At 51.2% G+C, this 60,689-nt stretch overlaps 2 protein-coding genes across 2 annotated transcripts in view; one reads left to right on the top strand and one right to left on the bottom strand.

The window, feature by feature from the left end:
• Positions 1-651: 651 nt before the first annotated feature.
• CSPG4 (chondroitin sulfate proteoglycan 4) lies at positions 652-49,936 on the bottom strand. Its single transcript, XM_036013063.1, is given in 11 exon segments — positions 652-4,270; positions 4,564-4,747; positions 19,694-19,828; positions 19,974-20,119; positions 20,210-20,288; positions 20,290-20,409; positions 21,984-22,160; positions 22,494-22,976; positions 24,090-27,626; positions 30,143-30,306; positions 49,723-49,936. Coding segments are annotated over 11 exon segments (6,948 nt in total). The 5' UTR covers positions 49,811-49,936; the 3' UTR covers positions 652-2,435.
• An 8,922-nt stretch (positions 49,937-58,858) lies between these two features.
• ODF3L1 (outer dense fiber of sperm tails 3 like 1) overlaps positions 58,859-60,689 on the top strand; it is a 3,797-nt gene continuing 1,966 nt past the window's right edge. The window contains exons 1-2 of the mRNA XM_028505381.2: positions 58,859-59,414; positions 60,382-60,492. Coding sequence (XP_028361182.1) covers positions 59,294-59,414; positions 60,382-60,492 — 232 coding nt within the window. The 5' untranslated portion in view covers positions 58,859-59,293. The remainder of the gene's footprint in view (positions 59,415-60,381; positions 60,493-60,689) is intronic.

The following is a 60,689-nucleotide window of genomic DNA, read 5'->3' as shown; positions in this document are numbered from 1 at the left end:
AGTAGACACTGGGGCAGGGCAGGCTGGCCTGCATGAACAGAGAGGGTTGGGTCAGTCCTCTGGGGAAATCCAAGCTGAGGTCAGATCCTGCCTCTCAGGACTGTCACCCTTGTCTCAATTTACAGTTCCAAGGAAACTGGTTGCTCTGGTGGAGACTGGTCCCAGATATCAGGGCCCCGAGGATCCAGCCCTGGCCTTTTGGGAGAGACTGGGCCAAGCATGGGGTATGGCTTGTAGACACCCTTGACAAGGCTGTGTGTGAGGCTGGCCTAGAGAGTGCTGAAGAGACCCAGAAGTCAGGCCAGGAGTTTGAGCTGTGGGTATTGAGGGATCTCTGTGGGCCTCCCCACCTATGGCTCCTGGCTGCCCTCCAGGGCAAGCTTTTCACTGTGGTAACAAGAGCTGGCTAGGCCTAGGGGTCTGGTCTACTGTATTGCTGCCTTGCTGAGTGTGACACCCTTTCCCTCTCTGACTCTGTCTCCCTGTGATCCCTGGGCTCTTTCAGCAGTGACATGCCGGGATTCCAGGGGCCCTCTTGAACCTTCTGGGAGAGTGGATAGGATCTAGGCAGCCAGATGCTGAGATGTAAAGGGCATTAGAAGGAGGGGTGGTCCAGGGACAGCTTGTGGAGACGAGGGGATCTTCTTTCTAGCCCTAGTTCCTGGTTTAGATGTGACAGATGTCGAAGCACAGGGAAGAGGTGACTCTGCTTCCCAGGTGCAGGTCAATAGCCAAAGGCTGTCTGGGGCACTCCACCTCCAATCCAGCTGTGCTCAGAAACCTGCCTCCTACCCCCACCCCAGAGCTCAGACACCTCTCATGCTGCTTCTGGGGACTTCATGTGGGGTATCCCCTGGGACCCACAATCTGTCTCCATTGCAACCCTGGAGAGACCCTCAAAGGGGAAAGAACCAGAGGGCATTGGCTCCGCAGGAACTCATAGGGGGCCTCCTGGAGACACTGTGTCTCAAACTCACTCCTAATCAGATGACAACCTCTCAGGCCACACACAGGGACAGCTCTCAGAATCCTGCTGCTTACTCTGCCTTTGAGAAGTAGTGCCCCTTGGGCCTCTTGTTGGAAGGGTAGAGGCCAGCAGAAATCTTCCTTGTGACAATCTCCAGTGAGCTGAGGGAAGGTACCTGTGGGTGCAGTGCCTCAGCCTACTCATCAGCACCAGGGTCCAGGCTTGGGGTCCCCATGTTCCCTTCACTTTCCTCACTTTTTCTGTTCTGACCTCTTGTGAGGTGGGTGGGGAGGGACAGAGCTGTCCTTGAGTTTTGGGAGGCCAAAACTCAGGCTAAAAAAATCTAGGGCTGGATGCTGAACATCCCTTAGTTTCCTTTTTTTGCTCTAAGCTCCTCGGAGAGGGCCTAGCTTATGTCTACTAAACCAAAGGGCTTGGTCCTATCCCACAAAGAGGGGGCAGAGATTTGGAAGGCCCCAGGAGGTAGAAGTACAGGGCTCCTGTGGCCCTGGCCACACTGCTGGTTGAGGCTCAAGGGAGTGCAGGTTGGTGAGGACAAGGGTCCAGTGCATGGTCAGACAAACAACACACAAGCTGTCCAGAACCTCTGAAGCACCGTTTATCCAGGCCGCATGGAGCCAAGTGCCCCCAACTGCCTGCCCCACAGCCGTCAGGGGAACACAGGCACTACAGTGTCAGTGGCCTCAGACCCCGCATGCTCCCCAGCCTAACCCTCTGCAGGGCCACAGACCCACGTTTGCTTAGCTCTCAGCCCGTGAATGAACTGGCCTCCATCTCATACCGCCATGGGCTCTATCAGTGTGGGCTAGCTAAGTGCCATGTTAAATAGCTTCCTTGTAATCCCCCTTAAATAAACCTGTCCCTAGAGCAGCCCACCGAACTTGCATTCTGAACATATTCTACTGGCTTATGCCTTCCAGGGAGTAAAGGGTCCCTTTCTGCTCTCTGCTCTGGGGAATGCCATCTCCCTAAAAGACCAGAGGGAAAAGTTTTCTCTGAACCCTGGGGCAGAGACAAGGGGAGGCCTGGTGTGGAGGGAACACCCAGGAACCCATGTATGCCCCTCCCTCTCTCCTCCTTGTCCTTAAGAGGATCAGGAGTGACTTACTCAAGGTCACAGATCCAGGACCCAGAGTTCTCACCCATGTAGGAGGACGCTCTGATTTTGACAGCTCAAAGTAGCTCCAGGGCAAGGGACTGACTCTCTGAGCCTGCCTCTGCCCTTGGCCCCTGTAGTTCTCTGCATGGAATAGGCTGGGGAGATGCCAGTTTTGACTGTACTCTGTCCCGGACCTCTGCAGATTTCTCCCAGCACCCTCCACCCCTGGCATCCTCAGGTCTCTGTGGCCCTGGGGACACTCAGACAGCACCAGGGCATGGGAGCAATGGTGCTGGGGCCTGAGGAAGCTTGTTCCCGGCCCTTCGGTGTCTGGGCCCAGGCCAGGCCTTACACCCAGTACTGGCCATTTTTGAGGGCAGGGTTGGCTGTCCGGCAGAACTGTAGCAGCTCTGGGTCTGGATGGCCCCCTGGCGAGGGCCCCTGGCCAGTCAAGTTCGTGAGTGGGATGGCTTGGCTGGGGTCGACTTTGCGGAAGGTCTCCGTGTCACTGGCCAGGCCATCACGGGGCTTGGCTGCTAGCACCTGGACATGGTGCTTGCCTGTCTTGTTGCGTTTGCGGAGGTAGAAGAACAGGGGCAGGATGAGTGCCAGGAGCAGGAGGACCAGGCACACAGGGATGATGATGCTGAACATGTTGGCCTCGAGGAAGCCCAGGAAGCCCTCTGTTGCCACAGTGGGCACAGGGCTGGAGGCTGCCAGGTCTGGCTCGCCAGTTGGAGGGCTACTCTCTGGCCTCTCTGCTTCTGTCTGTGCAGCCTCAGGGAGACTGAACAAGGCCACGCTGTAGGGTTGGGCCGCATCGTAAGGCTCAGTGGCAAAGTCCAGCGAGACCACAGCAGGTGGGACACCTCTTGCCCACAGCTCCAGAGTGAGACTGTCACCTGCAGGGCCTGGGGACCTACCCTCTGGCCTGCATATCTCCAGCCCCAGCCTTCCATCCTCAAGGTCCTGCTGTGTGAAGTGCTCCACAGGCCGGCTGTCCCTGGGTTCTGTTCTGGCCCCGGGCACACGGACCAAGCGGCCATATTGGGGTCCCACCAGAAGCCGGAAACGGGGCACGCTGCCTGTGCGGTTGGCCAACTCACCTGCATTTAGGATGGTGGAGTCCAGGCGCAGGGTGGCACCCTGGGGCCATGGCCCACCTGCCCACACATGTAGCAGAGCCCTCACAGTGACATTCACTGTGGCTGATGTGTTGGCACCCCTGGCCAGTGCCAGGACATTGAAGTGGTCATGGGAGGAGGAGAAGTTGGTAAAAGCAAAGGCCACCTCACCTTGGTCTACCTGGAGCTGGCTGAAGGCTGTGGCTGGCTGCCCACCCACTAGGAGATGCCCGTACTTGGGCCCCTGGGTGAGGTGGTATGTAGCATCTGGCTCCTCTCGGTCTGAAACCACCTGGAGCTGTTTCCGGCTCAGTGAGGATCGCCCTAAGGCTTGGGGTACCTCTAGGGGTGCCTGCAGCTGTACCTCAATCGTGGATGGCAAGACATCCACAACCAGGGACATAGGCAGGGGTGGACTGGCTCCATCAGATACGCTCAGCTGGAAGATGCCTGCCACACTGCTCCCATTGGCCACGAAGGCCAGCCGCCCTGCATCCACATCAGCCTGTGTGAAGTGGGTCACAGGCCCTGTGCTGGCTCCTGCCAGGCTCAGGAAGCCATTGTGGGGTGCCCGTTGCACCTTGAACTCGATCTCCTCGGGAGCTGAGTCTGGGTCCAGCACACTCAGCTGGGCCCGGGAGATTGAGGCCCGGGAGCCTCGGGTGAGCTGGAGTGGGACAGAGGCCTGTGGTTGAGGTGGCTGCTCATTCACATCTTGCACTGAGATGACGAAGGCCTCTGCTGTTTGAGGTCCCACCAAGGAGGCCCCCGCTGGCCCCTGGAGGTGGGCATGGAAGCGGAAGCTATCCGGCTGAGTGCCCCCACCCCTGTGGGCATACACCAGATGCCCTGCAGCCAGCTGGGACTGCAGGAAGTGGGGCTGCCCGGCATGGAGGGGCTCCTCAGACAGCAACAGCTGGCCCTGGGTGGGGAACTGTGTGACCTGGAACAGCACATCGTACTCTGGGCGCTGCGGCAACATGACACTGGCCAGGAGGTTGGAGGCATCAAGGGCAGCTCTGGTGATCTTGGCCCGCTGGCCTTTGAGGACCCAGAGACCTGGGGGTAGAACACAGGCTATGAAGGTCCAGTCCAATGAAGAGTCATGGACCCTTAGACTGGGGCCCCCAAGGCATGGTTTGCCTCCCCCCTCAGACCAGGTACCCAAAGATGGGGTTCGGAGGTTCCAGGAGGAATAAGGGCCATGTCTCCTTTCTGACCTTAAAGACTCTCCATCTGCCCACCCTCCTTATAACATCCCAGGTCCTGGGGCTGGCCTTGGCTCTGTGTCCCCTCCTCTCTGGCCCTCTCCCAGTGTCCCCCTAATTTTGTCAGCCTGTCATGCTGTTCACCTTTGTTCCTCCAGAGGCGACTAGAGTGCTGGGGACAGGCAGCCTCAAAAGACACAGCCACAGCAAGGGTGGTGGCCAAATCGGGGGCAGGGGGCGAGACCAGCCGAAGCTTCACAGTGTCATGGGCTTCCCAGAAGGGCTCAGCAGGCATCTTGTGCTCATAGAGAACATTTCCAGCATACACCTGTGGGAGATTCCCGTTGTTGGGGTGAGGCAGGTCCAAACTGTGTGCCCAGCAGCCCCTTCCCAGGCTGGCACTGAGCACTCTGACACCTCCCCAGATCACCCCTCAGTGCCAGCCTCCATCTAGGCTCTCCCAGTTGTGTCTGCCTGTATGTCTGTAACCTGCACTTTCCATCACTGGCTAAGTGGGTCACCACTAGACAGTCATGTGGCAGTGAAGACCCAGGTTCTACAGCCAGATGCTTGTGTCAAATCTGAACTCTGCCGCCTTGGGCAATCTCTTCTCTGAGCCTCAGGGGAAAGAAATACTCCATTCTTGGTTTTCTTCTTACCTCAGTAGTTGCTCCTTCACAGACTCTCTTAGTCCCTCTACTTCTCCCCAACATCTATGGATGGGCCTTGAGACTCTTCTCCATCGACAGGCAGGCACCTGCACACTCATTCAGTCCTCAATGCCAGCTCTGTGGATGACCCCCTTATGTGTGTCTCCTACCCGGACTGCTCCCTCTGGAACCCTAGCTTCTCATATCCACCTGTGTCCTTGGCAGCTCCTAGGGGATTGTCTAGTAGGCATCTCCAACTCTGCATGTGCCATGTGGACTCCTGATCTGCCCACGTCTCCATCTTCCCACTGTGGAAGGCAGCAGCTGTGTTCTTCCAAAGGCTCAAAGCAAACTCTGGCATCATTCCTGACTTCCCTCCTCTCCCCACGCCTCATCATAGCTGCCTGGATTAAGCAGGTACCTTCCTAACTGTGGCCCAGCCTTGACCCCTGCTCCCTTCCCCTATAGTTTGTTCTTAACACAAAATCTAGAGTAAGCTTTTGAAAGTAAGGTTATATCACTCTTACTCAGATAGTGCAGTAGCCTACCATTGGACTACAGAGACCCTGTTGTGACCCTATTACCCCCTTCTGATCCAAATGTGTCCTCTTGGCTTATCTTTTGTTTTCTCCTTTTAGAAGACACAGAACTATTTTCCTTCTCTCAGAAAAATAGGACTTGTGCAATAGTAAGACGGAAACGGATGGTGCGGGAGACTTCTAGGAGAGCGGGGTTGTGGTGGCTGGGGAGCACAGCCCAGCCGAAGGGTGGAGGCTTCTCAGATGCCTGCTGTAAGAGGGAACACAGGCCTAGAAACTGGAAATTAGGTTTTTTGGTGAAATCCCCCAAAGGTTGTATGTTGACCATTAATTAAAAAATATTAAATGCATATGCAGGCCAGTTAAAACACATTTGTCGGCCAGATGTGGCCTGCAAGGATGGCCAGCTGTAACCTTTGGCTCAGGCTGAAGGGTGGGCAGGAAGGAAATGAAGACCCCTGGGAGGCTGGATGCCTGGGTATAGGAGCATCTTGGGTGGGAGGGATCTGGTGAGGGTGGAGCAAGTCACAGACAAGGTGGAGAGGGTCCCACAGCTCTGAGAGCAAGCAGTGTCATCTGGGGAAAGAAACCTTGGACTAACAATCAGAAGGCACATTCTTGGCTTTGCCTCTTACTGGTCATGTTCTCTGAATAAATTTACTGGACCTCTGTGAGCCTCACTTTCCTAATCTGCAAAATGAGGACAAAATTTCCTCACCTGTTCCCTATCCCACCCAGCTCAGGTACTGTGGGGCAGTGGTGATGTCAGACACCAGCAAGTCCTGCCTGGCCTTTTTTCCCCAAGGGCAGATGGGTCTCTGCCATGCAGCTTCCTCCCAGCTTTCCTTCATGATGCGGCCAGCGCATCTCCTGGTGGCCATTTTCAGATGGCTGGGGTTTGTGGGGGAAACAATGTAGGATGGGGGCAGGGCTCTGAAGGCTGGGTCAGTCCCTCCCACTTCCTGGGCATCTGATGACAAAGGTTCCTGGGGACTCCGGGTGTACAGCTGCTGTAGCCACCAGCCTGCTGAGTATTTCATTGTAGGGAAGGGCAGGAAGGGGGGCATAGCAGAAGCCAGGGCTATAGGAGAACAGAGAACCCAGGCCTGGAGTTTGTTGATAGGAGAGACCCAAGAAACCATTCCCACCCCTGTTAAAGCCCCTCCTTTCCTGAGGCCAGAAAGCTACTCACCTGCTCTGCCCTAGAAGGGGCATTAAGTGATGGTTGCTGGTACTGGTAGGTATAGTTAGCACTGAGCTGTGTGATCCCAGCAGCCTTGCAGGCTGAGTGTTTACTGATAGCCTCTGCTGTGCTCTAGGACTGCCACACTCTGCCACTGCAGTGATAGACTCACTCAGCTGCTTTCCATCCGCTCATAAGCTCCCAGGACCCACTCTGCTTCTTGCTGGCCCCTGACCTGAGCCCCAGGCTCATACCTCTGTCCACAGTCCCAACAGCTTTCTTCAACTCATACTCCATCCTTAGACCAAGCACTGCCCCTCACCAGCCACTAGTGTCCCCCACCCAGTACACATTTTCTAGCCCCTAGGTCCAACCGCTACTTCCTTGTGGAAACCAAGCCCCAGGACCCGATCCCTGATCAGAACCCCTTTTATCTTGACCTCCTTCATTCTTCTGTGGACAAAAAAGGGCCACATGCTAAACCTGACAAACTCAGGGGATGCCTGCAGGGTGGCCTTACAAAGTCAGAGACCAAAAGAAACCGCATAGGATGATCTGAAATGAAAACGTCTTAACTAAAAGCGAATAATCATGGTAGTCCCGTCCTAGGCAGGTATCTTCCCTGACAAAGGTCAATCTTTACTTTAACTGAGCCTGTCTATTGTCTTTCTGCACCTATGATAACATAGCTTTGGAATGTCTGAGTAATCCCTTTTTCCAGACCCCTCAGGGCACAATCTCCTACCAAAGTGCAAGACCGGGGATCCCCTCATTGTTATAGTTATCACGTTAATTGTTAACTGCTAACTATCCTATAACCACCCAGTGTAAAAGGAGTATGTGTCTGCCTCTTCCTTTTACCTTTTATCCAATCCCAGAGATTCCCGCCCCCCTTTGCTTTCTGCCACCTCCCTGATCTATTACCAACGGATTTCTTATAACCCCCTTGTAGCTTCTCCTTTGATTCTGATGTATAAAATAAGGTGCATAACTGCCATTCTCTGGAGCAATTTCTCAATCAGTTAAGATTTCGCTTCCTGGCAATTGTCAATTGTCAGTTTGGCTCAAATAAACTCATAAAAATTCTTACAGGTTTGGACGTTTGTTATGTTGACATTTACTTCGCATAGTGCGACAGGATTCCAAAGAAGCCCACCCAGGACCACCTTGCAGACCCAGATCCCATCCTAGGTACCAGCAGGGACCCATTGTGTTCCACCTGCTCCTCATTTTGCATCAGGTGAATGTGGGTGAGTTTCACATGGAATTTCAGACCTCCCTGTTTTAAGGTAAGAGGCTCTGGTTTTATTTGAGCTGTTTTTTTTTTTTTTTTTAATTCCTTGAGGTAAAACTATAGGTTAAGGGTTGAGAGAACATAGGCTAAGGCAGTACAAGAGGGACAATAGGTGGCTGATTTTTTAACTTGGTCTTTTCATTTGCAATTGCTTTCTGAGAGTCTGAACAAAAAACCTTTTGCTGGACAAATGAAAGCCTGAACTCGCTGGGTCCAGAGATAAGAAGGACTTCCTCCAGCTCAAATTTTGAGTATTCTTAGGTGACCAAGAATCTATGTGGAAGTGTCAGAGGGTACATCTCACGATGTGCAAGAGCCCTATAAGAAATTCCAACTCGACTGTAATTAAATTGACTTGTCTGGGAATATGTTCATGAAGGTTGGTTACCTAACACTCTTGAGTCCTCATGGCTGTATTAGACAGCTGATGAGAGAAACTGAGACACGTAAGAGTGTTTGACATGACTCAGGAGGTGGGAGGCGACAGCCTTTTAGAACTCAACCCATAAGTAGCACCCTTCAACCCACCACACAATATCCCTAGAAATTTGTTCAGACTCTACAGATCCCACAATAAAACAAAATTAACATGGGAAATCATGCCTCCAAGGTCAGAAACTCCCAGTCTCCAGCCCCCATTAACATTTCTGCAGATACAAAAGAAATAGGAAGACTTTATCTGCAAATACTTACAGAAATGGGAAGATTTAAGTAGAAATTATATCATTATGACTTCCGGCAAGATGGAGGAATAGGTGGACGCACCGTACCTCCTCGCACAACCAAGATTAGAACAACAATAATTTACAGACAGAATAACACTCAGAACTGATAGAGGATTTATCTGAATGGAAGTCAGACAGCCAAGAAGTTGAAGTGGACCCGTACATCCAGACTGGTAGGAGACGACAAGCTGGGCAGGTGTGGGGCTGGCACGGGTCGGTGGCCCACGGAGGTCGGGGAAAATTTGGCCTGAAATCGGCGCGACAGCCATCCGGGGCGCAAGAACGCAGCGGTGATCCCTGAGTACGCAAGCTGCGGCTGGCGGACCCAGTGAGGCAGTGATTGTGGACCAGGGCAGAACTCGCAGCCCAGGATCCCAGAGAAGGGTCTGAGCCCAGGAGAACGGAACTACCGCCATTGTTCCCTCCCGTCCCCGCTCCCGCCCCTGCCCCCACATATAATGTCACAATCTAGCGACTGGGGTGACCAGCCCCGGTGAACACCTAAGGCTCCGTCCCCCACCATAACAAGAGCAACCAGACGGAAAAAAAAAAAAAAAAAAAAAAAAGGAGAGATAGGGAAAGACATAAGATATGTTTCCATCAGAACAGATCAGTCCCCCAGGACTCATCCTTTTGAGCGACCAAGAAATAGCTAATCTATCAGATGCACAGCTCAGAACACTGGTGATCAGAAAGTTCACGGAATTGGTTGATTTTAGGTGCAAATTAGATGAAAGGATGCAGGTTACCATAAAAGAGATGCAGGAAGATATACAGAGGAGAGCCAATAGTGAAAGGAAGGAATCTGAGTCTCAAAACAATACAGTGGACCAGAAGGAAGATAGAATCAACCAAGTAGAAAAGCATGATGAAATAAGAATTCAAAAAAACAAGGAAAAGCTTAAGAGCATCCAGGCACCTTTAAACATTCCAGCATCCGAATTATAGGGGTACCAGAATGGAAGGGGAAAAGCAACAAATTGAGCACTTATTTGAACAAATAATAAAGGAGAACTTCCCCAATCTGGCAAAGGGAGCAGTCTTCCAAGAAATCCAAGAAGCTCAGAGAGCCCCAAAGAAGTTGGACCCAAGAAGAAACACACCAAGGCACATCATAATTACATTAGCCAAGGTAAAAATGAAGGAGAGAATCCTAGAAGCAGCAAGAGATAAGGGGACAGTAACCTACAAAGGAGTTCCCATCAGACTGTCAGCTGATTTCTCCAAAGAGACCTTACAGGCAAGAAGGGGCTGGAAAGAAATATTCCAAGTCATGAAAGACAAGGACCTACATCCCAGATTGCTCTATCCAGCAAAGCTCTCATTTAGAATGGAAGGGAAGATAAAGTGCTTTTCAGATAAGGTCAAGTTAAAGGAGTTCATCATCACCAAGCCCTTATTTTATGAAATGCTAAAGGGACTTATCTAAGAAAAGAAGATAAAGAAAAGACATGTATAGTAAAAGGACAGCAAACTCACAATTATTAACAACCACACCTAAAGCAAAACCAAAAGAACTAAGTAAACAACTAGAACAGGAACAGAACCACAGAAATGGAGGGCACATGGAGGGCTAGCAGCAGGGGGGTGGGAGGAGGAGAGAGGGGGAAAAGGTATAGAGAATAAGTAGCATAGAATGTAGGTTGAAAATAGATAGGGTGAGGGCAAGAATATTACTGGAAATGTAGAAGCTAAAGAACTCATAAGTATGACACATGGACATGAACTAAAGGGGGGGAATGTGGGTGGGAAAGGGGGTACAGGGTGGAGGGGAGAGAAGGGGGAATGGGACAACTGTAATAGCATAATCAATAAAATATATTAAAAAAAAAGAAATTATATCAATATAAGATGGCCAAAATGGAGGGGTTTTGGCAGGGTGGGGGGGAGGCTAAATTAATTTTTTGCATCCAAAATTAGAAAATGCTGGTTCTAGCTCTGACTGGTGTTGCTCAGTGGGTTGAGCAATGTCCAGCAAACTGAAAGGTCGCCAGTTCATTTCCTGATTGGGGTACCTGCCTAGGTTTCAGGCCAGGTCCCCAGTTGGGGTACTTGAGAGGCAAACTATGGATGTTTCTCTCCCTTTCTTTCTTCCTCCCTTCCCCTCTCTCCAAAAGCACATAAATAAAATCTTAAAGAAAAAAAAGAAAATGCAGGTTCTAAAATTACATGGAATGAAAGGGAAGCATCTTGATTAGAGATTAGAAACTTCCAGGAGAGGCACAGATATATTTGTTTTTTAAAAAGTTAATAAGAAATTTTAAAGACTGTCTTTGAACTAAAGGAGGCTTGTGAAGCTAATAAATGACAACGCTGCATTCCTGCCCCCTCTATAGTTCTCCACTACATTCTCTGCTCTCTGAGGTTCCTTGGCTAGACTGCCCTCCCCTCCCTTTTCTTCTGTCTCTTCTACATCTCCTTCACTACTGCTCCCTGCTGACCTGGGGGACAACAAGAATAGGAATTCAGACAAGGATAATCCAGGAATTCTAGAAGCCCCCTTTGAAAAAAATCGAGTTTTAGGAACATATCCAACTGTATATGTTAAATCTTACAGATTTCCCCAATTTTTTCTGGGACCCTGATGGGTTTGCAAAGAAATTTAATTTAACTGTTAGAATATGTGATCCTGAGGCTATTCTGACCTATTCCAATTAATCTACCTACTAGCTTCTGGGAGTAAAAGCAACAGAATTACTAAATAGAGTTTTCTGGGAAACTCTTATAGAAGAATCTGTTTTTATTGTAGAGAGCCAGGTCACCTTAAAAAGAGTTATAGGAAATTGAAATGGGATTTAGAAAAAGAAAAGAAACAGGAGCAAGTATATGCTTTCTCTGAGGACTGAGAAGGTCTTACTCCTTCTCCTTATAGTTTAGGAGAAGTTGAAATTACCATAAAAGGGAAAATTACTGAGGCCCTTATAGATACTGGGGCTACTTTATCATTTTTTTCTTTTTTAAAGTGTATTTTATTGATTATGCTATTAAAGTTGTCCCATTTTTTCCTCCGCTTTATTTCCCTCTGCCCTGTACCCACTAACCCCCCCAGCATTCCCCTCTTAGTTCATGTCCATGGGTCATACATATAAGTGCTTTGGCATCTCCACTTCCTATACTATTCTTAAGTATAGAATACTTCCTATAGTATTCTTATACTATTCCCTTGTCTATTTTGTACCTACCATTTATGCTTCTTATTCCCTGTACCTTTTCCTGCATTCTCTCATCTCCCTACCCCTCCCCAATGGTAACCCTCCATGTGATCTTCATTTCTGTGATTCTGCTCCTGTTCCAGTTATTTGCTTAGTTGTGTTTTGTTTTTTTGGGTTTTTTTTTTACGTTCAGCTGCTGATAGTTGCAAGTTTGTTGGTATTTTACTGTTCATATTTGTTATCATCTTTTACTTAGATAAGTCCCTTTAACATTTCGTATAATAAGGGGTTGGTGATGATGAACTCCTTTAACTTGACCTTATCTGAAAAGCACTTTATCTGCCCTTCCATTCTAAATGATAGCTTGCTGGATAGAGTAATCTTGGATGTAGGTCCTTGCCTTTCATGACCTTGAATACTTCTTTCCAGCCCCTTCTTGCCTACAAGGTTTCTTTTGAGAAATCAGCTGATAGCCTTATGGGAACTCCTTTGTAGGTAACTGTCTCCTTTTCTCTTGATGCTTTTAAGATTCTCTACTTATCTTTCATCTTGGCTAATGTAATTATGATGTGCCTTGGTGTGTGCTTTCTTGGGTCCAACTTCTTTGGAATTCTCTGATCTTTCTGGACTTCCTGGAAGTCTATTTCCTTTGCCAGATTGAGGAAGTTCTCCTTCATTATGTTTTCAATATCATGCTCTTCCTCTTCTCCTTCTGGCACCCATAGGATTCGGATATTGGAATGTTTAAAGTTGTCCTGGAGGTTCCTAAGACTCTCTTAAATTTTTTGAGTTCTTGTTTCTTCATTCTGTTTTGGCTGAATGTTACTTCTTTCTTCTGGTCCAAACTGTTGATTTGAGTCCCAGTCTCCCTACTTCCACTGTTGGTTCCCTGTATATTTTTCTTATTTTGCTTTTCATAGCCTTCACTTTTCCTCTATTTTGTGACCATACTCAACCATTTCTGTGAGCATCCTGATTATCAGTGTTTTGAACTCTGTGATAGGTTGGCTCTCTCTTCATCGCTTAGTTCTATTTTAGAGATTTGATCTGTTCTTTCACTTTGGCCATATTTTTTGGCTTGGTGCACCTGTTACTCTGTAAGGAGTGGAGCCTTAGGTATTCATCTGGGTGGAGCAACCCAGGCCACTGCATTGTGATGCTGTATGTAGGGAGGGGTCTGAGATGGAACAATGCCACTTTCTCAGCTCTCAGCTGGTTTTCAGTCACTTGCCCCATTATCCACAAGCATATTGGGCCCTTCTGGTGCTGATTCCCAGGTAGGTGGGCTTGTGTATGTTCTAGGATCCTGTGGGTCTCTCCAATGAACTCTCCTGTGAGGCTGGGAGTTTCTCCTGCCTCCTCAACTCCCACAGGTTTTTTCAGTCAAAGACTTTATTCAGGCTTTATTTCCCCGCACTGGAACCCTGGGTTGCATGACCTGTCTAGCTCTGATTTAGCCCAGCCAGATAGCTTCATTGGTAAGAGTGTTGTCCTGAAGTGCCAAGATTTCTGGTTTGATCCCTGGTCAGGGCACATTCACAATCAACCAGTGAATGAATAAATATTCCAAGTGGAACAACAAAAATGAATGTTTCTCTCTCCCCTTCCTCTCTCTAAAATCAATCAATTTTTTAAAAGAAAATTTAAATGATGTTAAATTTCCTAGAGATTCTACTCTAATCCAATATGTGGATGATTTAGTTTTTATGCTCTAGGAAATTACTAGACTCCCAAATGGACACAATTTATCTATTACAACAGCTAGCTATAAAGGGGCACAGGATATCAAAGGACAGGTTCTGATTCTGTTTACTCCAGGTAAAATACTTTGGTATCTAATATCTAAACATGGGCTACTAATTAACCCTGAAGACTCAAAGGAATACTATCCTTTCCTCTTCTAAAAACAAGCAAATGAACAGCAGAAAAAAAAAAAAACCCAGAGAGTTTCTGGGTTTGACTGGATATAGTCACAATTGGATTCCAATTTTTTTTGTAGATTTTATTTATTTACTTTTAGAGAGAGGAGACAAGATGGAGAAAGAAAGAGGGAGTGAAATACTAATTGGTTGCTTCTTGCACGTCCCCAAATGGGAACATGGCCTGAAACCCAAGCATGTGCCCTGACTGGGAATCAAACCAGTGACCTTTCGGTTCTTACGCAGGCCGGTGCTCAATCCACTGAGCCACACCAGCCAGGGCGATTCCAATTTTTTAGTAATGGCCCAGCCTTTATATGTTTTATCAAAATCAAATTGACCTGATCTAATTCAGTGGAACCCAGAAGGAAAACAACCTGTAAAATCTCTAAAAAGTTATCTACAACTCCCATTCTGAGACACCTTAATTATAAACTTTATAACTTTTTATACATAAAAATGAAGGAACTACTTTAGAAGTTTAAACTCAAACATGGTGATCATCACAGACCTATAGGATATGATAGTCAGCAACTGGACTCAGTAGCCAGATGGCTCCCTCCCTGCATGACAACCATCTCTGCTGTAGACATGTTATGCAACAAACAGCAAAGACAGTTATAGGCTCTCCTTTGTTTATATTCCCCATTCTGTTACTGGTAAATCTCCACTGAATTTTTATCACACTTAACACTTCTATCAGTTGACTGGCTCTTGCCTTCTGCACCTAAATGGAACTCTATGTAACAGTCTTAACCCAGTGACTTTGCTACCTTCTTTGTAGGATGGAGACATCACAATTGTGTTTTGTTTACTGATCACATTCTTGTTCCTAGGAATAGTTGACAGGAAACACCTGTTGATAACGCTGACTTAATTTACAGATGGATTTTGAAAGATGAACAGGGACATTACTGAGCTGGATATGCAATAACTTCCCTGGTGGGCATAATTGAAGATTCTTGTTTAACTGAATAAGATCTGTCCAACAAGCCTAATTAATAGCTCTAACTTGGGTTTGTCCATTGGCCAAAGATCAAATAGCCAATATTTACATTGATAGTAGCTATGCCTTTGGCATAGCTCATAACTTTAGAATATTGTTAAAGCAGCAAGTCTTCTTAATTTTCTCAGGGCAGCCCATAAGGAATGGAAGTAGGTTGCAGAATTATTACATGTCATACAGAAACTAAAACAATTGGCAATTATCAAAAATTCCAGGACATTCTCAAACTGCCACCATGGAAGCAAAAAGAAGTTATTTAGCTGATGCTGCAGCTAGACCAGCAACATTAAACAACCAAGTTATCCAGACCTGAGATTGCTCCTTGCTTTCTACTAAACCAACAAAAGACTCTCTTTTATAATTTAAATGGACAGCTGCAGAAGAAAAGAGAATATGGGAACAAAAAGAGGGAACCTCTGTCCCAGGCAAACAGATATGGCTTGAACCCAGTCAGAAACCAATCTTACCAGTTGGGGCTTAATTACCTGCACCTTAACATGTGCATGAGCTAAAACAGAGTCCTGAAAGATGATTTCATGAAGTAAACAGCATTACTGGTACTGCAGCCCATTAAGTGTACAGCAGATTTTATATATCCAATAATAACCCTGGAAAATCATTCCATGGGTCTCAAGAACATTTCCCACTTTCTTCAGATCCTTTTGAGGGACAGTAATTGTATTTTATTCAAATACTATCATTTCATGAGTACAAATATGTGTTAGTTATGATTTGTATGGGTTGAGACATTCCTTGGAGGAAAACAACAGCCTTATGGTCAGTACATTATTAGGAAAAAATTAATTCCCAGTTGGAGAATTCCTTCTGAGTTACTGCGACTGAGAGATGCATTTTACTGAGCAAATAATGCAATCCACTTGTAATATCTGGCCCATTCTACATTATTTTCATTGTGCTTATCATCCCCATTTCTTTGGATTGGTAGAACATAAAACGGTACAATTAAAACTCAACTAGGTAATTTTCAGAAGCTTTTAACCTCCCTTGGCCAAAAGCTTTCCCTATACTGATCCTCCACCTGAAATCTACTTTTGGTAAACAGCATTTCTCCTTATGAAATAGTTAGTAGCCACTCTAGGAATCTGAATGAAGGGACATGCAAATCAACTTTTCTGAAAGGAAACATTCTGCATTATTGTCATGGGCTCATTAATTAGCCTACAGAGACTGATAAATTAGTAACTATCATTTCACAGTGTGCTCCCAGGTGATGAACACCTTGAAGACCACAACTTACATCAGGAGATTTTTGTCCATTGGAAAAAAACACATTAATTAAAGACTCTCTCCAACATTGTTGGAAGGAACCTTATGAGGTACCTAACCTAGAATGGACATCTGCCCCTGTTTCTGACACTTGCCTCCACCTACCATGAAGATCAAAGACTTCTCAAGGATGAGAAGCCTTTGACATCAGAGGTAGACAGCTATTTCAAGACATTGATAAGACCTGTACACCTACAAATTGATGTTGAACTTTGATTAAAAAAAGATTTTATTTATTTATTTTAAGAGAGAGGAGAAGGGAGGGAGAAAGAGGAGAGAAACATAGATATGGGAAAGGAACATTGATTGGTTGCCTCGTAGTGCCCCAACTATGGAGACCAAGCCTGCAACCCAGGCGTGTGCCCTGACAGGGAATCAAAGCAGTGGGCTCTCACTTTGTGGAATGCTGCCCAACTGAGTGAGTCACACCAGTCAGGCTATTTGATCGTTCTTACCTGTCTGCTAACATTAGTAGTAATAACTGTACTTGTTCTTCAGGCTTTTCTCAAACCTTGTGTATACAGCCCAGATATTAATAATTGCTGAAGTGTTATAAAATAATTTTTGTATTATTAATATCTTTTTTATGGTTCCTGTTTTGAACTTTAGAAGAAATGCTATTGGGAAGAGAAGGAAAAGGACACGTATATTTTTAAGAGAAGTTAAACCAGAGTAGTTTGTCCTAATAAGCTGTTTTTGTAGAAGGTCAGTGGAAAAGGAATATTAAGAAAGAAATTTACTCTTTTCCTGCTGAGTCTCAGGCAAAGATGTCATCGAGGAATACTTCAAGTGCAAGAAATGAAACAATAAACTTGGCTTTAGTTTCAAAAGAAAGAAGAAAGAAAGAAAGAAAGGAAAGAAAGAAAGAAAGGAAGAAAGAAAGGAGAGAGAGAATAAATTTTATATATAAATGCGAGAACCTAATTATGGAAATATGCTTGTCTCCTAACCCAACAAGGACTGAAACAGGTAGAATAAAATGTTCCCCTAAATTGCTCTGTTAAGTCAAGCCCCATCGGAACTCTGACAGTCATCAATAGGCAGCTATAAAACAATGGGACAGAAACTACCATGACTTCTTTTAAGTTTGTTTTTCAGATCTAAAGCCAAGTTACAAACCCAGAGACAACACTCAATACCTGGTTGGGAAGCCCCTTCCTGCATCCCATAAGTCTTTGCACAATCCCAGAATGCCTTTGTTTATTGATGTATACCTGGACTTCAGTGGGACCCAGCATTCCTAAAAGGAAAAAGCCAGCCAAACTATATTGCTGTTTGGTTAACCATGCAACTTCCATGTTCCCAAAGCTAAAAATCCCTAAGCCCCACATTTGGGGTAAAGAACTTGAGGCTCTATCTCAGTGTTCTCACCCTCTGTAGAACCTCAATATATCTGCCTTTGCTTTTATCAATGTCCCTGGTCTAAATTATTTTAATCCAGGAGACAAAAACCCAACTCACTGATAACAGGACTGCTAACTATAGAAGCTGAAATTGGCTATAAAAACATGGCTTTCTATAACTGGGGCTGAGGCACCAGAAATTTATTTATGAAACTCTTGGCTCTGGTCAAATAGCTCAGTTGGTTAGAGTGTTGTCCCCATATGCTACAGTTGCAGGTTCAATCCTCGTCATGGCACATACAAGAATCAACAATGAATGCATAAATAAATGGAAAACCAAATCAATGTCTATCTCTCTCTCTCTTAAAAAAAACTTACTGTCCTCCTGGCCTCTGGAATTTTAGATGGTAATTGTAATTTACAACATTGTGTTTTTACAGCCTTGGCTCTGATTAAACCTTAAGATTACAGCTTCCACCTGTACAACTAGGAGGAATCAGATTAATAATAACACCTGAGTGCTTCCAGTGGGCAGTATGGGGCATAGTAAATAGAAACCCATCTCATGGTCAGATTATGAAAACTGAAAAGGTATATGGTGCGCCCTCAAACTAAGAAAATGTAATACTAGATGCAAAATAGAGACAAGTGAGACAGACAGCAAAACCTGGGTCATAGCCGATAGGTTAGAAATGATCCAGAGCCCCTCCCTCCCTCCCTTCCCTTTTTTAGAGAGATGGGAAGGGAGGGAGAAAGACATGGTGAGAGACATCAGTGTGCAAGAGATACATCAATAGACTGCCTCTTGCATGCCCCCAACTGGGAACCTGGCCTGCGACCCAGGCCTGTGCCTTAACTGGGAATCAAGCCAGTGACCTTTTGGTTCACAATCCACTGAACCACCCCAGACAGGGCCAGAGTGTTTTTCTTAATAAGGCCTATCAGACCTTTATTAAGACCTGATTGACTCCCATTTATCTCCTTTTCATTTTTTGAGAAAAATTCAGCCTTGAATTCCATCCAGGGCTACAGTCTTGCCCCCTTCCCAGTGGTCCATTGTTCAGCAAGACAAACTAAGACTTCTAGGAATGAGGCTTCCTAACCCCATGGGACCCTGTTATCCAAACAAAAGGTTGGTCATCAATACATGTGTTGGATTAATTTATGACCAAAAGGGGGATGTATGGACAAAAAAGGGGGCCACATATTAAACTGACAAGCTCAGGGGAGGCCTGTATCCTGCATGGCAGCCTTACAAACTCAGAGACCTAAAGTAACCACATAGGATGCTCTGAAATGAAAACTTCTTAACTAAAAGCGAGTCATGGCAGGTAGTCATGTCCTAGGCTGGTATCCTCCTTGACTTAGTCTGGTCTATTTTTTTGTACCTATGATAACATAGCTTTGGAATGTCTGAGCAATCCCTTTTTCTAGACCCCCTCAGGGCACAATCTCCCACCAGAATATGTCATTATTATCATGTTTATTGTTTTCTAAAAAGATTTTATGTAGTTTTAGAGGGAGGGGAACGGGAGAAGAAGAGAGGAGAGAAAACTGCCCCCTACTGGGGGTGCTGGCCTGCAATCCCAGGCGTGTGCATTGACTGGGAATTGAACCAGTGACCCTTTTGTTCTCAGGCTGGCACTCAATCCACTGAGCCACATCAGCCAGGGTTTACTATCATGTTAATTGTTAACTGTTACCTTGTTCTTATACTGGTCTATGTAAAAGAAGTATGTGTTATTCTTTTTCCTTTTTATCAATCCCAGGTTTTCCCCACTTTGCTTTCGCCCCACCTCCCTAATCTATCATCAGTGAATTTTTATGTAACCCCTCTTATAGCTTCCCCTTGGATATAAAATAACTGCCATTCTATGGAGCATTTTCTTAATCAGTTGAGATTTTGCTTCTGTGGCAGTTGTAGATTGGCTCAAATAAACTCATAAAAATTCTTACAGGTTTGGATGTTTTTCATGGTGATACTTCTCTCTCACTATGGAACAGTAAGCTTGTTTGCTTGGGCCTAGGTGGCTTCTGGAGGGCAAGGCATGCATGACCTGGACCACAGGAGGCCCCGGGAAGTGTGCAAATGATGCTGGAGCAGGTACCCATGTCCACGTGTGAGTCTGTGGCACAGTGGGCCACCTGAGCTGTGGCTGTAGAGTTGGGCCCTTACCTCGGCCTGAGTGAAGTTCACCAGGGTCCTCCCCACTGCTGCCCTTCTGGGTGTGGAACAGTCGGCCAAGCTGAGGGCCCTGCACCACCCAGTAGAGTAGGTGGTGGGGGCTCGGAAGCCTGTGCCTGGAGCTGGCTCTCAGGCTCTCACTGCTGAGCGGCTGGAGGCCCTGTGAGAGGCAAAAGCGGCCTCTGTTCAGACTTTTTCCAGGAGACAGGGCAAGGCCTGTGACTGCTGGAGAGGCACACCTGACCCTGGCATGCACCTACCCTTGGCAGACCCACCCTGGGCAGACAGTTAGCATCCGGCTGCCCTCCAGTGAAAGCAGCAGCGTGCTTCTGGGCTTGTCCACACGGAAGGAAGTGTCAGGGAAGTGTGCCTGCCATCAGACGGAGGCTGAAGCGGAAAGCCCTCAATCTAGGGCCCCTGAGGTCAGATGGAGAACTGGGTCCTCACTGTCCATGCCCACCCTCAGGGTGCCCGACCCTCATAGGGCCTCCCCTTCTTGGCACCCACCTTGGTGTGAGAACAGCACGAGACCACTGTCCAGTTGGGTCTGTGTGAAGTTGTGCACTTCGGTGCCCTGTGCCACCCTTCAGCACTACCCGTCCATTGCTGGGCTGCTCGATGCTGTAGACCAGGTCCTCAGGCTCTGAGTCGCCATCTGTGCCCCTAAGGGCTGCCGTAGGGATGGGCACAGTAGCCCCCTCCCACATCTGGGGACCACAGGCCTGTGAAGGTTCTGCCCCCACCGGGCCATACGGGGGCCCCCCTGCGCAAAGTGGCTCACACTATTCACCCTTCCCCTGCTGTCCCAGGGCCCCACACCAGGCTCCCTGCTCCCATCTGCCCTAATCTCGACTGTCCCTCAAGGGCAGCTCATGTCCCTCTATCTCAGGAAGCTCCCAGCTCTTACCCACAGACTTCTCACCCCTTAAAGACCCCCAAGCTGATCAACAGCACTGCTCAATCTGGTTGTCTCTCAGGCAGGGCAGGTGTCCCAGAGACCCTCCATAGTGAGTCTGGGCAGGGGCTGGGCACTCTATGGGAACAGTGACTTTGCCTGCTAGGAATACTTAGAAATGGGCTTCTCTTCCAGGTGAGGGATGGGTGGGAGGCAGGAAGAGCTGAAGCAGCACTGGGATCAATGCGGGTTAGCAGCCCCAAGGGTGGGTGAGGGACACCTGGATACAAAATGCCACCCCCCCGCCCCCTCCCCCCACCCCATGCTCAGAGTGGAGGGGAATGCCCCTCAGCCTTCCTACCTGCCAGCAGGGCAGATCTGTTCCCAGAGCCCTGTTACTTGTCCTGCTGAGTTTAGCAACTTGTGAGCAGTATTGGATGAGGGGCTTTCCATACTTGAGAACTGAGCCCTCTGCGATGCAGGGCTCCCCTGCCCAGCCCAGGCTGACCCCCTACCAGAGCTCTAGGAGGAGGGTCTCTTGTTAGAGGTTCCTGGTGTGAACAAGGTGGATAGCACCACCTGGTGGCTGAGCTTCCACAGAGCATGACCTGCCTGTGGTCCTTGGGCCGCCCTCACAAGCCTTTGCTGGTCTTCCTATCACCTGGGCGCTCTGCAACCGGCACTACTATCCCACAATAATACCCAATGTTCACGTCACAGACAGCCTGTCACCCCTCTTGTTGAAGCTTCCATAGGCTCATGCTGATCTGCAGCCCACACCCGTAGAAGTCAGCATTCAAGGTCCTACCTCATCTGTTGTCTTGCTGGTCAAGCCACACTCCTTGGTCAAGCCACACTCTTTCCCATTCCATCTATAATTACTTTTGAGACTGTGGAGAAGTTCTGTCACCTGTCTGGGCCTCAGCCTTCACCTCTGCTGGGTAACAGCACCACCGCTGTGCCCTGTGCAAGGGGTAGGGGCTTGGGAAACCAGGCTGCGAGCTTCACTTGCTGAGGGTGGAAGTGGGGAATGTAGTGGCTCTGCACCTGGAGTCAGCCCTTAAGGGCTTGAAAGCACTTTCTTCAGGAGTTTGGTCCTAAGCCGTAGAAAACCCCTCCTGTTGAGGGTGAGTCCTGGAAAGAGCAGGACCCAGTGTGGCCACTCACAAGGCTGTTTACAGGTCTTCTAAAGTGTCCGAGAGCAAAGTCTCACACCTGTGTTCCATTTTCAGTGCAGTAGCTCTTCTCTCTTTCCAACAACCTAGTGAGGCATGTGGCAGTGTCCCTACTCTAAGGAGGGGAAAACTAAGGCTCAGAGAGGGGGAAGCTGGGTATTGGGCCTCTCTCCAGGAGGGACAGTGGGAGGAAGTCCTAGATCGCTCTCACCTGCAGGCCCGTGTTTGTGGTGAGGATTGGGGGTTGGTTGTTGACAGGAAGGATGGTGATAGCGAAGGACACTGGATGGCTCTGGCGGTTGATTTCTGAGGCGTTAGCCACCAGGATGAAGCTGTCTATCTGTGTCTCGCTCCCATCATGAACATAGTGGATTAGCAGCTCTTCCACCTATAGGCCAGCCAAGAGCTAGGAGTCACATTCAGCACTCTTCCTACTATGCCCCTGGGAAGGGGAGGAGACTGAGTCCCTCAGAGCTTCAGTTTTTGCAGGCGGGGACAACCCTTTCTCCCAGAGGGAATAAAGGGATGAAGGAAATGGGGAATGGTCATTTCTACCTGCCCAGTGAAGAAGGAATGAGCCAAGGCATCTGAAACAGATGTACTCTGCAAAGGTGGGCTCCATGCTTCCTCTCTGCTTACATCCCCAGACTGGGCATCCCTAGGGCTCCCCCACTCTGCCCCCAGAACTGGACTGTTCCCCAGGGCTTCCCTGACAGCATACCTCTCTCCAAGAAAAGGTACTGAGGGTCTCATTTTGAGGGTCTCCCTCTCTTTGCAGTGTCCCATGCTGGGGTGACTCTAGCACCTGCAGGTGAAGGTCTGGCAGCATGCTGAAGTAGGGCCTGGTGATGCGGATCCGTGGAGGGGCCAAGGTGCAGGTGCCACCCTCGGGGACACTGAAGTTCTGTGCTTCCAGTGGGATGGTGGCAGGTAGCACCTCCAGCTCCATGTGGACACCTTCAAGGGGAGCACCCAGGCCTGAGGCCACATCCAGGGAGAAGGAGTCACTCCAGACCTCAGGGCGGGAATGCAAGTATAGGACCCTGCCTGCGTCCACTGCCTCCTGAGAGAAGCTTCGCACAGGGTCCAGGCTGCGTAGCTTGGTCGCAGTGGTGGCGTGAGACAACATTACCAGGTCACCGGCACTTGGGGGTGTCTTCACTGAGAACACAATGTCTGCAGGCGGCACTGCCTCCTGGGCTGCCTGGTTAACAGAGGGTCAGGGGGACTCACCAGAGGCACAGAAGGGGGCCATCATGGCCTCTGAGACACACTCCCTGAGATGTACACAATCACACATCCTCAGATTCAGTGACACAAACATATAATCTCATCAAGCACTGACGTCTGAACAGGGACACACAGTCATCCCACACAGGCACACACACACAAGTTGTCCCACCCCCACTATTGCCACTTCTCACCACCAGACAGCACACTGTTCTCCTTAGAGACACAAGACTCTAAGACACTATAGGCTCTGTGGAGCTTGCAGACTCAGTCCAGACCAAGGGCTACTGGGTGCTCCCTCATCTGATCATCACCCCCAAATTAACATTCCTGATTCTGTGCCTTTGCCTGGACCATTTCTTCTGCCTGTACTACAGTTCTCCCCATTTCCTATTATTGAAACCCAAGAAGACTCTTCTAAACCTGGTTCAAATGTTGCTTCCTACAGGACAAAGACAACCTGATGCCAGACATGTTTAGTCACATTCTGCCCAAAAGTCCAGACAGCCAGAACTGCAAGGGGCTCAGAAATTAGCAGTACAAGAGCATAAGACCCAGAGAGGGCAACAGACTGGCCTGAGGTCACACAGCAAGTTCGTGGGCCTGCTGGGAGGCGTACAGTTGCTCCATGAGGCTACTGGGGTCAGCAGCCCTCTCCAGACCATGGGTCCTGGCCTGAGGTCTGGGAAAAGAACTGAGGTGATGGGAGCCTGGGGGGCAGCTAAGGCTGTCTCCAAGGCCTAGAGTCCTCAGAGTTGTTCCCATGAAAACTCTTCAGAGAAATTGTTGTTAGTAGAATACAGATTCTGAGGCTCAATTTCAGAGGTTTCAGGGTCTGGGTGGGGCCCAGGAATCTGAACGGCTAGTTGCAGCATGTACACATAGGCACATGTTACATGGAACACACACAATGCACACACATAGGCAGCTATATGTACAACAGATCCCCCAGAAACCCTTGGGAACACAACACACAGATGCAAGGTATGCATACACACCCAACTCAGAACCACCGCAGGCACACCTGAAACATCCAAGCACACACAGCATGAAGGCCCATATTCCTGCTCACCACCCAGCCCTCTACCTCCAGGTGGTCCCTTCTGATCTCAGCCGCCTCCCCCTGGAAGACGTAGACCTTCTTGTGCTGAACCAGGTGCAGTGGAGCCAGTCTCCCTTCTAGGGCAATGGTCACATGCAGGGTTGCATCTGTGTGCACAGGCCCTGCATCCACAGAGAAGGCCAGGGTGTCATGGGGGCTGAGGCTGCCATTGTGGCTGTAGACGATGGCCCCATCCAACAGGTCCTGATGAAAGAAGGCTGTGGCTGGCTGGCCTGCTCGGAGCAGCTGCCCCCAGTGTGGGCCAGCTGTGACATGATAGTGGACCTCATCCCCACTGCGGATGTCTAGGTTGGTGTCCAGATGGAGTACAGCTGTGTTGATGGTGCCCTGCCCTCCTTGAGGGACCACAAGGTTAGAGCCATTGACCACGTGGAGGTAGGGATCCGAGGCTTGCACTTCAAGCAGTGCAGTGGCCTGGTGCTGCCCATCAGATACCTGCAGCTGGATCCAGCCACGGTCAGCCCCTGAGTGCACAAATAGTACTTGCCTCTTCCTGAGGTCCTCCTGGGTGAAGCGGTAGATGGGCCGAGTGGGCTCATCCACAGCCACAATATTGCCAAAGAGGAGGTCCTTGCGGGTAAGCACCAGCTGGGCATCAGTAAAGCCGGAGTCAGCATCGCTGAAAGCCACATCTTCTGTAGTGAGTAGCCGCCGCCCACCCCGGGCTACATGGAAGATGTGGCTGATGGTCTGCACAGGGGCGTGGTCGTTCACTGGCTGGATGGCCACTCGGAAGACACCACGTACCTCTTCCCAGGCCATGCCACCACTGCCCTCACCCTGGCGGGTAGCCACAAACGGGATGTCATCTTCCGTGGTCTCGGAGTCATCGTGCTGGTACACCAGCCGGCCATGCAGCAGGTCTTCATTGGTAAAGGATGTCACTGTGGTGGTCTTATCTTGTGCCCCCCGCCATGCCAACCTCCCATGGCGGGGCTGCTCCATGACCTCATAGAGATAGCTGTCACTGTTAAGACTCTTGACAAAGAGGTGGTCAGCAGAGAGGACAGCCTCACCACCTTCAGGCACTGACAGGAGAACATTGGTGAGTACGGGAGCATCTGGGTCACCGCCAATATAGATGGGGAAGGCATAGAGTGGGGAGAAGTGTGGCGGAGCTGTGACACGGAAATGGAAGACATCCTCAACCACCTCTGAGGCACGTGCTGTGGCCCCATAGGTCACCCGACCAGCCTTCAAGTCATCCTGGGTGAAGCTCTGACCTTCTGACAGCCGTGTGCCCTGAAGCCGCAGATTTCCCTTCCTGGGGGCCTGAACCACCTTATAGCGGAAAGTGGTGGGGCTTGGCCCGGCCTCCTCCAGGGTGGGCCCCAGGTGGGCTGTGGTAAGGGTCTCCTGCCGGGTGTTCTGAGTGTGTAGTGGCTCCAACCGCAGCATCCACACAGTGGCTCTCTGGACTGTCACTGGGAAGGACAGATTGCTTAGAATCTCCTGGCCCACCTGCACCTCCAGGGCCAGCTTCTCCACTGTGTCCTCCGTGCGGTGCTGTGGGTCAGTGCTTAGGTACCTCACTCGGCCCTGCTCCATGTCCCTCTGGTGGAAGGCCTGTGTGGCCCGCCATTCTGTGCCTTCTGTCCCTCCTGCCCCCTGCTTCTGCAGCTCCCCAAACTGCAGGGCCCCGGTGACTCGGAATAGCACGCTCACATCCTGCCCTACAGCATTTGTCTCCACTGACAGGTTGGCGGGCGAGACCAGTGCAGCCGAGCCCTGGGCCAGGTGCAGCCCCGTGTTGTGGCGGATTTGAATGGTTGGCCGGACAGCCACCACCTTCAGTGTGGCCAGGGGGCTGGCCTGCAGCCCATCACTGACCCGGAATATCAGGTCCTGGGCAGGCCCACCACGGTGGACATAGACAAGACTGCCCGCTTCTAGCTCCCGGCAGGAAAACTCATTTGCTGGCTCCCCGGGCTGGTCTCGGCGTTCCACAGGGCTGCTAGCCAGGGCACTGAGGAGCTGGAAGGTAAGGCCCTCACAGGTGGAATCTGGGTCATAGGCCTGGAAAATCTCAGGCCCCAGGGGCTTCTGTGTGTGTTCCAGGATCACCATAAGGCTGCCATGCGGGAAGATGATGTGCGGTGGGTCATTGACAGGGTTTATCTGGATGGGCAGAATGTAAGTTTGGCCCCTCCGGAGGCAGGAGGGCACAGGTCCCCAAGCTGTCACAGATACCTCCAGCACCAGCTGGTCCGAGGTGTCCTCGGAGCCACTGTGGATGTAGCGGGCCTTGCGGTTCACCACATCCAGGAGGGTGAACATTTGCCGAGCCTGCGCACCTGGAATGTCCAGCTCTAGCTTGCCGTGACGTGGCCCACGGCTCACACTGAACAGCACCTGGGATTTGCGCAGCTCGGCCTCCCTCAGGTCCAGGGTGGGTTGCACGTGCCGCCACTCGAGCCAGGCTGTGCCACCCTCAGCCACCACCAGGGGGCTGATGGTCAGCAGTTGGGTGAAGTTGGCAAAGATAGGAGGCAGCCCAGGTTCGGGCACGCAGGGCTCAGGCAGCTTCATGGCTGGCCAAACCTCGGGTAGCAGGGTGGAGAAAACTTCGTAGGGGCCATAAGCGTCCTCCTCATATTCGTCTTCCTCAGGCTTGCAGCCGGCCATCATGTTACGAGTCAGCAAGGCTTCCCGGAGCCCTTGCCTCTGGCCATTGATGCTGAGGTCCTCCATGCAGCCCAGTAGGGAGACACTGACAGCCCCTGGTGCCAGGCCTAGGCGGTGTTCCTGGAGATGGCGAGCCGCCTCTGCATCCAGCCCCCCGAGGAGGAGACTGCCTCGAGGCTCCAGGTTGCTAAGGACCCCACGGTTGGAAGTACGTGTTGGGTACTGGTCCACAGAGATCTCCAGCTGGTGAGCATCTATGTGGACACTGACCTCATGGGGCTGCCCGTCAGCCACAGGCACACTGTTGTGGAGCAACACAGTGCCCTGGCCTTTCTCCACCACAGCCCGCAGATGGCCCTCAAATATATCCAAGTAGATGAAATTCCCACGCTGACCCCCTGCCTGGAAGGCCAGGGGTGCCTGCTGACTTCTCGTGGTGAGTATAAACTCCAGGATGCCCTCAACCTGAGTGCTCCAAGCAGGGAAGGCAGCCAGTGAGTGGGGCCCAGAGAAGCCCAGAGCCACATCATCACCAGCAGAAAACTCTTCGGCACAGCCCTCATGCACATCTGGGGTCAGTGGCTGTAGGAGGCTGTGGCCATTGAGGGTAGCTACATGGAGGCAACCCCTCAGGGGTCGGCTAGTTCCCCTGAGATAGGGCAGGCCCAGGCCTCCAGTGCCTCCCACGAAGAGCCCATATGGGACCTCCAGAGGGCCCCCCCGGACTGGGGCTGAAGTGTTGAAGAGCCCATCTACTGACAGCCAGGCCCAGCCGTCGGACACCTTCAGCCCCACTGTGTGGGGGACAGAGTCACTCAGCAGCATCTCTGATGGCGTCTGTAGCCTCAGCTCTTCCTGGCCTAGCACAAGTCTGACCTGAGGAGAGACAAGGATTGGGGAAGACAGCACTGTGAATCTATCACTTTTGTTGGAAAAGCAAAGTTGGTCCCCAGGAATGCTTGGGGTCTGCAAAGGAGGGCCTAGGACAAGGGCTGCTCATGCCACCCCTCTCTCCTTCCTGCTCTCTCCTTACTCACTTCATAAACACTCACCAGAGTAATCCCTGGGAGGCCTGGACAGGCTCTGGACCCTAATATGAGTCAGACATAGTCCCTGCCCACAAATAACTGACATCTAGAAGATACTGTCCTAGACATTCAACCTGGATTTTTTATTCTTTCTCTCTTTCATTTTTTGAAAAGGATTTTATTATTTTTTTTTTTAGAGAGAGAGGGGAAGTGAGGGAGAAAGAAAGGGAGAGAAGTACTGATGTGTCAGAGAAACATCAATCCATTGCTTCGTGCATGCCCCCAACTGGGGGCCTGGCTCACAAACCAGGCATGTGCCTCAACCAGGAATCAAACAGGCAAGCTTTTGTTTGCAGGCTGGTGCTAAACCCACTGAGCCACACCAACTTGTGCTATTTTTCCCTCTTTTTCTGGGTGAGAGGTGCCAGAAAAATTACCTTAGTATACACAAGATTGTATCATGGGCACCGAGAAACTCTCTGCTGAGGGCCCTGAGTGGGGCAAACATGGGACGGGGAGTGGGGAAGGCAGCCACAGAGGCAGCCAGGCTCACTGTTCAGGGATGCGGAGTCCAGTTAGAGGCTCTGCATCGTAGAGGTTTAGTAAGAAAAGCTCCCTGACCTAAAGTGAGGGGAGATCTTTGGGGAGAGAATAGGAACATGGTTCTGTGTATAGGACATGGACACCAGAGCCGACTCTGGTGCAGTGCTCCCCCCCAGCCAGATGGTAGGACGATTGGTGGCAGAGTAGGGGAACTGCAATTGCAGAGCATTAAGGACTGAGACCTTGGGAGTCCAAGTATGGAGCCCCTTGGTAGGGGTGTGGCCTCACTGATTCTGACAGAGAGGAAGGTTATAAGCACCAGGCTGTACCAGGCCATGTTCAACAGTGACACCTTATGGCAGTGAGAAGCCATGGCAGCAGCAGATGGACTGGTGGATGACTAGGCCACAGTGGGGTGTGGACACAGATGGCTCTCACTTGGACTAAGACCTTGGGTTCTCAAACCCTTCATGGTTAGGGGGGAGCCTCAAGAGAATGCCAGATAATCCTTGCAATATAGCCTGTGGTGACTTGAAGGATGAAATGGAAAGATGAGAAAGTTGTGGCATGACTGGTGTTATACAGAGCCTAGGTTAGCACGGGGGGTGGGGTGGGGTGGGGGCGGGCGGGATGTTCACACTGAGACTTGAAAGAGAGGCTAGAGTTGGGCAGGTGCATGGAGTGGGTGAGACAGGAACCAGGCAGAGGGAGTGGAGTGAGGAAAGGCCTGGCAGCAAGAGAACATAGACAACCAAGGAACTGAAAGCCATTAGTGCTATCAGCACCCAAAGGGCCAGCTACAGTTGTGGTGGATACTGGCCAGCAGTATCCATCCCTGCTGTGGATGCTCGTCAAAACACGAGAAAAACATACACAGGGACAACCGAGTCCTGTGGGGGATTGGGATGAAATGGCCACTTTTTCTAGTGGACAGTGTCCCGTTTTCTCACCCAGGCAAGTTTTTATTAAGAATACAGACACAGTTTGTGGATTAACAGTCTGGCAGGGAAGATAAAAAGGAATAGGTAATTTTCAAAGGGACTGACAGAACTCCTGTTGGGATTCTGGGCAGAGTTTGGGGTTTTATCACTTAAAAAGACTACAGGACCTAAAAGGCTAGTTTCATTTCCTGCCCATGCCTTCATATTCTAATTCAATAGCATCCTCCAGCAAGCAGATCTCACAGGATCTTGCATATTCTATGTCCCAGGCCTGATTACCCCAGGGGTCCGCTGACTCTGGTCTGGGCTGCACCGCCCCTGCTATTTCCGCAGGCCTGAGTTGGCCAGAGGAGACAAAGGCAGCTAGGAGACTTGGAATTCTCACAACTAAGAACAAGGACTCAGGCTTTGGCAAAGCCAAGGGGGCAGGGGTTGATGTCGATTACCCCTTCATTTCCACAGCCCCAAGTCTCTTCCCCGAGGCCTCTTCATGATCATGCCTGTCTTAGGCGATTCCCCCCCGTGGGAAATCTTACCCGTCATTGGCTAACTGATCAAGCATAGAAGGCCAGGCACAGAACAGGCACAGTTCATGCCAGGGAAATAAGTTTTGTCTCCTTAGTGGCTCCTGGTTCGGAGGTCTCTCACTCAGCCTAGTCACCGGGGTTACAGCTTCCTGAGACCAGGCAGGGTGGGCCCCAAAATACAGTTGTGGTGAGAAGTGAGGCTGGAGAGCAGGAGGGACTCACAACTTCTGGAATGCTGTCCTCCATCTCACAGTGGAGAACTTGAGACCCCAAGGTGGGAACTACTTGCACAAGGTCACACAGCTGGTTACAGGCCATTGAAAGCTGGAGTCCAGCAGGGAACTATCACTGACCTGCAGGTGTCCAGAGTAGAGCTGCAGGAGGAGGTGGTTGGCTGGGCCTGCTGCCAGAAGAAGTAGGGCTTCGGGCTGGGATGTGGAGAACTGCAGTTGTAGGTTTATGTTGGTCAGAACTGTGGCCACAAACACCTCCAGGTGGTTCTCACCGAAGAAGGAGGCTGTGTGGGAGCAGGAGTCTTGGTTAAGTCTCAGGCCCTTGCCTGGAGAAGGGGAGGTACTACAGAGTTGATAGGTGGGCTTTAGGGAAGGGTTTTATGCTGGCACACCCTCATGGTTCTTCCATGTGGCTGTAAGGTGCCCAGCCTAGATCTTATCTCTGAAGAAGGCCAGACCCAGCAATTCCAAGCAACTTGGGTCTCCTCTTCAGAGATTCCTAGGGCTAGGGGCCTCTGCCAACAATGGCTCTCCTCCCCTGGACTCCAGCAGAATCTCCATCCTGGGTCTGGCTCCTCCCTGGCCCAATGGGAACCATCACTGGCATGATCACCTGCCTGGTGTTCACAGATCCCAGGACTGGAGTTCCAGAAGAACCCAACTGACCCCAGCTCAGATTCCTATTCCTTCTCCTAAGTGCCCTTATACTTTGGCCATGCTTTCCATGCTCTGTCCTACCTCTGTAGGTGGGCTGGGGCCATTGCTGAGGCCTGGTGGTGGTGTTGTCAGGCAGCCCACCCATCTTTGCTTCTCTCTTGGGCCGTGCTCCCAGCTGCCTTTGGGGGGTGGCAGAGGCAGCTTGTTGGCCTGAGTTCACTGAAGAACAAATGTTCTAAAGCCAGATGGAGGCCACATGCAGTGCTGGACCCCAAATGGGCCAAAACTTCCTACATCACTCCATGTTGCATCCTGCTATAGAGCTATTAATGGTCCCTGATGAGCAGTCAGATCCGGTCCCATTGTTTCCACCATGGCTAGGGAGCCAGGAATGACAACAGCTGGGTTCTCCAAGCCTGGGTCTGATATTAAAGTCAAGGCCTAGGAGATGCTAAAGGTCTGCTGGGCAGGCTAGTGGGCCTCCCAAGGCAGAAAGCTCACTGTGCAGCGTCCTTTTTGTCTCATACTGGGACACTTCCGTTTTTTAAGTTGACACCTCTTTCCAGGCATTTTCCCAAAGTTAGCCTCCCTCGACCTCCAACCAGCTGCCATAATTTCTGGTCTATTCCTTTGTGGAGATTAGGGCCAAATATAACTTTGAGTCTGTCCTGCAGATGTCCAGGGCTGGGAAGGGCAGACAGGAATGGGTTAAAGAGATGATTCATCTCCACTGGGCTTCCCTTAAACCACGTGTGAGTGAATAAAGGCTGATGGCTTTTATAGGGGTGATCTGGCACCAGCTACATACCTGCTCATCCTGGGCCAACCTGTGTCAGTTGACATGTGCCTGAGGAAGTAGCCACTGGAGGAGTCTGAGGCTTGCACGCCCTAAGGCAGCCAGCACCACCTGAGGGGCTCTTCCCTGGGCTGGGTCCAAATCCCCTCTAATCATCTCCATTGCCAGCACTTGTTGGAAACATCAGAGCCTTAGTTTGGAAGCTAAAAGAGTCAAATAAGAACTGAAAAACCATCTGGCCCTCATGGTCCAGCAGGCCCGGCAGACCTCAGTGTTGGTGAGGGACATGCCAGGGGACTGGCAGGTGCTGGGCACCTATGGGGTGACTTATCTGCAAGGACTTTGATTCCTTTGTTCCCTAAATTTTTTTTAAAAATTTATTTATTGATTTTGGAGAGAAAGAGAAAGGGGGGGAGGGAGAGAGAGAGAGAGAGAGAGAGAGAGAGAGATAGAGATTATTGTTCCTCTTATTTATGCATTCGTTGGTTGATTCCTGTATGTGTCCTGACCAGTTATTTATTGAACTTGCAACCTTTGTGTATCAGGATGATGCTCTAACCGAGCTACCCAGCTAAGCAGACCACTGATTCTTTAGAACAAAATGGAGCACACTATACTGAGGGCAGCCACAGAGCAGAGGGTGGGGCATGTGGTCCCTGCAGAACAGAGCCACCAACATGGTGGGCCAGAGATCACAGCAGCTGGCAAGAGGTGATTGTAAATTTTTAGAGATTTTTGTGAGCCAGGTGATGTCGCCCAGTAAGAATGTTTATACCAGGGAAAGAGGCCAATGTGACAAGTTAGGGCTCCCTGTCTCCCAGAGAGGCTGTTGCTAAGCATTTACTTGCCTGCCACCCGTAAGGAATGAGTCCTGCATGGGAGTTGAGCCCACATACCCATCCATGCTTCCTTTTGCTAAAGGTGGATATAAACCTTCTGAGCATGGCCAAGTTCAGGGCTCTGGACCAGGCAGGAACTAAAGTAGCTGGCTGGCTCTAACCACTGAGCAACTTGCCTCCAGTGCCCTCAGAGCAGGCCAGTTTGGCCTGGTTTTCCAGGCCTAAGTGGGAGGGCAGCAGGAAGTAGAGGTACTTTCCAGAAGGCTAGAGTCTGAATGGGCTCATTGAGGGGCTGGGCCCTGCTGTTTCCAGTGAGACCAGGCGGGGAAGGACTCATACAAGCAGCCTTGTGCTATGCTGGGAGTGCATAGGTCAGGCATCCCCTCCACCCTGCCGCAACAGAGGTTTCTGAGGCCTTGCTGGCCAGGGTTTTGGAAACTCTGACAGTGCCCCCTACACCCCCACCACCCCTACTTCCTGGTCTCCTTCTGCTCCTCTTACTGTCTCTGATGGGCTGCAGTTGCAAGAACCTAGACTCTCTGTCCTGGAGGGGCAGTGGGAAAGGGACTTTGAATGGATAGGGGGTGCAGGATAAAGAAGTAATGAGCTAGCCCTGGCCAGTGTGGCTTAGTTGGTTGGAGAGTCATTCCATAAACTGAAAGGTGGAAGGTTCGATTTCTGGTCAGGGCACATGCCTAGGTTGTGGGTTCCATTCACCATTAGGACCAATCAATGTTTCTTTCTCACATTTGATCTCTTTCTCTCTCTCCCCCCCTTTCCTCTCTCTCTAAAATCAGTTATTGTGTACTTAAATGAGGATTAAAAAAAAGTAATGAACTAGGGGTCAATCCCCAAGGACTTCCTGGGGGGTGTAGAGGAGCAGAGAAGGAGGAGAATGGATAGCAAAGACAAGTGGGAGCCTGCCAGAAATATAGAGGCTCTGGAAAGTTGAAGACAGAGGAATTGAGGGAAAGGGAACATGCATAAGCCAAGCTTAGTGGCCTAATGGGGTGTTGGGTGGTGGGGGAAGAGAGGAGGCATTAACACTGCCTGGAGACCTTCCCTGGACTCTTTTGGGTGAAGAAGACCCATGATTCATCAAAACACCAGCTCAGGCCTGCAGCAGCTGGAGAAGGGCTGCGTGCTGGTCTCCAGTTCACCATTTTGTGAAATGAGTACTCCTTCCCACCCCTCCCTCCTCCTGTCTGGGGATTACTAATGGAGGCCCCTCCCCCATCTGCATATGGGTATGCAGAGAGTTCATGTTGTGGGCTGCCTGGGCAGTGCCAGTCCTTCTGAATAGGGGGAGCAGGATGGCCACAGGGTCTGGAGATAAGTGAAGGCATGGGAAGAGCCCCCTGGGTACGGGTTTCTCTGCCTGGAAAAAGACATATAGGTGAGTGTCCAGGGCTACAGAGATGTGTATTTGCACGTGTGTGCAAGTGTGTGGGTGGCTGCTGGGTGTGTTTAGGATTTATGTAAGGCTGTGTGTTTGTGCATGTGTGCGTGTGTGGGCTGGGAGCTGCTAGGACAGAGCGGTGATTATGCCCAGGCCTGTCCTGCCCCTCGGTGCCTACCCACCATGACTTGGCTGCGCCAGCTCCATGAAAGGAGCTCTGTGTTCCTGGAAGGTTCCTGCCCCTCCTGCTCAGTGCCCATCCATCCGAGACATTTACTGAAGGTGGAAAAGACCCATAACATCCCACCCTTCCTGCCCATGAACAGGGCACTGCTGTCTGGGCCCAGTGTTGGGTGGCTCTATCCCTGTTCCCAAGACAAGGGCTGGGAACACAGAAAGAGCCTGTGTCCTTCCCTACCAACCCCCTTCTCACATGGGCCCCTAGCAAGTCAGCCTCCCTCTTGCAGAGCATGGTTCCATGGGTATCTTCTGACTCCCTAGAGGGCACTCCTAGGATGTTTATGAATGGGAACCTGGACCCTGCTCCTGGGGGACCACAAACATGAGGCTTACTTGTATCATAATGTGCAACTGTATGCCTGTCAACAGATTCTTGGGACAAGGGGCAGAGTATGTACCTATCAGGCGGTCCCTACCCCAGGCTAGCTAGGGGCAGGTCTCACACATGGGTGCCTTTCTGTGTGGGGACTGCTGCAGACCCTGCTTTTGCTGAGTTCTCAGAACCCCTAGGGCTAGCCAGGCTGTCTCCCTGGCTCTGTCCCATCTGCCTTTGTCTCTGTCTTGGCCTCTCAGTCACCCTGTTGCCTGTCTCTGCCTCTGCTTTCTTCATCTCCTCCTCTTTGTCTTTGCCTCTCTTCTTCCCTCTGCCTCATCCTAGCTGTAGCTGGGAGCATCACTCTTGTTCCAGAACAGTCTAGGGAGCCTGGCTTGGGCCTCTTGCCTTCTCATCCCTGGGTCTCCACTTCCCGGGCGATCAATTCCACACTGTCAATCCTGCATCCCCACTTCCTGCTTGATGAGTTCCACACTATCAGAGTTCTCTGCAGCTCTGCCTACAGTGGGGGACTGGCTCCCACTTCTTTGAAAACCTGCAGTCCTGGCCCTGCCACCTGTCTGGGAACCCCCACCCCAGCTCACCCCTCCCTGGCAATCAATCCCCGTGTGCCAGCTCCAACTGCATTCCTGTGGCCTGGAGGCAGCCAGCAGCCCGGCAGCCAGCATGAGTCATGGGCATACAGCAGCATTCCTTGGTGTCTGCTGCTGCCTGACTTTATAAGTGGAGAGTTTGGAGCCCAGAGCTACTGGGCAGGGGTGGCATGTGGGGATTGCCTGGGCCCACAGTCAGGGTGGTTGGTGGAGACCTGGACACGTGTCTGTTGAAGAGGGACACATTAGTGCCAAGAGGGAGCAGGAACTGCGAGATGGGAGGGAAGAGAGAGTGGAACAATGTAAATTAATTATTAATTCATTATTCATTCACAAATACAATACTGGAGTAATGGGGATAGAGAAGGAGAACAGACCTGGGAAAAGACAGCCTGGGAAAGATATTAAAACTGAGAATGGAAAATTAAGACCCTACACAAAGACTGAACCTAGAGGTCCAGACTGAGGGCCTGAGGGAGATGGAGGAGGAAAAACCTGTGAGAGACAGAAAAGGCCGGATGTGGGCAGTGCGCCTGCTACTATGGACAGGGTCGAGGAGGGGTGAGGAGGGGCACCACCAGCCAGTGGGGAGGGAGGGGCTCCTGCTCTAGGTGAAGGTGGGCTCTTGCACCATAGCTTTTGTCACCAGTGGTGACAAATCCTGATTCCAGACTCAGAGCAGGAAGGGGTGAGACTGGGAGAGTCCCACTGACTGGGAGTCTGAGGGGCTGAGGGGTGGGGTGTTCTGGGAGGGCCAAGACAAGGATGAAGGATTCTTTGTTTTCCCTCACAGATGTGTGTGTGTGAGTGGCCCTGTGTGAGAGCAGGGATGGGCCAGGTGCCCTTCCCCTGCAGCTGGGCCCTCCCTACGGTCACCAGGCTCTCTGGACCTCATGCCAGATCCCCAGTGCTCTGTTCCCCAAGCCAGGGAACCTCTGAGGAGGCAGAAGTAGGGTGAAAATTCCCTCTGATTTACAACCTGGTGGGGCTGGCTCTCCCTATGCTGTCCCCTCTGATTGCAGAGCTGGGAGAGCAAACATACTGGAATGAGTACTCAGTTCCTCAGGGCAGTGCAGACCCTGCACTGCACAGCAGGTAATGGTAGATTTGAGTGTGGGACAAGGGAGGATTTGGTGCTCTGAATACTGGACCATGGCCCTTCCTGGCCATCCACATCTATCTGGACTCCTGGGCAAGGGAGAAGCTGTCACTGTGTCTATTCAAGTGTCAGCCCTTCCCTCAGCATGTCCTACAGCCCCTCACCCCCGAGGTTCAAAGGTTGGCCCTCCCAAACTTATACTTTCCCCCATGCCTGTTGCCTTCAAAGGTAACAAGGGGCAAGGTTACAAAGACAGACTTCGTGTCAGACCAAAGGTACAACATAACCTGCCTGCAGTGGTGACATTGGGGTTGCAAGAGCCAAGGTGAAGATGACTCACCCCCTTCCAGGGCTGGCTGCCTGCAGATCCTCAGTGCTCACTACCTACATCCTGGTTTCCTGATTGAGTCCATAGTGCAGGGCATGATAGCGCCCACAAGGCGTGGCCATAGGAACAACAGCAGATTAGTTCAGTGCCACAGGGAACTTAAAACAGCAGTTGTTCCTGTCCCTCTCAGGAGGCAAGAGCTTGTCCTAGTAGAGTGTGGCTCTACTAGGCTCCTGTGCTTGTGGGCAGACCACTGTCTCTACCTCTCGACACTATAGGACCTCATCTGTGGTCAAGGTGGCCCTGTCCTTCCTCACTTGGAGAACTATTGAGCAACAAGACTCAATCTCAGGGTACTTGACCTTGTGTTTGATTGCAGGCCAAACAGGACAGGGCAGAGCAATGGCTTCCTGACCCTGGTCACTGACGTCAGCTACTGGTCCTCTGACCAAGTGCCTGGAGGCCACCCACGCTATGGGGCATACACTGAGGAACCTGTCCAATTTAGGGACCCCCTCTGGAAGGTGAGTGCCCCTGGAGAGGAAGCAGGGGACCAGTGGGATGGGATGCTGAGCTTGGTCCACAGATGCTGATGGGGCAGGGCTGGTGCCTTGGGCTCTCTGTCCTGTGTCTCTACCCTGGGACCACATGAGGCACAGAGGACGTGAGAGAGGAAATGAAATGAGAGGTTTATCTGGAAGAAGCAGCCCAGAGTTCACACAGGCTGGAAGGCTGGAGCAGGAGGAAGCAGGGCCAGCAGTGGAGTGTGTGTGGAAGGCTGCTGTTCTCCAAGCTCCAGGCATGGAAGGGTGGAACTTTTGTGGCTTGGAGCAATTCAGAGAGGCTTTTCCTTGCCTTATATTTTCCTCCTTATACAGAAGGAGTTCTAGGCCCTTGTTCACATCCTCTTTCCCCTGGCTTTCCTGACTCTGAAGGAAATATGGGTCCCTCATCTCAGTTGACAAGGCTAAGATAGTGGTTCTGGAAAGAAGAGTGAGAGAGCTGGCCTGGCGTTGGGCTTGCCTAGCCTCCCACCCCCAGCAGGGTCCCTGTGAGATTGCTCCCATTTTATAGCTGTAGAAACTGAGGCAAGGAGGACAGTTACTTGTGTGAGGGCCTAAAGAGCAGTGTGGAGTGTGATGCTGTGGGTCTCAGGGAGGCTATGGCACAGAGAAGGGGGTGTTGGTTGTTATGTGGAACTTGGAAGTGGAACATCTGCCTGGGTGTGAGAACTGGCCCCCTGCCTGGGGAAGATACACTTTTTCCCGTTCTGTCCTCAAGCCTCCTTCTTTCAGGGTTGAGGGGGTGGGGAGCAGGGTGGAGAGGGTGGGAGTGAGGCAGTGGGAAGTGTTGGCTTTCCATGAGTGGTTTGGCAGCTGGCCTCCCCAGCGTGGCTGGATAGGGTCTGGTTTGGGGCCTGGAGGATCAGGGAGGGACCTTCTCCAGGACTGGCTGAGGATGGCATGTTCCAGAAAACAGTGATAACTGAGCTAGTTCTGAAGAACGTTTCTCCCTGACCCACCAGCCCATTGAGATCTTAGAGGTCAGAGAAGAGGCTGGAGTGGCGCTGGAGTGGCGGGAGGTTTGGGTTCCACCTGGGGTGCGAAGCCTGCTCCCAGGAGCCTGAGGGGCCATCCCCCCTCTGGCAGAATCCCTTCTGCTCTGCCCATCGATGAGAAACAGCTGAGGGCAGGCTGTTGGAGAGAGGGCTCAGGGCCTCCCTGAGCCTGGCAGACTGGGCTTGGAGACGGTGAGGGTGTGGGCTGGGATGGGGGGACAGTGGAAGCCATGACTGTTGGTTTGGACAGAGGTCTGGACCAATTTGACCTGGCTTGTGCTCAACAGGCTATGTGTCTTAGAGAAGCCACCACTACTCTGCCTTTACTTCCATCTGAATATAGGAAAGGGAGGTAGGATGACCCCACAGACAGAGGTCCCATGTCCAGGAGACCTGGGGGAAACAGAGGACACAGCTTCCCCCCACCCCACAACATACACGCACAATGTGTGTGTGCATGTACACACACACACGCACACTCAGAGCCACATGCTGCCATACTCTCTCTGGCTTCAGTTTTCCCATCTGTGGAAAGGGACCTGGGGTGGGAGACTGACACAAACACCTGACCCCTGGCCAGCTCAGCCCACCCAGGCCAGTGGGAACTGGCTGGTGAAAAGATGTGGTTACTACAGTGGTTACAGCAGAGCTACCTCTGGCCTAAGGGACCACAGGTCTGGCCACATTGGAAGCTCTTAAGGACAGAGCTCAGAGCCTGTGTCCTGTGCCCAGGGCATCTGTCATCCAGGAGAACCATACACATGTGCTGATAGAGGAAGCATCAGTATCTAAGGGAATATGAGGACCAAATGGAGGCGGCATTTAGCCCATATGAATGATTTTCTATTGGCAGAGCTGATGGCAGACTGGAAAAGCAGAAGCTCCTGTACTGGTGGCAGGCTGGCTGGAAGGTGTGGCCTGGGAAGGTAGACCAGGTAACCTCATTGTCCTTGCTAGTGGCCTCTGTGCTAACCAGTTGCCCCAGAGATCCCCAGACTGAGTTCCCCACCATAGGCCTGAATCCTCTTGGCACATGTTCCTGCCTAGCACCCCCACTAACTCTGTAGACCACCCCGCAGTCTGTCTATAACTCCGAGCCGTGCCCACCCTGACACACTCCCTAGTTCATCTCTTTCCTGACCTTAGGCACCACCCCTTTGCTATGGCCCCCATGTCTATCTCTGGCACCTGCCAATGCCCCCTAGACATTATAATACCAGGAACACCCCTAGGAGCCCTCAAACCCAAGCCCACCCATCTCAAGCCAGAGTCAGTGTCATCTCTCCCCAGACCTGCTCCCCATCCAGTGAAGGCCTCACCATCCACCTATTTCTGGGCAGGAATCCAAACGTTGTTTCAGACATTCTCCTTGTCCCTCCTCATGGTCTGCCCATCCTACCCTTAAATTCTCCTTCAAATTCTTGTCTCCCTCTTGCTCCTCTGTGCTATCCCACAAGGCCACCATCCCTTGCCTGGCTTAATAAATTTTCTGCATTGTTTTGCTCATAGTAGCCACAGTTAACCTACAATGGAAACCACTCCATCATCCTCTTGCCTGGAAGCCCCCAATGGCTCCCCATGGCCTCACAATCTAGCCCCAGCCCTCTAGCACAGCACTGATGCCGGGTGCTGGGTGGCCTCGCTCCTGCTCCACAGGCTTTCCTGTGCACCTCCCTCAAACACCCCACTTACCACCCTCAGCAGACCTTGGGCTATTTTCCATCTACACCTGTTAGGTCCCAGCTCCTGGCCTCTGCTCAGGGCCTCTTATCTGGCGAGCTCTTCTTTCCTTTCTGCCTGTGAAATGGCCTCATGCTCCTTCAGAAAAGTTCTCCCCACCCTTCCCCACAGCCCCAAACTCCTCTTCATTGGGAATGCAAAGGTACTCAGCTGTGGCTTGGGCATTCATGTCACTGTCACCTCTTTCCATTAACACTGTGAGTCTTGGGACAAGACTGGCTGCTTGGTGAAAGGAGATGGGAAGAGAAGAGGGAGGGCCCAGCAGAGCGGGAAGGGCAGCCACATTCGCTGTTGGATTGCTGGCAAGGGCTGCACCTGGGGGCTCGACCAGCTCCCCCCAACCTTGTCTCACCTCCAAGGCTTCTTTCTAGTTTTCTGCTGTGCGCAGGGGCAGGGGATTGGACAAAATGTCCCTACCCTGCCCAGTCAGGGAGTGCTTTTCTGGGCCTGTGGTGACACAGTCTGGTGCGTATTTTTAAAGAAAATAGAATCACAGCCCCTATTTATAGCTGGAGGCCATAGCCACAGACGGGAGATAGATGGGATCTGAGGCTGTGCAGGCTCCACAGGGGCTGGGGGTGGGGCCTCCCACGCCTTCCCCACCCCCCCACCCCACCCATTCTCAGTGGCCAAGGAAGTGCCTGTGGGATCTTGACATTCCCTGGGACAGGATGTAGCTGCAGCTGGGGACAGGGGAAGGAGGGGACTTGGGTGAGGAGGATGGAAAATTTCTCTCTGGATTGGTCCCTGGGGCCCAGAGTTCCTGTGGGAATGGGTGGAGGTGAAGTATGTCATGTCTACTGGGAAAGCAAAGAAGGAGTTGAGGAGGTGCCCAGTGTAGAGGGAACACTTTGGACTGCCACCAGGACTGGGCAAGGGAGGAATAGAGCAAGGCCAGAGAGAGGGGGCTGACAGAGACAGAGAGAGAGACGGGATGGGGAAGAGGTCTGTAGTCCAGTTGACCCTGTGTGTGGAAGGGGGATATACAGGGAGCAAGGGAAGGTTTGAAATGGGGCCTCTGACCCACAGAAAGTCCTCCTGGTGCTCTGGGCAGAGCGGTGAGAGTCTGAGTTGGATCCAGCGAGGAAGGGCAGGAATCAGTTATCTCCATGGCCTTCACCTCAGAAAGCCAGGCCATGGCCACACCTACCCCACAGGGCCCAGTACCTAGAGGCCCTCTGTTCTTTGTAATCTCAGGGTGGGAGGCCCAAGCCGGTTTGGAGGTGAAGAAATTCTGTAGAAGCATAGCCAATGCAGTTGGGCTTTGTCACCAAGATCCCTGAATGACTGTCCTGGGTAGATGGGGCAGGGTAACACCCGGAGCACCCGGGGCAGGTCTGGGCTCTGGATTGCTAGGGGGTGAGATCCTAGGCCTGGAGGGATGCAGGTATAGGCTATAGTCTGAGCTCACACCTGCTGCCAGCCTCTATTCTGACCCCTTCCTAGGCTGGACCACTGGGGGGCTGTAGCTTGGGGCAAGTGTCAGGGAGCCAAAGCCACAACTGGTGACTCAGACAGTTAAAAAAAGAAGCATCTCCAAGTGATGACTCATCTGGCTCTGGAGGGGTTGGGTGGGTCTAGCTGGTACAAGGTGGGGTGGTCTGGGTCTATTTTTGATAGGGTGGGGCTGGGGTCAGGGAGTGGAAGATGGGAACTGGGGATGGAGAAGAGCTACTACTCTCATTCTGGGAGAGCCCCAGGGCCCTGTGCCACAAAGGAACGTGGTTTCCCAATGCCAGGGAGCTCTGGCGGGCTGGGCTGCCTCTAAGCCCCTTCCCAGGCCCATCACACATTGCTATGTGGCCCAGAACAAGCCTCTGGCTCTCTCTGGACAGAAGCAGAATTCCCTGTTCTGTTCAGGATTTTAGAGCTGACCTTGGAGAATGAAGATTCTACCCACAGGCCCAGAGAGGGACAGACATCTGCCTAATGCCACGCAGCAGTCCAGGTATCTTACATAAGAGCTACATAGCTGGCTCAGGTTCCTACATCTCCCCTGCCCCAGGGCTATCAACAGTTAGAGGGACAGGCTCTCATCTGAGTACAGAAGTCCCTCCTTATTTGTGGTTTTGCTTTCTGTGGCTTTAGTTACCTGTGGTCAACTGTGATACAAAAATATTAAATGGAAATTCCAGAAATAATTCATAAGTTTTAAACTGTGCATGATTCTGAGTAGCATGAGAAGTCATCCCTTTGTCCAACCTCTCCATGCTGTACACGCTCCCCACCTCTTCATCATTTAGCTGGCTCGATGATCAGATCGATTGTTGTGTTCATCACCCTTAGTTTATTAATGGCCCCGAAGTGCAAGATTAGCAGTGTAGCCTGACTGCTGTGGCTCAGTTGGTTGGGAGATTCCTGGTCAGGACACATGCCTGGGTTGCAGGTTTGGTCCCCAGTTAGGGCGCCTATGAAAGGCACTGACTGATGTTTCTCTCTCTCTCTTTCTCCCTCCCTTCCCTTCTCTCTAAAATAAAGAAATAAAATCTTAAAAAAAGAGAAAAGGTATAAAGTGTTTCCTTTAAGTGAAAATGTGTGTATATATAAGCATACTTTGGAGGTATTGAAGGTTTGAGCAATTAAAAACATTTCATTGCTAAAAAATGCTACCCATGATATGAAAAATGACACCAATAGATTTGTTTGATGCTGGGTCTCCACAAAATTTCAATTTGTAAAACAAACAAACCACAATATCTGTGAAACACAATAAAACTAGGTGTACCATTTAGGAAAGAATATAGTATATATAGGGTTTGATACTACCTGTGGTTTCAGGCATCCACTAGGTGTCTTGGAACATGTCCCCCAGGGAGAAGGAGGGATGACTGTACCTGTGCATAGAGGGGCTCAACTGGGTTCCAGATGGGCAGCTGGAAGTACATGGGCACCAGATGCCCAGAAATGGAGCCTCAGTCGGTGGCTGGCACCTGGATTGCATGAGCACACATCTGGGAAGCTAGCTGGGCTCTGCACAAAGGTCAGTTGAGAAGAGTCAACCCTACAGTGCTGAAGGCAGAGGATGCTCACACATGAGGATCTTGAGCTGGGGGCCCAGACCCTGGCCAGACTCTTATCCTGATTGTCCCTCTAGCACCTGCTTGGGTTTCTCATGTCTTGAGACTCATTTTCCCTTACCTCTACCAACTCTGATCTCGCACGTCCAGGGACTCATCACCAACACTCCAGTGGCTCCAAACAGCCCAGGGCAGAGAGGGTCCCTCACTCCTTCAGTCTGCATTTTGCTTCCCACTGTGTAGCCACTACTGCTTAATGAGTGGTAGTAACAGCCCCATGGCAACTCTGGCAGTTGAGCCGCCTCATGGCCCTGGCCTTCTGCCCCTACCTACCTCCAGAGTGGCCCCAAGGGGACAAGACAGGTGGTTAGGCTCCCCATCATGTAGGAGGTTCTGGTGCCTGGTCCTCTATTTGTCCCCATTCATCTTCTCTTGGGTCAGGTCCAAGTGTCCTTTGGTCATTTGTTCAGGTCACATTGATTGTGTTGTGCCCCGGCTCAGGGATCTCCATCCAGGGACTGTCAGGGTTTGGGGTGGAGCTGGGAGGGCTGTTCTGCTTCTCCTCACAGTGGGAGGGATGCGTGGGTCTCTGCCCAGTGGTCTGTCAGATGCATATCCCCCTCCTGATCCCCCTTTCTGAAGGGTCCTGGGAAGGCTATCAGTTGCTGGCTGACAGCTCCGTTAGAAGCCTACCTCCTCTTGTCTGTGTCACTTTGTCCCGCACAGACCTTCTCTCAGGGTCACCACATCCAATCCCCACCTCGGGCCTTTGTGAAAGATTCCTAAACAGGAGCCCTCATCTTGTGAGGGCTCCCTGCATTCTGGAAGGAGATGGAAATAGAGTAATAGCAGTCTCAGGAGCAGTTACCTACTAAGCCTTTACTCCAGGCAAAGGGCTTTCATCCTTAACAAACAGGGGAGGGAGGAATTATTCGTCCATTTTAGAGAGGAGAAAACAGGCTTAGAAGGGCTGAGTCACTTGCCCAAGGTCATGCATCCAGTCATAGGACGGCAGTTAAACCATAGGCTCTCTAACACTGTTCTCCACCATTAGGTGCTTGGCCTCCTTCCTCCTCCAGCCCTGTGGAGGTTCCCAGAGCTGAGTACTCTCAGTGTGGGGAGGTGGGGCCTGAGTCAGAACTGAGGGTGGAAGAGGAGCTTACTTCTAGTTTCTCAGAGATGCCCAAAAAGGGTGATTCGTTCCTTCCCTGACCACGGTAGGAAGAGTGCTGTGTGTGTGCATATGTGTGTCTGGGCCCAAGGCCTGCCTTGCTGGCCTTCAGCTGCAGGAGAGCTGGGCCGGCCTCAGTCACTGTGCATGAGGGAAGGGACAAGGAGGGGTTGGTGTCATGGGAATCAGCATCCTGGGCCCACTGATATTTATAGTTGTCCCTCCTGAAATGTGGGGGCGGGGGGGAGGGGATGGGGCCGCGGTGTGTGTGTGGGGGGAAGTGTTGCTCTTAAGTGGGAATGGAAGTGGGTCTCTTCTCCCCATCCTCCTCTAAGTCCCAAGGGAGCAGGCTGGCTCAGGCCAGAGGCTCTGCTCTGGTGGTGGAGCTAGAGGCTATGTGTCCTGAGTTAGGGGTTTTCCCCAGAACTTCTGTCTCAGGGGCAGGAGAATACTCTTCCTGCTAGGCACTGAGCCAGGTCGCTGAGCAACACTGTGTGAGTATGTGCATGCTGAGCATCATACTGACGGAAGTCATGACCAGGAGACAAAGGCCATGTGTGGGTAGGGGAAGAAAGGTCTGTAACCTCATAGAGATACAGTCCAGGGGCTCAGAATGAGGGCAGACCAGGCTATGGGCCTCAGCAATCAATGGTTAGAAAGGCTCCCAGAGGTGGTGGTGCTGGAGCTGGACCTCCAAGACTGGGGAGGAAAAACGAAAACCAAGTTGCAGGGAACAGGTTGGGCAAAAGTGAAAGGGTCCCAGGGGCTATGGTTATTATCTGATGACCTAGTTCATCAGTCAGGCTGTGGGACCCAGGATCACCTTGAATGCAGAGGCTGATATATGAAGCAGGGGAGGGGTCTCAGCCCAGCCGTGGTGCCTTTGCAGGCAGGTGGTACCATGAGGCTCTTGCCTACCTGGATGCTTAGGAATGTTCCTTTAGGCTTTAGGAGAGTAGGAATGGGATTTGGGGGCAGGATAAGCTGGGCCTCTAGGCCTGTCTGGAAGATAGCTGGGACTGTGTTTTACGCCCTGCCTTTGGGCCCCCAGACTATGCTCCACCTGGGGAAGGACAGCTTTTAGGGGGTCCTTGGTTATATCATGATCTGGATTCTCTGAAAGCCAGGAAGTTCTTCTTTGTGTCTGACCTGAATCTCCCCTGCTGTCAGCATGTTTTAACTCAAAGCAATTTATTGGTTTTCAGCCTGCCTTTCTTTGTTCCTCCCTTCCTCCCTTCCTTTCTCCCTTCCTCCCTCCCTCCCTCCCTCCCTCCCTCCCTCCCTCCCTCCTCCTTCTTCCTTCCTTCCTTCCTTCCTTCCTTCCTTCCTTCCTTCCTTCCTTCCTGTCATAGAACACTTTATCAAAAACAAAACCCCAGTCTTCTATAACCATATGCTCGCAGAGCTTCTATGCATGAATTAGAGTGGAACATGCATTCCCTCTCCCCAGACACGGCTGTAGAGCCCTGGAGTACCTTGGGTAGAGTCTGCAAACCCCTGGTAGGCTCAGTGATCTCTATGCCCCTTGAGGGCCCAGTCCTGTGTGTGCAGCAAGATAGTGGAGACCCCTGAGAAAAGCAGGTGAGAGGTCTGTCCTTGGGCAGCTGCTGGTCCTGTGGCAAGGCCACACCCAAACCAGGGTATAAGGACGATGAGCAGAGAGGCCCAATCCCTACTCTGCTAAGGACTTTCTGTGTGACTCTGAGAGAGTAGCTGGCCCTTTCTGGGCCCTGGTTTCCCTGCGAACCATGGGGCAGAGGCCTGGGGTGGGGAGTCTCTGCAGTAAGGTCTGGGAGGGGAGGTGGTCTTGCTGACCCACCACAACAGTTAAACCATGGGAGAAACACACACTGAGACAATTTAGTAGGAGCAGTGGCGGGAGGCCTGGCAGAACCAGCTCCTTCACAGGCTGGGAGCCGGCAGGGCTTGGGCAGGAGCTGAGTGGGAGGAAGACATGGTCGACAGGATAGGCACTGTCTAAAATATGTCACCAAGTCACCTTGCTGTGGCTTCCCCAGAGCCACAACCCTGCACCTGAGACAAATGTGGCTTCCTCTGCCATTTCAGCTGTTAGAGGAGAAGTGGGCTTTCTTGAAGAGTATTTACCTATTCTTTCAGAAAGTAGAGAAAATTTGGAGAGGTGAGGGGATGTTGAAGGGGAATGGGGAGACGGGAACAGAGATCTAGGGGCCTCGGGGAGACCTCTCTCCCCTGCTTGGGGGCCTGAGCTTACTGGTGGGTGGCCGTCCACCTGGCCATAACTTGGAAAGCCAGCTGTTGTTGGTGCCGTGGCCTGTGTGCTCAGTGACCTGAGGCCAGCCCCTCTTGGGCCTTGAGCCTCATTTTCTCAACTGTAAAACAGGATTTTCTTGGCGTGCAGGGCTGTGAGGCTGCGGCAGTGTGATCGGCACTTCCCCCAGGCCATCTCTGGAGGTAAGGGCCCTGTTATAACATAGCTGCACCCTCTCCCCTGGTTGCAGTTATGGGCCCTCGTGAGAAGCAGGAAGAACTAGGACCCCCTACCCCAGAGAATATCCAAGTACAAAATTGTTCATACTAATTCAGTTAATTCAAAAATTCTTCCTACACATGCATCAATAATGGTAACATAGTACTTCTAGAATATAGCCCAAGCCTGCTCCTGAAGAAGGAATCCTAACTCTAGAATTCTGGCTCTACAGAACTGGACTGGAGTTGGGGCTGGAGGCATGTTGGAAGCAAAGGGGAGCTGGATAGGGCCAGGAATCGAAGGAGCAGAGGACCACGGAGGGAGTGGGCTTAAGTCCTAGACCCAAAGGCCCTGTTGTTCGTTTGCTCTGGGCACTGAATAGGAGCCACAGCCCAACATAGCACCCTCCCCTCATCTTGTCCTCACTTGCCTCATCCAGGCACCACCCAGGTAGGAGGCAGCAGCCACCCACCCAGGTCTGTGAGTGCAGTTGGCTGTGTGCTGGGTTCTCTGTCTTCATGTGTGAGCCCACATCTGTATGCACCGGTGAGTGTGTATGTAAGGGTGATTTCCAACTTGCCCTCCCTTGCTGGCCACCTCCTGGGCAGCACGCCCAGTTCCCAGACAAAGCCTATATACTTCCTCTGAGAGCTCCCCACACAACCTACTCCCTCCTAGCCATGGCCAGGGCCAGTGGCCTGGACCACCTGGCCCGGCCCCTCCTGGGCCCCCGAGGTGGCTATGCTGAAAGACCCTTATTGTCCTGCCCAGGTTGGCGGGCAAACATTGGGGGCTCATTTATACTTGGTTCTGGAACAGCTTTTCCAGAGTCTTGGTGGGCTGGGCCAAGGACCCTGGCCCCTGCCCTGCCCCAGAGGCTCAGGGCAGCATGTGCGTGGCTCAGAGGTTGTCTCCAACATCATTGGTTCCCTCCCTACCCCAGAACACCCTCAGAGTCTGCCCTGGTTCAATTCCTTGCACCTGATTCCCCTATGTTCTCTAAGACACCCCCGTTAGTTCAGAGCCCCTCCCCTTGCCCAGGTTACACAGGAACCCTCCCTTCCAGGTGCCACTTTAGCCCCTCATCTTCTACCTTTCAAAGTCAGCTATGCCGGCCAAGGAAGAGATGCAGGAGCCACTGGCCCTGTGCTTACTCTGACCTCTAGATTTGCCTCTCCACATCAGCTCAAATCCAGTCTCTTCAATGCTTGTCACTCTGCTGAGGGCCTCCCACAGTGCTCTGAAGGAGCTGGATGCCATACTTGTCACCTCTAGTCAGAGTGGCCCAAGCCTAGCCCCCACAAAAGGCAGGAACTCCCTCAAAGCAAGACTGGGAGTTCTTCCTCAGTAGCTGGGCTCCTCTGTGGGACTTAACAGCACTTTGCTTCCTCCCTGGGGCCTCAGTTTCCATGTCTGTACAATTAGAAGGTTGGCCTAGATCATTTCCAAGGGTGTTTGACTCTCAGGCCTCATGACCTGAAAGCCTAATATGTGTCAATCTGGTACCTAGATCTTGTAGGCCTTTGGGGCCAGGGATGTCCATGGGTGGTGGGAGGGACACACTCCTCAGGCAGGGGCTTCCCCTATTGCAGAGACTAGGACAGGGAGCAAGGCCAGGCATGGTGACAAAGATGGGTTTTTGGAGGGGAGCTGTGCCTGGGAGGAGGAGAGGATACCGGCTCACTCACCCCCTATCCATTTTCAAGTCCTTCCTAAAGGCAGCAGTTGGTTCAACATTATAAAGTTCCACTGGCACATGCAGCTCTCCTCTCTAAAACCTTTGGTGGCTCCTCAAGAAAACATAGGTGGCTCCTCAAGAAGACATTTTGCCATTTAAGGTTTCTGTGCCCAATGCAATTGCTTTCCCTGGCTTGTGCTCAAAATGTGCCTTGCAGCCAGGTCTTCAGCTCAACATCTCTCTGCTCGTGCCCAGGGCCTCTGCTCCCCGAGACCCTTCCTGGAGTGCCGACCTTTTCACACCCTCTGAGTCCTAGCCCAAGGGTCACTCTCTGTCTCGCCTCAGCTTGCTTCTGCCTTTCTCTTCTCCATACGTTTTTTTTTTTTTCTGGATCTTGATGGAAATGATAGGAATTGCTGTTTGACTTTTAATTTGCTGTTCTGCCTCCTGAATGAATCCAAGTTCAGCCTGTGCATTCTGTGTACTCCTCATTGTCCAGCATGGTGTCAATGCTGAAGACATTTTGAGAGGCTCTTTCAAGTTGAAGCCCAAGAAAGTAGTGGAATCTTTCCCTTGACTAGAGGTTGGGGAACTACATGAACGGACCTCCCCAATCACCTAAGTTGTCCCCTTCCCGCCTCCTTAAAGGCCTAGCCCATCACCCAGGCCCTGAGATTATGGAGAATGGGATCCCTGGGAATAGTAGCAGAAAGCTTGGGGATCCGGCTCTGACTCACACTAGTGTGTGGGGGGGAGGGTCTTCCCCTGACTCATTTCCCTTCTCATGTCCTGGGCTCTTGGAAGGGAGACTCAGCCCTTCCTCTGCTCAAAGTTGCTCTTGGGAATGGTCCTGAAATCTGCAGGCTGAAGCACTAATTCATACATGAGGCTACAGTTCTTATGGAATAACTAGACTATGCCTTAACTAAAGGGAGAATACTGCAATGGTGGGATTTCTGGCATTGTGACTGAGAGGAGACATATCCTAGCACCCTTCAGAAGGCAGACTACCATTCAGCCTCTGCTGGGGTCAGCCACCAATGCCTGGGACAGGGAGGTTGCGCAGGGCTGTCTGGGCGACAAGTGCATGCTGGAGGGTAGTACATGGAGGCCTAGATGCATCCCTGCATCTAGGAGGCTGGAGAGTGGGTGGTCCTGTCTGTCACCCACCAGGTCTTCTCAGTGAGGAGAGAGGAGAGAGGACAGGAAGGGGAAGAGGAGGGCAGGAGGAAGGTGGTGATGAAGAAGCCAGACAGAAAATTCACCTGGTTACAAGTGGAGTAGGGGTAGGAGGAGCAGGAGCTGAGCTGGGAGGCAGCTGGAGGAGGTGGAGGCTGAGGTGTCTGTGCCCCACCCCACCCAGCATAGGGTGGGGCAGAGTGGCTGTCTCCCCATTTCTTGCTTTGCAGTACTCCTCATTCCTGGCCTGGGTTGCTGAAGCTGGGGTACTTCTCACTGGGTGTTCTTTGGGCAGTACGTGGTCGCGGAAAGCCTGCTGGGCTCAGGGAGCCCGGGTGGCATTGAGGTGGCTCCACTGGGTATGGAGAACAATCCTGGACAGAGCCATGCCCTAGGCAATCCTACTCTGGGGCCAAGGTCAGGAAACCAGAGCCCATGTAACCCTGAGATGGAGAGTGTCGGTGCCTGCTGGAACTCCCGGAGACCCCAGCCTAGGGTGGCAGGAGCTCAGCCTCCTTGTCCCCTGGTCTGGGGGCCACTCCTGGGCCCTCTTGCCCCTTTTCTTTAAGAAATCTGCCACAGCTCCTGCCAGTCTGGGTCGATGTCTCAGGCCCCTCACTTACCTGCAGATGCTGGTTCTGCCAACATAGCCAAGGTCAAAGCCAGGGCCAGGGCAGGGGCCAGGGTTGGGTGCCGAGGGCCTGGATGCATCACAGCAGGCTGGTGGCAGGACTTGAGAGGAGCCCAGCAGGATCCAGAACCTGGGCAACAAAGTCTCCAGTTGAGAGATCGGGCTCTTTTGGTGTGGGCTGGGCTCCTGGTGTCTGCCGCCGACTTAACTCGGGGGGCGGAGCAGGAGGCGCGACCAGGCCAGACCAGCGCTCCGGTTTCATCAGGCTGGGGCTCCCCGCCTGCCCCCCCAACAACCTTCTTAAAGGGCCAGTGCTGGGCTGCTCTTTCCCATGCAGGGGTCAGGGGATCCTTATAGCTCAGTCAGACTCAGGCTTTACTTTGAAGTCTTGGACCAAAGTCCCAGAGGACACCAGACCCACATGAGTTGGACTAGCCCACTCACTTCTCTCTTCTTTTGCTTTTGCAAGGGTTGGTAGTGGTGGTGGAGGGGTCCTCACACTAGGCCTAGGAGAAAGGACCCCACCACACAGACTGCTTTGGGGCCTCTTTGGCTCTGAGGTCTCCTCAGGACTCTGCGCAGAGAGGCACCAGCCTGAGGTTTTACACTGGCTCTGTGCTCACTGGTGTTGCAACCTTGACCTTCTCTGCCATGCAGGGAGGGCCTCAGTTCCCCAGTCTGTGAAGGGGAGATGTTCTGTACTCACCCACAAGGCAGGAAGGATTCTCAATTCCATGGTATCATTTGCCTCAAAATAACACTGCAAGGTGGGTAAAACCACTCTTCCCCCATTTCATGGAGTAAGAAACTGGCTCAGAGCTGGATGTGATTCTTTCAAGGCCCCCAGGTGGAGATGAGGCCCTTGACCATTTGGTACCAGGACTCCAGGCCTCCTGGCTCCTGAATTTGATGTTTCAAATTTCTGGGGCTGCCTCCTGGAAATCTGGCCCTGGATTTAGCTCCTACCTAACAGCTTCGGGCTGGGGCCCTGCTCCTCTTGGCTCCTTCCCAGGCAACAACATCATCCTTGTCCCAAATAGGAGGAGAAAATGCCATATTATTGCAGAGCTTCCAGGGCCTAGAGGCTCTGCCTGTTCTCTGCTGGCCCCAGTATCAGCATTGCCTGGCCTCAGTTTTTTTGTCTAGTGAGTGGGGGGCAGAGCACCCCTGGAGTGCTCTCCCTTCTTCCATCAGAACCTCTCTGTCCCACCTGCCTGCTTCAGCCCACCCTCAATCTCACCAAGTACACTCTCCCCAATTTTCCCCCTTGACCCAGTAACATCCCCACTATGCGTACAAACTTTACAGTTTGCAACAAAATTGAGCCCCATTTTCAGATGAAGAAACTGAGGCTTAGAGAACTTACAGGACTTGGGTAAGTGTCCACAGCTGCTAAGAGCTGGAGCCAGGTCTTTGACCCCCAGCCCAGAACTCCTCCCATCATGGCATAGTGCGGCAGCTGAGGTCTGTGAGGTGGTTGTGAGCATTGGTCTTGAATCCAGCCCTGATTTCAAATTCCAGCTTGACCTTCTCTGCCATGCAGGGAGGGCCTCAGTTTCCCAGTCTGTAAAGGAGAGATGTGCTACACTCGCCCACAGGGCAGGAAGGATTCTCAATTCCATGGTATCCAGCTAAATAATTAGCTGTCCAAACTTGAGCAAGTTGCTTTACCTTTCTGTGGCTCGGTTTCTTTGTTTCTAAAATTGGATTTGTGAGGGTTAAATGCTTTAATGTACCTCAGGGGCCTAGCCCAGGGCCCGGTGTAAAGCAAGTGCTCAGAAATACTAGTCTTGTTTCTCCTTTTCTGTAGTCCTGCTGCCCATCCTCCTGTGTTTCTCTTTGCATAGGTTTTACACTCTTTACTCCCCTTAAAGGAAAACCCTCAGCCTCTAAAGGCTGAACTTCCCCCCTCGGAGGCAGCTGCCTATAGTAGGCACTCAATAAATGCATTCTGGGGTTGACTAAGAAGCCAGTTGCTTCTGTTCTATGGGAATTTTGGCAAACCTAAGAAGTCCTGTCTAGTTCACCCTAAAAGGCCTGGGGCAGGGCTGTGCTCAGCTCATTTCAGTGGCAATAAAACCATTGATTCCACAATTTGTCCCTTTTTTCCCCTTCTCCCCAAGTCACTAAGGCACCTGGTCCTTATTAGGGGTTAATTACTGCCCAAGTGTGGGCCTGGGGCATGGGGGTGGGGATTGCTGGGAAGATTGTGTTTAGAGGAATAGAGCTTTAATTTTAGGAATGACAAAAGAAGATTGGAGAAGGCCTTTGCTTATTTATGAATCAGAAACTTAGGTGGAGTCTTCCATGCACCCCATCTTGCCGTTCTTCCCCCTCTCCATCTCCTGCCTTCTGCCCGATCGCTGTGCGCACAGATTTACCTACCAGGAGTCCACTGTGGCACCTTCAGCCTCAGTTGTGAATGGAGTCAGGATTAGCTCAAAGCCCCACCTACCTTGCTGCTCGCTAGGGAAAGAAATAGGCCCAGAAAAATGACGGCAACTCAACTTCTCTGCTGGGCCTCCTAGTTTACAAAACATTCATCTGGTCTTCTGACAACCCTGGGAGGCGGTGTGTCTGGAGACAGTATTCCCTTTTCACTGATGAGAAGACTGAGGCTGCAGTGGAAGAGTGATGCTGGAGCTCTGGCACACACAGGCCTGGCCTTGGCTCAGCCTGCAGTCCAGCGTTTAAATCCCAGAGCAGTGTGGAGAGGCATCATGCCAGGCAGACTGTCAGAAAGTTGGGACCCTGCATTGCTTTTGAACTGGTCCCTGACCACGCCCCACTGTGTCAGAGCAAGTTGTTGGACTGGGCAGTGCCTGCTGCCTGCTCCTCAGTTGCTCCCTCCCTAGCCTCTTTAGCATGCTTTCTGAGACCCTGAAGCTCTGGCTCTGAGTAGAGCTGGCCAGGGCCTCCTGGTCACTCTTACCTTCAATGCTTTGGGACGAAGAGTACTCACTCTGGCAGTAGCCTTGGCCAGGGCCTGGCACTCTGAATGCCTCTGTGTTTTGCACTCTGACCGCCTGGGCCCCACCCAAGAGCCTGTAGCCAAAGCCAGTTTGCTGGTAAAGGGTGGTGCTGGTGCCCTAGATGAGATGGTACCTGAGCTGGGGTATGCTCCCACTGCCCAGGTCCTGCTGTCAGGGAATTGGCCTTCTGCCATGAACACAGAGCTCAGGCCACTACAGTGCAAGGGGACACAGTCTTCTGGCCCTGATTCCATGGCCCTGGAGTCTCATGGGCCTGGACCTCTAACCAGGGGCCTCTGCTAGGAGTGATCTTGCTCCTGCTCTAGGCTGAAGGTATTGATGGAGCTACTCCAAGTGCAGGAGCCAGGCACAGAAGGGGTGGGGCAGCTATCCCAACAATCATAAAATTTAGGAGCTGAAAAATTTTATTTGCTGACCTCGGGGGCTGGATGTGGACTGAAGACCAGTGGCAGGACTTTGCCTTGGCCAGGGACAGGGTCTGAACCATGCTTAAGCCCTACTGGGGGGGACAGACTGGGGGTGGGAGGAGCCTCTCAGAGCCTCTGTTCCCAGGAGCAGACACTCATCTTCCATACCGCATCCACAAAGGCTGCGGCTACAGTGGCTATGACCAGCTGGCTGCAGCTGACTTCCCCTGGGGTTGCACTATTTCTAAATATTGGTTCATGTTGTTAACCCCTGCTGTGCGCTACCAGCAGAGATCTGGCTTTCTGCAAAGAGAGCCTGGTGGAGGGGAGGGGAGGGGAATGGTCAGTCCCCGTTTGAATGGAAAATCTGTGCATATATTTGCTCAGGGTCCAGGGCTGGGGAGGTCTTCCCATAAGGATGAGAAATACCTGCTCAAGATTATGAATGAGGCTTCAGTGGGTGTTAGGGGACATGAGTCTGAGCTGGTGGCAGGGCATGGCAGTGGAAAGAATGTAGGGTTAGAAGCCAGAAGTCTCGTTCTGCCAAGCCTCTCTGTGTGGCCTCTGGTGAGTCACTGCACCTCTTTTGCACCATTCCCCTCACCTGTAAATTGTAGAACCATCATGGCACTTGGATGATACCCTTCAACAGAGGTGCTAGGACTTCATAAACTGTGAAGGGCAGTGCCTGATGGTTATGTTGATGGGAAGTGTTAATACCAGGGTCCTGCTCTCCACATGGCTCCTGTGAGTCCCTTTGAGGAGAAGCAAGACTAACAACCAAAAGTCAGCTGGAACCAGCAGGCAGGGCTGTGATCAGCCTGTGTGGGGAGTGGTGGATATGCCACTGTACACAAGAACACAGATCCTGGATTTCTGCCCTGGTGGCTAGAAGTCCTTGAGCAGTAAAAACCTGTGGTAGCCAACCTCCAAGATGGCCCTCACCTTCTGGCATTCATGCTCTTGTGTAGCCACCTTCCACATTGCATAGGGCTGACCTGCACGGTCAATAGGACATTGCAGAAATGATGGACTGTGACTTCCAAGGGGAGACCATAAAAGACACAGAAGCTTCTGCCTTGCTCTCTTCTGATTGATTGCTCCAGAGGAAGCCATGCACAGTGACTTGAGGAGAGTGAAGCAGCCTGTGGAGGACCCATGTGGACAGGGCTGAGTTCTCTTACCAGCAGGCAGCATCAAGTCACCATTCATGTGAGTGCCACCTTGGAAGTGGATTTGCCAGACCCAAACTTCCAGACCCTACTTGTGACATCTTGTCTGCCACTTTTGAGAGACCTAGAGCCAGAACCATCCAGCTAAGCCACTCCTGAACTCCTGACACACAGAAACAGCTTAGGTTTTGAGAAAAGTTTGTTATGCAGCAATAGATAACTAATACAAACCTGCACAACTGTAACTGGTAGTCCAGTGAGTCAGAATTAAAATGTGTCTGGGACTTAGAAAGTAAGACTCTGCTCCCTTGAGGAGTGATGCTTCCTTGATCAAGCAATGGATCTATTCATTCATTCATTCATTCATTCAACAATATTTCTCAAGCACTTACCATATGCTGGGGGCTAGGGACACAAGAGTAAATGACAGAAACTGCCTTTGGGAGCTCACAGGCTCCCCAATGTCACTTAGTGATTGTTGGATGATTGTTAGTGATTAAGGACAAGTGAGATGCCTAGGGCATAGCTTGGGCACTTGGATGGGTGCTGACACCATTCATTGAGATAAATGGGCTCAGGGGCATCTCATGACAAAAGCTTTGGGCATGTTGATTTTGAGATGTTTATGAGAAACCCAGGAGACACTATGCAGGCTGTCAGATATGTAGGTCTAAAACTCCTAAAAGGGTCTTGGTCAGAGGCATATATCCAGGAATTGTTGGGGTGCAGATGATGGGACCGAAGCAACAAGAGAAGAGGAGACTGACCAGTCACAAGGAGGGGGGTGGATGAGAGGAAGGCCCGGGATCAAACTGTGATACATCAGCATCTTTTTCTCTTAACTTTCTTGGACATAATTTCAAACTTACAGAAAATTAGCAAGACCACTATAAATATTTCTCACATATTCTTCACCTAGATTTTCCAAATGTTAATGTTTCACCACAGTTTAAATTCTTTTCTATGTACATACACGTGTTTTCCTGAACTGTTTGAGAGTAAGTTGCAGATGTAATGTTCCTTTACCCTCAAATATTTCAGTGTATATTTTCTAAAAACAAAGGACTTTCTTTTTCATAATCCGAGTGCAGTGGTTAAAATCAGGAAACTAACATTAGTACAATACTTTTAACTAGCCATAGACTTTTTTCCAGTTCTGCCAATTTCCCCAATAACATCCTTGATAGTAAAGGAAAATTCTGGCTCCTATGTGGCATTTAGTTGTCCTATCTCTGGGGTTACTATTAATCTGGAAACATGCTTTGGTGTTTCTTTGTCTCTCATGACATTTCAGAAATGTTATTTTTTCTGTTTATATATTTTTTCCTTTTTATTGAATTTATTGGGGTGACACTGGTTAACAAAATTATACACATTTCAGGTGCACGACTCCACAACACATCATCTGTACACTGTAGAGTATATTCATCACCCCAAGTCAAGTCTCATCACCATTTATCCCCCTTTACCCTCCTCCACCTTTCCCCACCCCTTTCTCCTGGCAATCAACACACTGTTGCCCATGAGGTCTTTCTCTTTTTCTTTTTGCTCAATCCCTCCATCCCCCTGGTTGCTCCCTACCCCATGGAAATGTTATTTTATAAAGTGGATCTTGATTTGAGTTTAATCTGGTTTCTTCATAATTGGATTCAGATTATGCATCTTTGGTGGGAACAGCCCAGAGGAGATGGTGTGTCCTTCTCAGCACACCCTCTCTGGAGGTACACAGCACCTCTCTGTCCCACTGCAGATGATGTTAACTTAGGTCACTTGGTGGAGGTGGTGACTGTCAGGATTCTCCCAGTAAAGTTGCTGTTTTTCCCTTTGCAATTAATAGGCATGTGCCAACATTGAAAGGTCAGGTTGAGGAAGAATAGCCAGGAAGAAAGCTTGTGAAGGTGCAGTGGGGAAGTGGGAGGAAGACCAGAACATCTTGGAACTAGGAGGAGGTACTGCGAGGAGGAGGGAGGTCAGTCAGTTTGGTTCTGGGCTGTTGAGAGGCTGGCTGGGCATGGGTGAAAGTGTCTATTGGTTGCAGCTTCCACATGCAGGTCACAGTTGAAGTGGAGCGATAGGCGTGAGAAGAGTTGAAGTGTGAAAGGGAGGCGAGAACAACAGGAAAACGCTACTTTGGGGAAGTTTGTCTGTGGACTGGAGGAGAGGGATCCAGGCTATGACAAGGAGGTATGTGGGGACAGGGAGTTGATAGATGGAAGAATGAAGGGTATGTAGAGTGAGCTAGTTAGGGGTCAGATGAGGGGTGAAAGCAAAGAAAGGGACTATGGAGAGCAAGATGTTCTTGAAGAGGCAGAGGAGATGGGCAGTCTTAGTGGGGTGGGGGTGGGGGGCTTTCCCAGCCCCAGAGGGAAGTGGGAGCAGGTGACCATGGAAACCAGTGGCACTGGTGATGAGGCGGGGAGGGGCCTCTCTTTTCTCAGCTGAGGAGGAGGTGGAGCAGGGGCTGGAGGAAGGGCCAGGCATGAAGAGGGGAATGAACCATACTTGAAATGATCTCCGGAGAGGGAGACAACAAGCCCACCAGAGTGGAGATGGGTAGTTGAGTGGCACAAAGGCAAGTCCAGGGTTTAAAGGCCATGAACTTTTAGCTGCTTTGTGCAGGTAGACAAGGCAGTCCTGGCGATTTACCAGGAAAAATGTTGGCAAGGAGGGCAATGAAGGCAGGTGGGAACTGAAGGACGGGGAGAAAGTGCAAAGTCAGGGACAGGGTCTCGGTGATAGCAGGCAATTTGTGTGTGAGTACTAGTGTAAGTGAGGTGGCACTGTGGGCTGGTGTTCCAAAGGGAGGCAGATGGTGAGTGCCAATGAGGCAGGGAGAAGGCCAGGATGTGCTGGGGGAGGGTGGCTGAGAGGGAGTGGAGAGGAGGTATTTGGAGGTGAGGAGGCCTGGCAACTGGGAGGCCAAAGGATTGGGGGAGGTCCCTGGGGAGACGTAAGCCACAAGGATAATGGCAGGAATTCAGGAGATGGGGGATGAAACGATGAGCCAGGGCCACCAGGTGTCTGAGCCAGGAGAGATGGCAGCTCTGAGGAGATGAGGAGGGGCACTCTGGATGCCGGAAACCTTGGAGGAGTGGTGCTTTTGACAAGGAGGAGACACTGTCTGGTGGGTACTGAGCAGGCAAGGGGCAATGGGAGACAGACACAAGCTTTGGAAAGGACATATAGCTGTCTTTGGGGTGAGCTGGGTGTCTGTGAATGCTGGAGGGAGGAGAGCATTTGGAGCAGAAGCAGAGGTGTGGAGTGGGTCAGTTTTTCTGAGAGAACTGTGCACAGGAGGACAGACAGGAGCAGTGCAGACAGAGGGAAGTGTTGGGGAGGCTCCCTGGGTCTGAAATATCAGAAAACTGCCCCCAGACCAAGATGGTGGAGGTCCCAGCCCCACATCTGGCCTTTATTGGCAAGAGGGGACCATCAGGGCTCTGGCTCAGTGGGCTCACAGCTTCCTCCAGGAAAATCTGACGAGAATGGGGGTGTGGAGGCGGCACTGCCTGTGGCCCCAGGCCAGTGGAGGCTGGGCCAATCCCCACCTTGCCAAGCCTCGCCTCTCCAGAAATCAGAGGCTTGGCTCCTCTGTGGGTGATGTGAGGGGCGTGGGCAGGTCTGCTGCTGTTGGGATGGACCCCTACCTGCTGTTCTTAGCATGCATGCCTGGTCTGCTCCTTACTGTGCCTGCTGGTGGGAATGAGGGCACAGCATATTTTGGTTTCCATTAGACGAGAGGCTATCATGTCTCTGCTACTGATTTGAGGAGAGACTTTAGGCAAGTCTTTCTCTTTTTTGGCTCTCAGCTTTCTTATCTATGTACTGGAGCTGTGACAGACATCTCTATAGCCAGCTGTCATCTATTCCCAATATTCCCTAGAGGGAAACCCCTCTCTCCTGGTTTCCATCAAATCCCATCTGAGCTATGAACTGGTGGGTGCAAGCAGGCCCCCAGGCCCCCCAAACTCCTGGGCTTTTAGGGATGAAGACTCCAGCATTTCTTCGGCCCTGGGGCTCACATATCAACCATATGGCAGCTGGGTATCTTCCCTACCACTCAGTGTTTCTTCTCACACCCCACCATCCTAGGTTGCTCCTGACCACAGGCACAGGAAGTGGTTTCTTAAGGCCTCAGCACCACTCCCCCCATCTCCCTTTATTTGATTCTCATTTTCTGCCTGAAATATCAGCAACAGGCAAGTATTCCTTGAGCTAGACATGGATTTCTACAGACACTGGCCTTGGGATTAGAGTCTAGGAAGCTATCAGACAGTTATACCTTAGTGTGAAATATTATTAGTGTTATTAATGAATTATTGAATTATTAGTGTGAAATAATTGGCTTGATCCTTTCCCAAGGAAAAATGGATTTGGTACAAGGGAGGTCATAGGTGGGAAATTGGGGAGATAGGTGAGAGGGATAGGGGGTAAAAGGCCACTTTAGGGGGCTGTGAGGGCTGTAGGAATGCTTGACCCATGACTGACCCATTCTTTCTATACCTTTCCCCAGTCTTAGGATTCCCACCAGGATTAAAGAGCTGGCCCTGTCACTCCTCCTTTCCCTCTTCCTTCAATGACCCAGGGTCCTGGGGACTCTTTAGGCTCTGTAGCCAGTTTGGGGGGGGCAGTGGGGACAAGTTCTCAGGGTTCCACAACTGATCTGCCAGCATTGAATCCCTACATCACAGCTCAGGCACCATGGCAACAGACAGAAATAAACACTGGGCTTCACAGCCTAAGTTCTGTAGTGATGTCATCTCCAGCTCCTGCCTGCTAGGCCCTGTGGTAGCTGTACCCTAGATGGTTTCAGCTGCTCAGGATGGAGTAGTATCTTCCTTCTCAGTCCCAAAACTACCTCTGAAGTGGGGGAGATTGTGGACACAAGGGCTTAGGCAGGGGCACCTGGAACAGAGCCCACACAAGTCCAGTTCCTTGTCTGCTGCTTAGATGTCTCAGTAGCTGCTCTTGCCCCTTCCTTGGCCCTAGCCATGAAACTGCCCAAGGGATCCAAGAACTCTGTGTTCAGTGGGCAGCACCCAAAGAAGAAGGCGAAGGTGCCCTTATGGCAGGAGGTAAAGCAGACCCCTATGATCATGACAATGATCGAAGGTAAGATCAGACCCCTCTGCCCTGAGCTTGGTCTCCTTCCTCTTCAGGGCTGTTGAAGGTGTTCCAGCCTTCCAGCTCTGCCTCCTACAATTTCCCCTTGAGGCCCACAGAAGATCTGTGCCTCCAAGCTGAATCTTGCCAGCAGTGGCTAGCAGCTGGGAATTTTCAGGGGGAGGTAGGTAGGAGAGAAGGGCAGCATGAGGCATGAAATGAACACAGCTTTGGGAAAAGACTAGAGACTTACTGGAGCCTTCACCCCAGCTCTAGCTTTCCTCACTTCCTTTGAATCTTATTCTCAAATGAAAGCAGCAATACTAATTTTTAGCTCTGACCGGTAGGGCTTAGTTGGTTGGGTGTCATCCTGCAGAATAAGAAGTTGCCAGTTTGATTGCCGATCAGGGCACATGGGAGTCAACCGATCAGTGTTTCTCTTTGCACCGCTGTTTCTCTCCCTGTTTCTTCCTCCCTTTCCCACTAAAAATAAATAAATAAGATCTAAAAAAATACTAATTTTTACTACATTGTTAATGACTGATTATTGCTCTATGTTGGTTTAGTATGGGATTAAATATTGGGGCTCTATTGGCTGATTGAGAATTTTCACATTACTAGCTTGTGTGACTTTGGGAAAATTGATATATCTAAGCCTTAATTTTCTCATATGTCAAATGGGAAAAATGGTAGTCTCTATCTTATAGAGTTGTTGGGAGGCTTAACTGAAATAATCCATATAAAATGCTTAGTGTAGTACTTGGCACAGAATAAGTTGTCAGTTAATTGTAACTTCTTCCCTTCTTATTATTCATTGCCTGCCCAAGAGAAACTACATTTTATCTGGGAGCACCTCCTGTCACTCAAGGAAGCAGCTTGATGGATTTGTGGCAATGTGACATCAAGGGAGCAAAGACCTAAATGTTGCACTGTATTGGGGGCTTTCTGCTTCTGATCTGGTGGTCTGTCCTCACAGGTCCAGGGCCTGCCAAATACCTGCGGCCATCCTGCATAGGCCACCTGGGCCATGACAGCTCCATGTTCCGCGAGCCAGCCTGTAGTCTGCACATGCGGCACACAGAGAAGCGTGAGTGCCCCCACACCTGTCACCCCCTTGGGTAGAGGGTTATTAGTATTGTATGTTCAGGGGTGGCAGTGAGTGGAAAGGGACCATCATCTGTAGCCATAGGCCCCTGGGAACCCAGGGCTCCCCTGAGCTGGACAACAAGGTGATCTGCTGGGTCCAGAAGGAAGTCGGCAGAGATGCCCAGTGACCCACCCCAC

The sequence above is a fragment of the Phyllostomus discolor genome, chromosome 1, assembly GCF_004126475.2.
Source record: "Phyllostomus discolor isolate MPI-MPIP mPhyDis1 chromosome 1, mPhyDis1.pri.v3, whole genome shotgun sequence".
NCBI classification, from domain to species: domain Eukaryota; kingdom Metazoa; phylum Chordata; class Mammalia; order Chiroptera; family Phyllostomidae; genus Phyllostomus; species Phyllostomus discolor.
This window is presented reverse-complemented; position numbering and strand designations above follow the sequence as displayed.